This window comes from Moschus berezovskii, chromosome 19 (genome assembly GCF_049115385.1).
Source record: "Moschus berezovskii isolate FMDL1 chromosome 19, NW_MosBer_1.0, whole genome shotgun sequence".
In the NCBI taxonomy this organism is placed as follows: domain Eukaryota; kingdom Metazoa; phylum Chordata; class Mammalia; order Artiodactyla; family Moschidae; genus Moschus; species Moschus berezovskii.
This window is the reverse complement of record NC_142478.1, coordinates 2,099,456-2,171,544: the sequence shown is the minus strand read 5'-3', so window position 1 is coordinate 2,171,544 and position 72,089 is coordinate 2,099,456. Positions and strand designations below refer to the sequence as shown.

At 41.5% G+C, this 72,089-nt stretch overlaps 1 protein-coding gene across 3 annotated transcripts; it reads left to right on the top strand.

Moving 5' to 3' along the window:
* The first annotated feature begins 32,832 nt into the window (after positions 1-32,832).
* Positions 32,833-66,948, top strand: TMEM192 (transmembrane protein 192). 3 transcript variants are annotated; one of them, XM_055405015.2, is made up of 6 exons: positions 32,833-32,924; positions 43,240-43,386; positions 49,866-50,130; positions 56,897-57,031; positions 62,431-62,533; positions 62,850-66,948. In XM_055405015.2, the coding sequence occupies exons 1-6, from the start codon at positions 32,916-32,918 to the stop codon at positions 62,986-62,988; spliced, it is 798 nt and encodes a 265-aa protein (XP_055260990.1). In that variant the 5' UTR covers positions 32,833-32,915; the 3' UTR covers positions 62,989-66,948. The 3 variants fall into 3 exon arrangements, with proteins under 3 accessions (XP_055260990.1, XP_055260989.1, XP_055260993.1); XM_055405014.2 differs by having other exon boundaries at positions 32,837-32,936; XM_055405018.2 differs by lacking the exon at positions 56,897-57,031 and having other exon boundaries at positions 32,837-32,936.
* The last annotated feature ends 5,141 nt before the right edge of the window (positions 66,949-72,089 follow it).

Below are 72,089 nucleotides of genomic sequence, written 5' to 3'. Positions count from 1 at the left end.
CAGGTGGTCAAAGTAATGGAGCTTTAGCTTCAGCATCAGTCCTTCCAATGAACATTCAGGACTGATATCCTTTAGGGTTAAATGGTTGGATCTCTTTGCAGTCCAAGAGACTCTCAAGAGTCTTCTCCAATACCACCGTTCAAAAGCATCAATTCTTTGGTGCTCAGCTTTCTTTATAGTCCAACTCTCACATCCATACATGACTACCAGAAAGACTACAGCTTTGACTAGACGGACCTTGGTCGGCAAAGTAATGTCTCTGCTTTTTAATATGCCATCTAGGTTTGTCATAGCTTCTCTTCCAAAGAGAAAGCATCTTTTAATTTCATGATTGCAGTCACCATCTGCAGTGATTTAAGAGCCCAAGAAAAGCCTGTCACTGTTTCCATTGTTTCCCCATCTATTTGCCATGAAGTGATAGGACTAGATGCCATGGTCTTAGTTTTTTGAATGTTGAGTTTTAAGCCAGTTTTTTCACTCTCCTCTTTCACTTTCATCAAAAGGCTCTTTAGTTCCTCTTCACTTTCTGCCATAAGGGTGGTGTCATCTGCGTATCTGAGGTTATTGATATTTCTCCCGGCAATCTTGTTTCTAGCTTGTGATTCATCCAGCCCAGCATTTCACATGATGTTCTCTGCATATAAGTTAAATAAGCAGGGTGACAATATTCAGCACACACACACACATATATACAGTATGTGTATATATACACACACGTAACCATTTTTGCCTTTAACCAGAATGCTACTCATCCTATTTAATAATGCTTGTATTTCCTATTTGTAATTCCACAATAAACATGGAAGCATGCAAAACAACAACAGCAATAAAATGAAAAGAAAAAGCAGTGTTCCACGTTTTGGCTATCGTGAAAATTTCTGCAGTGGACATTGTCAGGTAAGTACCATCTCAGTGCCTGCTTTCAATCCTCTTGGTTGTATACCTACAAGAGGAATTGCTGTGTCTTATAGTAATTCTGTTTAACATTTTGAGGAACTGCCAAACTGATTTCAGCTACATTATTTTATATTTCCACAAGCAATGTTTGGGATTCCAATTTTTCCACATCGTTGTTATCGGTTTTCTTTTTCTGAATATAATAGACATGATGTGGCATTTCATTGGGGTTTTTTGATTTGCATTTCTCTGATGAATAATGATGTTGAGCACTTTTTCATGTACCTGTTGTCTATTTGTATGTTTTTTGTGGAGAAATGTCTTTTGAAATTCTTTATACATTTTTAAATTTTTAATGTTTTTGAGCGTGAAAGTGAAGACATTCAGTCGTGTCCAACTCTTTGTGACCCCATGGACTATAGTTCCCCAGGTTCCTCCATCCATAGGATTCTCTAGCCAAGAATACTGGAGTTGGTTGCCATTTTCTTCTCCAGGGGATCTTCCCAACCCAGAGTTGAGTTGTAGGAGCTCTTTATATATTCTGGATATTAAACCCTTATTACATATATGAGCATCAAATATTTTTCATTCTCTCTTTTAACTTTCTTGACAGCATCTTTTGATGAACAAAGGTTTTCATTTTAATCAAGTCCAGTTTATCTTTTCATTCTTTTGTTCTCTGTGCTTTTGATGTCATATTTTTAAAAACTGCCAGATTCAAGGTCATGTACGTTTGACTCTACATTTTCTTCTAATAGTTTTACATTTTTGTTCTTAAATTTAGATTTTAATCCATTCTCTGTAGTTTTTTCTTTCTTTCATTGAATGACCTTGGAATCTTCATTGAAAATCAGTTGATTATTAATTTTTGGGTTATTGCCGGGATTTCAGTTATATTTTACTGGTCTACAGCCTGGCTGTATGCTGGTATCATATTATTTTGATTACTGTAGCTTTGTAGCAAGTTTTGAAATAGGGAAAAAGATGAGTCTTCCAAATTTGTTCTTCTCTTTCAAGATTATTTTGGCTATTCTGGGTCACCTAAAGTTCCCTATGATTTTTAGGATGAGTGTTTCCATTTCTGAAAAAAGACTGTTAGGAATTTCACAGTGATTGCATTGAAATTGTTTGTCACTTTGGATAGTATTCTCATCTTAGCAATATTGTCTTGCAACCAATGAACATACGATGTCTTCCCATTTATTTAAGTCTTCTTTAATTTTTTTCAGCAATGTTCTTCAGTTTTCAGTGTACAAGTCTTGCACTTCATTTGCTAAATTTATTCCTAAGTATTTTATTCTTTTGATGCTATTGTAAGTGTAATTATTTTTGGAATTTCTTTTATTATGACTCCAGAACAAACACTCGTTTGTTGCTAATGTTTAGAACTACAAATCATTTGTGAGTAGTTGTGTATCCTGAGACTTTGCTATATCTGTTTATTAGCTCAAGTGGTGTATTTATGCCTTCCCTAAGGTTTTCTAGATGTAATATCATGACTTCTATGAATAGAGATAGTTTTACTTCATTCTTTTTTATTTGAATGCCTCTTATTTCTTTTTCTTGCCTAATTTCTCTTGCTTTGTTTCTGTTCATAACATATATTTACACATCAAAATATTTGTTTTTTGCACTACATATGTACTCTCTTTTATGAAAAAATTTATAGCAGACTGCTATTTTGCTATCTGCTTTCATGACACACAGTCAAAGGCTTTAGCATAGTTGTTGAACAGAGATGGATATTTTTATGGAATTCCATTGCTTTTCTTATGATCCAGCCAATGTTGTCAATTTGATCTCTGGTTCCTCTTCATTTCCTAAACCTAGCTTGGACACCTGGAAGTTCTTGGTTTGCATAATGCTGAAGTTTGGGTTCAAGATTTTAAGCATGCCTTTACTAGCAAGGGAGATGAGTGCAATTGTCTCATGGTTAGCGCATTCTTTAGTACTACCCTTCTTGGGAATTGGGATGAGGATTGACCTTTTCCAGTCCTGTGGCCACTGCTGGGTCTCCCAGATTTACTGACATATTGAATGTAACAACCTGATGGCATCATCCTTTAGGGTTTCGAATAGCTCTACTGGAATTCCATTGCATACACTAGTTCTATTAGCAACAGGGCTTCCTAAGGACCACTTGACTTCACACTCCAGAATGTCTGGTTCTAAATATTCCCTTGATATTCCAATTTTCTTGAAGAGTTCTCTAGTTGTTCCCCTTCTTTTATTTTCTTCTAGTTTTATGCACTGTTCATTGAAGAAGGCCTTCTTGTCTCTCCATGCTATTCTTTGGAATTCTGCATTTAGTTGGATATACTTTCCCCTTTATCCCTTGCTTTTTGCTTCTCTTCTTCAGCTACTTGTAAAGCCTCCTCAGGCAACTACTTTGCCTTCTTGCTTTTCTTTTTCTTTGGGGTGGTTTTGTTCACTGTCTCCTGTACAGTATTACTGACCTCGGTCCATAGTTATTCAAGCACACTGTTAACAGATCTAATCACTTGAATCTATTCATTATCTCCACTGCATATTCTTTGGGGATTTGATATAAGTGGTGCCTGGCTGGCCTAGCGGTTTCCCCCATTTTCTTTAGTTTAAGCCTGGATTTTGCAATGAGAAGCTGATGATCTGAACGACAGTCAGCTTCAGGTCTGTTTTTGCTGCCTGTATACAGCTCCTCCATCTTCAGCTACAAAGAATGTAATCAATTTGATTTTGGTGTTGACCATTTGGTGATGTCCACATATAAAGTCGTCTCTTTTGTTGTTGAAAAAGGGTATTTGCTATGACCAGTGCATTATGTAGGCAGAATTCAGTCAGCCTTTGCTTAATTTTGTTCTCCAAGGCCAAACTTTCCTGTATCTCTTGACTTCTTACTCTTGCATTCCAATTCCCAATGATGAATAGAACATCATTTTTTGGTGTTAGTTTTTCTAGGTGAGGTCTTCCAGGTCTTCACAGCACTGTGAAAAAACTTCAAAGAAACTTCAGTTCCTTTGGCTTCAGTGGTAGGGGCATATGTTTGAATTACTGTGATGTTGAATGGCTTACCTTGGAAATGAACCAAGACCATTCTGTTATCCTTGAGGTTACACCCAAGTACTGCATTTCTGATTCTTTTGTTCATTATGAGGGCTACTCCATTTCTTCTATGGGATTCTTGCTCACAGTGATAGATATAATGGTCATCTGAATTAAATTCTCCCATTCCTGTCCATTGTAGTCCGCTGATTCCTAAGATGTCGATGTTTATTCTTACCATCTCCTGCTTAACTACGTCCAATTTACCTTCATTCACGGACCTAATATTCCAGGTTCCTATGCAATACTGTTCTTTGAGGCACTGGATTTTACTTTCATCACCAGAGACATCCATAACTGAGCGACATTTCTGCTTTGGTCCAGTTGCTTCATTCTTCCTGGGGCTATTAGTTGTCCTCTGCTCTTCCCCAGTAACATATTGGACGATTTCTGACCTGGAGGACTTATCTTTCAGTGTCATATATTTTTGTTCTTTCATACAGTTCATGAGGTTCTCATGGCAAGTGTACTGGGGTGGTTTACCATTCCCTCCTCCAGTGGATCATGTGCCTACAGACATGAAATCAGAAGATGATTGCTTGTTGGCAGGAAAGCTATAACAAACTTAGATAGTGTGTTGAAAAACGGAGACATTACTCTGCCATAAAAGGTCCATATAGCCAAGTCTATGATCTTCCCAATGGCCACAAAACGGTTGGGAGAGTTGGACCATAAAGAAGGCAGAAAACCAAAGAATTGATGCCTTCAAACTGCAATGCTGGAGAAGACTCCTGAAAATCCCTTGGAACAGTAAGGAGATCAAACAGTTAATCTTAAGGGAAATCAACCCTGAATACTTGTTGGAAGGGCTAATGCTAAAGCTGAAGTTCCAGTATTTTGGTCATGTTGTATGAAGAGCCAACTCATTGGAAAAGTCTGTGATGCTGGAAAAGATTGAGGGCAGAAGGAGAAGAGGGTGTCAGAGCATGAGATGACTGGATGGTATCACTGATACAATATTCATGAACTTGGGCAAACTTCAGATGATGTGGGACAGGGAGGCCTGATATGCTGTAGCCCATGGGGTTGCAAAGAGTTGGACATGACTGGGCAACTGAACAACAACAATAACAACATGTTATAGAGCTGCTTCTTTTTTCAGTCCAACCTGTATAGATCTAACTCATTAAAAAAATTGTTGGATAGTATTTTAATTATAGATACCATAGTTCATTTAACCATTTCACAAATAATGAGTATTTAGGTTATTTCCAATTATGTGGCATTTATATTTTAACTTTATGTTGTCTTTTTTCCTTAGGCAGTAGTCTCAAATCTTTTATGTATTCAAATTCATTACAATTTTTTTCTCTGGTACTTCTGGGTTTTGGGGTTATGCATGGAAAGTCTTTCTTTATGTAACAACATAAAATAAAGCTAATATAACATAAATATGTTAAACATCATTCTTTGTTCTAGAGGACTTGTCAATTTATCTCGTATGTTTAGATCTTTAGAAGTTTAGGGACTTATTCTGTCTTGAGGAATGTGGGAGTGACCAGTTTCATTTTCTTCTAAATGACTATCTGGTTTTCCCAACATCATTCATTAAATAATCCATCAACTGGGAGGTACTTATAAAAGAAATATAAAGTTCAAGTTAAAAAATGACTAGGGCATTTTTACTCCCAGAAGGTTTACTTTTACTCCCAGAAAGTTTACTTTTACTCCCAGAAGGTTTATTCTAAAGCATGAGTCTCCTGACAGAAAACTACTTATCCTTCAGAACTGAATTGGAGCCAGATTAGGGAACTACTGCCAGCCCAGTGTGAGATACTATGGTTTCTAATTTGAGTTCTTTGCTCCTTCCCTTTAATTCAAATATCCCTCTCTTTCTACTTTTCTCTGTGAAATCCAACTCAGTTGCTACCTCAACCATAATGAAATATTTATAAGTTCTCCAAAAGTTTCTGTCTTTTCTCCTGCTCCATTTCAGACACACATATCAGAACATCCAGGAATCATTTTCAACTGTCAGCTGAGAATAGAAAGCTGAAAATGGGAAAGGGTTGAAAGGAGACCAGAGAATTGGGCTTATGCTGTAAACTAGAACATCATGTGAGGGTATAATTGGGAGAGTTATGGACATTTGTGAGTATAGTGTACTCAGTGCACGTAGAGATTAAGCCTAAAAACAGGAGTCTAAGGACAAATCTTAGAGCAGACTTTATAATGATTAGCCAGGAGACAAGGAATAGAACATCAAGGCTGTATTATGTCACCCCGCTTATTTAACTTATATGCAGAGTATATTATGCAAAATGTCAGGCTGGAAGAAGCACAAGCTAGAATCAGATTGCCAGGAGAAATATGAATAACCTCAGATATGCAGATGACACCAGCCTTATGGCAGAAATCAAAGAGAAACTAAAGAGCCTCTTGATGAGGGTGAAAGAGGAGAATGAAACAACTGGATTAAAACTCAACATTCAAAAGTCTAAGATCATGGCATCCAGTCCCATCACTTCATGGCAAATAGATGAGGAACAAATTACAATAGTGAGAGACTTTATTTTCTTGGGCTCCAAAATCATCATGGATGGTGACTGCAGTCATGAAATTAAAAGATGCTTCCTCCTTGGAAGAAGAGCCATGACAAACCTAGACAGCATACTAAAAAGCAAAGACATTACTTTGCTAACAACGATGGTCCATATAGTCAAAGCTGTGGTTTTTCTAGTAGTCAAGTATGAATGTGAGAGTTGGACCATAAAGAAGGCTGAGTGTCAAACTATTTATGCTTTTGAACTGTGAAGACTCCTGTGAGTCCCTTGGACTGCAAAGAATATTCATTGGAAGGACTGATACTGAAGCTGAAGCTCCAATCTTTGGCTACCTGATGTGTAGAACTGACTCCTTGGAAAAGACCCTGATGCTGGGAAAGATTGAAGGAAGGATAAGGGGAAAACAGAGAATGAGATGGTTGGATGGGATCACTGACTTAACAGACATGAGTTTAAGCAAGCTCTGGGAGATGGTTAGACAGGGAAGCCTGGAGTTCTGCAGTCCATGGGGTTGCAAAGAGTCAGACATGGCTGAGTGACTAAACAACAACAACAAAGGAATAGAAACAAGGAAACACAGGTGATTTTATTTTAGTTTCCCATATTGCCTATCAGTGTCTCACACTGGAGGACTTTAGCAAATATTTACTGATGAATGAATAAATGAATGAGGGAAGGAGTGCTGAATATACACTCAAACTCTAGTTTCCTTGTGATTTGGGAAAGTCATTTAAACACTCTTACCAGTTTTCTGGAAGAAGCACAAGCTGGAATCAAGATTGCTGGGAGAAATATCAATAACCTCAGATATGCAGATGACACTACCCTTATGGCAGAAAGTGAAGAGGAACTCAAAAGCCTCTTGATGAAAGTGAAAGAGGAGAGTGAAAAGGTTGGCTTGAAGCTCAACATTCAGAAAACAAAGATCATGGCATCTGGTCCCATCACTTCATGGGAAATAGATGGAAAAACAGTGGAAACAGTGTCAGACTTTGTTTTTTTGGGCTCCAAAATCACTGCAGATGCTGATTGCAGCCATGAAATTAAAAGACGCTTGCTCCTTGGAAGGAAAGTTATGACCAACCTTGATAGTATATTAAAAAGCAGAGACATTACTTTGCCGACCAAGGTCCGTCTAGTCAAGGCAATGATTTTTCCCGTGGTCATGTATGGATGTGAGAGTTGGACTGTGAAGAAAGCTGATCGCCGAAGAATCGATGCTTTTGAACTGTGGTGTTGGAGAAGACTCTTGAGAGTCCCTTATACTGCAAGGAGATCCAACCAGTCCATTCTAAAGGAGATCAATCCTGGATGTTCATTGGAGGGACTGATGCTAAAGCTGAAACTCCAATACTTTGGCCACCTCATGCGACGAGTTGACTCATTGGAAAAGACTCTGATGCTGGGAAAGGTTGGGGGCGGGAGGAGAAGGGGACGACGGAGAGTGAGATGGCTGGATGGCATCACCGACTCTGTGGACATGAGTTTGAGTGTACTCCGGGAGTTGGTGATGGACAGGGAGGCCTGGCGTGCTGTGATTCATGGGGTCGCGGAGAGTCGGACACGACTGAGCGACTGAACTGAACTGAACTGAACCAGTTTTCTGAACTGTAAAATGCAAGCAATAATATTTTATAAGCCCATCTCTGAGGATTGTTATCAAGACCAAAATAGAAATGTTACTTAGAAATGTGTAAAGGTTTTGTAAATTGTAACGCCTACATAAATGCTGTACATAGGATCCTTCTTAGAGAGAGGCAGGATATACATATGTCCATGTATAAATGTACATGTTATTCCTTTGTGTCTTCTGTTTTGTCTCCTTTATAACACTCTAAGTAACTTAATTTTCATTTATTTTAAAGAATAAATTCATTTCTAGCTTATATTAACAAGAATGCTGTTAACAGCAAATCATCACATGTCCTGTTTTATGTCACCTTTGTACGAACAACTTCAGAGACTGAAACTACAAACTTTTCTAAATATTGGAAAATCAAAATAATTATTTTAAAAGTTGTTGGAAGATACTTTCAAATGTCTTTTAAACCTCAGGACACAAAATTGTGAATTGTGTTTTAAAAGAAAAAGTTTCCTTCTTAAAGCCTAGAACATAATTAAATGAGATATCACTGCAGAAAGCTGAATGCCCCCATCTTCTGGTTATTTCTGAAATAAGGAAATCCTCCATGAAAATACTAAGAACTAACCTGGCTGGATTTCAGGGCCTGGGACTTAGCTTGAGAGTTGAATCAGGCAGGAGGAGAGATCAGATGAGACCAGCTCTAAATTACTAAGTAGCAGCCATGATTTCCATGAAGTGTACAAAATTCACTTCATTCTGAGTTTCTGTAAATGGTTTTTCTAAACTTTCAGAGAAATTTTGCTTTTGGTTTAAATCTTCACATTTTGGTGTCTATCCAAGGACAAATTATTTTTGGAAGTTTTAGCAAATTTGTTCTCCCACTCTGAATTAGTCAGTGAAACCAATATAAAATGTTTCTGTCTTCAAAAACAAGTGTGTTTATAAATGTCAGGCATAAGAACTCCTGGAGAACACAAACCAATAACTTGGGAGAAAGTGCTGGATAAAGTCTGAAATTTCATAGGTCCTGAGGACCTCGAATTGAACATTTTCACCCAAATTTGAAAAGTTTTGTTATAATTGGATTCTATTTGTGGTACACAGTGCTCTGAAAGATACAAACAATTATGGAACAGATAAATAGAAACTGCAGAATATTTCCAATTGCTTACAATATACTTAAATTTCTCTCTAGAAAAAGTTTATAAGCCAAAAATAGTTTGACACACTAAAATAACTGTTGACTTACTTTTTCTGACTGTTGATTGAAAGGAAAAATTTCAGTGACACATCTCTGGGGATCTAAGAGAGACTTAGCTACAAAGCTTTATTTCAAAGCTTGAATTTGGAATATATACATTCCTGATAAAGGTACAGGGACACTTAAGAGATTTGTAAAAAGGTCAAATTTGAAATTTGATTGAAAGCCAAGTTAGAAATCAGTATTGGCTTTCCTGGCACCTCGGTGGTAAAGAATCCACCTGCTAATGCGATGGCCCTCTGCTCAGGAATGAGTCCACATGCTGCAGAGCAACTAAGCCCTTGCACCACAACCATTGAGCCTGTGCTCTGAGGCCCGGGAGCCATGGCCACTGAAGCCTGAGAGCCCTGGGACCTATGCTCCACAACAAAAAAAGCCACCACAGCGAGAAGCAGAACACAGCAACTAGAGAAGCCCCTTCTCTCCAAAACTAGAGAAAGCCCCATACACAGCAATTAAGACCAAATGCAGCCAAAAATAGATAGATTTTCTAAAACTATCAATGCAAGTGTTAGATGCTTAGTTGTGTCTAACAGTTTGCGACCCCATGGACTGTAGCCCACCTGCCAGGCTCCTCTGCCCATGGAATTTTCCAGGCAAGAATACTAGAGTGGGTGGCCATTCTCTTCTCAGGGGGTCTTCTGGACCCAGGGATCAAACTGGGGTCTTCTGCATTGCAGACAAATTCTTTATTGTCTGAGCTACCAGGGAAGCCCAAAACAATCTCCAGTATCAGTAGCTAAAGTGAATGAGAGTGAATAAAGAGATCTCACTTTAAAATCAATAATAAATATTAATCAGGCACCTACTGTTTGCACCTGTAAGAAGTTAAGATGAAAGAGTAGAAGGACATGCACTGATCTTCTCCTGCAAGAACACCAAAATTGCAACTAGCTGCTAAACAACCATCAACAGGAGAATATTGAAATCCACCAAGAAAAAAAGATACCCCACATCCAAGCACAAAGGAAAAACCTCAACAAGGCAGTAGGAGGGTCACACAATCATGTTAAAATTATACCTCATACCCACCAGAGTCTCTTGGAGGGCACAAATAAAACTCCTTATGTGCATCAGTACCAGGGAAAAGGAACAGTGACCTCTCCCTCAGGAGACTGAGCCAGACCTGTCTATGTGTATTTGAAGGTCTCCTGCAGAGGCATGGGTCAGTAGTGGCCTGCTACGGGAATAGGGGTACTGGCAATAGCAGTTTTGGGAGACATGGCTTGTTGGCCTAAGTCCTCTTGGAGGAGGTCACCATTAGCTCTACCATTGGAGCTGAACCTGCACCTCTTTTTTTCAAATAGAAAGTTGATGGTATTATCAAGTTCAAGCTTGTACTGCTCACTGCACAACAGGACAATAAACTGAGAGACAAGTTGTTGGGGCAAGGAATACCAACTTTATTCAGAAAACCAGCAGACCAAGAAGATGGTGGACTAATGTCCCAAAGAACCATTTTCTCTGAGTTAGAATTCAGGCTTCTTTGATACTAAAATGAGAGGGAGTAAAGTCAAACATTTCCTGGTTGCAATCAGCCTTCAGAGGGGACAGGTTATTTATTCTTTCCTGCAGTATTCACAGGTAGGTTTGGTCTGGATGTTTCCTATGAATAAAACAAAGCTAAATGCTCATTATCTGAGAGGTAGGATTCCCATGGATGGGCCATTATGTATAATTAAGCTTACAGGCAAATCATTTTAATGACTAACTTGTCATTAAAGTTTGACTTTTGTCGAATACAAAGGTTCTTCTTTGTTGCATGTGTGGTAAGTTGCTTCAGTTGTGTTCAACTCTGCAAACTTATGGACGGTAGCCCACCAGGTTCCTCTGTCCATGGGGTTCTCCAGGAAAGAATACTGTAGTGCATTGCCATGTCTGTCTCCAGGAGATTGTCCCAACCTGGGATTTGTCTCCTGCATTGGCAGGTAGGGTCTTTACCTCTAGTGCCACCTGGGAAGCCTTCTTCTCTATTATAGGGAGACAAAAATGATGTGTAATCACAGATGATTTCTACCCTAAGGTGTAAGTAAGTCCTTTAGCCTACCAAGTATACCATCATCATCCCAGGTCCTTCCAATGAATATTTGTTGATTGAACCCTAGAGGGTTGATTTCCTCTAGGACTGACTGTTTTGATCTCCTTGCAGTCCAAGGGACTCTTAAGAGTCTTCTCCAATACCATAGCTGAAAAGCATCAATTCTTTGGCACTCAGCCTTCTTTATGGTCCAACTCTCACATCTATACCCTACTACTGGATGAATCATAGCTTTGACTATATGAACTATTGTCGGCAAAGTAATGTCTCTGTTTTATAATATGTTGTCATTTCTTTTACTTCCAAGGAGCAAGCGTCTTTTAATTTCATGGCTGCAGTCACCATCCACAGTGATTTTGGAGCCCAAGAAAATAAAAGTCAGTACTGTTTCCACTGTTTCCCCATTTACTGCCACCACCAGACATATCCACAACTGGCCGTCATTTCCACTTTGGCTTAGCCTCTTCATTCTTTCTGGAGCTAATTCTCTGCTCTTCCCCAGTAACATAATGAACACCTACCAGCCTGGCAGACTCATTACCCAATTTCATAACTTTTTGCCTTTTCATACTGTTCATGGGGTTCTCAAGTCAACAATACTGAAGGGGTTTGCCATTCACTTCTCCAGTGGGTCAGGTTTCATCAGAACTCTCCACCATGGCCCATTCATCTTGGGTCGCCCTGCATGGCGTGGCTCATTGTTTCATTGAGTTATACAAAGCTCTGATCCCTGTGTTCAGTTTGGTTGTTGTTGTTGTTCAGTTGCTCAGTCATGTCTGACTCTTTGTGATTCCCATGGACTGCAGCACGCCAGGCTTCCCTGTCCTTAACCATCTCCTGAAGCTTGCTCAAGCTCAGTATGGTTAGCTTTCTGTGATTCTGGTTTTCGTACTGTCTGCTTTCTGATGGATAAGGATAAGAGGCTTGAGAAAGCTTCCTGATGGGAGAGACTGACTGTGGGGCAAACCGGGTCTTGCTCTGATGGGTGGGGCCATGCTTTAATGCAAATTTTCTGCAGAAGGGGAGGTGCTGTGTTCCTTCTCTGTAGTTTAGCGTGAGGCCAAATTATGATGGGGTAACGGTGGTAATGGTGACCTCTTTCAAAAGGATTTATACCAGCATGTGCAGGCCCCAGGACTGTTGTATTCAGTGCCCCTTACCCCGTGGCAGGCCACTGTCACTCACGCCTCTGCCGGAGACTCCTGGACACTCACAGGAAAGTCTGGCTCAGTCTTTTGTAGGGTCACCGCTTCTTTCTCCTGGGTCCTGGTGCTCACAATGTTTTGTTTGTGCCCTTCAAGAGTCTGTTTCCACAGTCCTATGGAAGTTCTGTGGAAATCCCACTGGCCTTCAAGGTCAAACTTCCTGGGATTCTCAGTCCTTTTGCCGGATTTCCAGGTTGGGGAATCTATTGTGGACCCTAGAACTTTTGCAACATTCCAAGAACTTCTTTGTATAATTATCCTCCTGTTTGTGGGTGTTCTGCTCAGAGGCTCTATGGTATGGCTAATGACCACCTTCTCCAAGAGGACTTATGCCATGCCTCCCAGGTCTGCTGCAGCCAGAGTCCCTGTCCCTTTGGCAGGCCACTGCTGACTCATGCCTCTGCAGGAGACACTCAAACACTTAAAGGAAGGTCTGGTTCAATCTCTTGTGGGGTGCCTGGGTCCTGGTGCACAAGGTTTTGTCTGCGCCCTCTGAGTGTCTCTGGCAAGCATGAGGTTTGAATCTAAATGTGATTTCACCCCTTCTACCATCTTGTTGGGGATTCTCCTTTGTCCTTGGGCATGGGGTATCTTTTTTGGTGGGATCCAATATTTTCCTGCTGATGGTTGTTCAGCAGCTAGTTGCCCTTTTGGAGTTCTCACGGGAGAAGATGAGCACATGTCCTTCTACTCTACCATCTTGAAAGCAGTACACATTAACATAATAACTAAATATTGTATGTGAACCTTGATTGTGTTAAGTAGTTAGAATAGGAAAAAAGAGTCCAAAATGGTGGTGGCTAAAAGACAAAGGGGAAAAGCCCATGCAAAGGTAACAAAGAAAAAAAATCCACAGACCGGAGTGAGAACCTCAGGTGGAACAAACACTCCCCCTTCCTGGCTAATCCTAATTTGCATAGGGAAGGCTCAGGGAGGAGGAGAAAAAATGTATAAAATGAGGAAGTCAAGCTGGGTTGGGGTCTTGGCTCTCTTTTGGGGTCAGCCTTCCCTCATAACTTGAGGGTATATTTTGCTTGTGGAATAAAACTCTGAGCTGTAACCAAGCTGTACCACTGGTCCACTGTTTCAAATCTTTGCTGCAATGAGACAGAACTGAGGAAATTACACACTCTCTGGACATATCTGGTGCTATGACCTGGATGTAACCTAGCTGAAGCAACCTTGTTTCGGCCCCAGTGAGGCAGAGACCAAGCACAGCAGAAGCCCAACTTGGCAAAAGTTCATGCTGTGGAAACTGCAGAAAAAGAAACCCGGTGCAGTGGACGTGACAAGAAGCCCAGCGTGCTGGAAACTAAGACAGCAAACACAAACTCAGCAGTAAGCTCACATGGCTCAGTCTCAGATTCCAAAAGACCTCCAGTTAAGGTAAGAAGTCCTCAGTCCTACGGCTGGAAGGACATGTGACTAACAAAATCAATTCTTTTACAATCTCTCATTTCTTGTTTCCTCGAACCCTCTGCAAACAGTGGGCACAATTGAGGGACTCTGGTAGGGGCTACTCCCCAGTGTGTCCTGAAGCACTATCTGCTGTGCCCTAGTAACTGTTGCCCAAGCAAGTCAGAGTTCTTCTCTCCTTAATCTCCTTTGTCCCAAGGATCAGGCCAATGAAAACTGTGGGCACAGGTCAGGCATCTAGCAGTTTTTTCAGCAGGTTATGAAGGGGATTCCTTGGCACGTTTTTCCCACTGATTTTACCTCCCTTCCTTCAGCTCCTCTCTCCATCTATAGCACTGTTTACAAAGTATTGGGCAGGTCATCATCTTTCCATTTCCAAAAGTTGTGTTTGAAATCATTTACCTAAGACTGGAACTGGAATCCATGTGACCGGGACTCTGTGCTGTGTTGTGCTTAATTGCTCAGTTGTGTCCGACCAGGACTCCAGCCTGGCCAAAACCCATGGTACCTGGTTTCAGGGCCTAATGAAGCTCAGGTTCTTGATGTCTCATTGCAGAAAGAATTCAGTGAGAGACACAGGGATACGTAAGAGGTATATTTGTTCAGATTCAGAGAGAAACACACTCCACAGAGTGTGGGACATCCCAGAGTGCGAGTGTGGTGGCTGTGAAATGTGGTATGGTTAGATTTAAGGGCTGGGTAATTTCATATGCTAATAGGTGGGAGGATCATTACAACTATTGGGGAACTGCCCACTCTTTGTCTTTTGATAAATGCCTTGGAACTGTCCTGGCACCTCTGAGTGTGTCATTTTAACTGTCAGATTGAGGATCAAGGCTTAGTTGAAGTCGACTTGTCTGCCATCTTGGACCCATTTGATTTAATTGGTTTATGTTATGTTCTTGGGTTATGTCATTCTCTCAAAAGGTGTGCCCTGGCCCCTTCCCTCCTGTCTCATACTCTTTTTGTGAGCCCTGTCTGGGACCACAATGTTGCCTTTACAATCTTCTGGCAGGACAATCAGAAAGTAAGGAGTTCCAAAAGGGAGGGGTTATATGTATACCTATGGCTGATTCATGTTGAGGTTCGACAGAAAACAGGAAAATTCTGTAAAGCAATTATCTTTCAATAAAAAAATAAATAAATTAAAAAAAAAAAAAGAAAATAGCTGGCACTTGTGTGGGAAAGATGGTGTAATAGGCAATCCCTGTAGAGATTCAGGCCTTCATCTTCCATGTTTCCTACAACATGTGTGACAACAGCACCTCTCAGTGGGTGCACTAGGGAAGGTGACAGGCACACAATGCCTGCTAGGAGTCCATCTGTTGGTGGCATCCCTTCAGGGGCCATTGGACTACCAGGGACAATGTTTGCCACTTTTGAGTTAGCCATGCAGGCCATTTGGGCCCAAACACTTACCAGCCTTCTCTTAAAGCTGTGAATGTACTCCCTGGATCAAATCTCCACTCCAGTTTATTGAAAATCACTCGGTTTCCTCTTGTCATTCTGTCCTTATGCCACTTTGCCTCAACTCTTACAACCACAACCCTGCCCCTTATGTAGGCAACATCACTCCACCTAGCCAATAAACCACTCCTTTATAATTACTTCTGTTATTACCTTGAGTGGATCTATGACAATGAAATATTTCTCTTATTGAGGGCTAGGGGAGGAAATCAGGGACTTACATTCCCACACAAGGGTTAAGAAAATTAGCCTTGTGGCTATTTTGCCAGGTTCCCAGTCTCAGCGCACAGGCTTGGATTGCTTTACATCATGGTGGACAAACCGACAATGAGTTAAGATTACAACCCCTTAATCCTACCCAGCACTAGTTATGCTGGAGACGTTGGAGATACCCAACTCCAGCCCAGGGGCCCCAAGAGGTCAACCTGTCTCTACCTACCTAGAGATCTGGTCCCCAGGAGGTTGTCATACTTCAGGCTGCTTAGGGATCTGCCAGTCCGGGGGTCCCAGGAGGTTGACCCTTGGAGGCCGATATGCCTTGACCTGCCCGGGGATTTGATCTCTAGGAGGTCGACGTGCCTCAACCTGCCTGGGGATCTGCACCCTGACCCAGGGATGCCCAGCTCCCAGGTTGCAACAGTATGGGTAGGATAAGCTTCAGAAAGACTCACCCTTAAGGAAGTCCACCCATGGAAATAGTAGGAAGCATATTAGTTGTGGTGCTGTACCCAGTCTCAGCAACAACCCAGGAGCCCAACAAGAACCTGATTGCCTTTCTGGAAAGGCTAAAAGAGGCTCTCCAAAAGTTTACCTATATGGACTGACACTCTTACAAGAGACAGGTGATTTTAAAGGACAAATTCTTGTCCTAATATGCATCAGATACAAGGATAAAGTTTCAACAGTTACAGCAGGAGAACCCTGTTGCCACTTTAGACAAGATGGTCCAGATGGCCACCAATACCTTTTATAACAGAACATAAGAGGAAGGCCAAGGCCAAGAAAAGGGAGAGAAGGAGAGACTAGGTATGCTCAGATGTTGGCTGCCCTCCAGGGAAGCGCTATGGCAAACCCCGAGTCTTTGAAGGACAAGGAACGAGATGAATGCCTAATGTGTAGACAGGCGGGACATTGGGCCAAAGAGTGTCCAAATCGTGGTAAGTTTCCTAAAACAACTTGCTACAAATGCTGTCAATTGGGACACTGGGCAGTATAGTCTCAAGGTCAAGTGCCAAGTCTTCCCTCATGATGGTTCAACAGGACTGAAGTGGCCCATTCCAGCCAGCCCGCCTGTTGTAGATAATCATCACAGGGCTGGAGCCAAGGGTACAACTGGATGTGGCAGGTAGATTGAAGAATTCTTTTGGTTGACACAGGGGCTACCCACTCTATCCTGACTCCAGAGCCTTACCCCCGCCCCCAACCTATACCATTTTGGGTGCTACAGGAAAAACAATTACAAAAAGCTTCACCTGAGCACTTTTTTGTTACTGGGATGGACAAATATTTTCCCACCAGTTTCGGTGGTCCCTGAGTGTCCTACTCCCTTATTGAAAAGAGATATGCTCACTAAGCTGGGAACCACCCTTGTGATGGGAAGATTTTCAGCCCCTAGAGCTCTACAGCTTCTGGTTACTACTGAGGAACCAGTTACTCCCTTTCCAATAGGGAGGGACCAAAAACTATGGGAGGCTCCAGGAGAAAAACAGCAAATAACCTGGACATTATTACATCAGTGGTTCAGAGATAGTCCTCACCTGTTTGGACAGACTCTTAGCTGTGATTTCCTAGATCTGGATCTGGGACCAAATGGGAAAATATTACAATATGTAGATGACCTACTAATCTGTAGATGAGGGAAATGCCCAATAAAATGTGATTCAAATTCTAAACCTTTTGGCAGAGAGGGGATATAAAGTCTCTTGTGCTAAGGTATAGATGGTCCAGACAAGGGTCACTTACCTGGGAGTTCAGATTATGCATGGGTCCAGGAGGCTGTCCACCCACCAAGAACAAGGAATCCTGCAGTTGCCTTCCCTCACAACTCTAAAACAATTGTGAGCTAACCGAGTATTGTAGAATCTGGATACCCAACTATGGTCTATTGCCCAGCTCTTACAAGACAGCTTAAAGGAACTGGATGATTCAATCCCATTGATGAGGGGGAACTCCTCAAAAGGAGGTAGAGGCTACTTTAGTGTACAAGCCTTAACTCAAGCACCCACCTTGAGGTTGCCAGACCCAGAAAAAGCATTCCAACTATATGTCCATGAAAATGATGGAATAGGCTTGGGGGTGTTAAGTCAAAGATTGGGACCTGAGCCCCAGCCAGTAGATTACTTATCCAAGAGGCTCGACCCAATCACTTGAGGCTGGCCTCCCTGCCTTCGAAATCTTGCAGCTACTGAAGTCTTGATAGAAGATGCTTTAAAACTCTCTCGTGGGGGAAAACTGACTATTTTTACCAGCCACCAAGTGAAACAACTCCTAAATGGGAGAGGCCATTGATGGATGTCCGATCAAAGGATACTCAGGTATCAAGTAGTGCTGATGAAGATCCAGGCCTAACTATATCCCCTTGTGAGGCTCTCAGCCCAGCCACTCTCCTGCCTACCCCCAAGGGCTCTCTCCCCTTTCACTCTTTCCTAGAACCCTTGGACCACTGGACAATACCCCGAGAGGGATTGTCAGAAGATCCTCTGACCAATCCCGAGGAAATCTTGTACACTGATGGAAGCAGCTTTGTCTCGGATGGAAAAAGAAGAGCCGGATATGCAGTGTTCTCCAATTTCAAGACCATAGAGGCTAACTGTTGCCACCAGGTACTTCAGCCCAATTGGCTGAGCTCATAGCTCTGACTCGAGCTTTAAAGCTGGGAAAAGGAAAAAGAGTAGCCATTTACACTGACTCCAAGTATGCCTTTCTGGTGCTACCTGCACATGCTGCTATTTCGAAAGGAAGAGGCCATTTGAACACCAGAGTGTCCTCAATCAAGTATGGTGATCAAATCCTTATGCTTTTGGAGGTAGTCCATCTGTCCGCTGAGGTTTCAGTCTCCCACTATAAAGGACACGAAAAAGGGAGCACGAAAGAAGCACAAGGGAACCAACCAGGTGGCTGAAAGAGCAGCATTACAGAACAATGACTTAATAGGGGTGGCCACCCTAGTTCCACAGATTAATTTGCCAGAAATTCCTTATACTGAAGGTGAAACTCTTAAAGCTAAGAGTAAGGGCTTTCAAGAAGATCATATGGGGTGGTTCCAAACGGAGGTACTTGGTCCATCTTGAATGAGATGTGTTGTTTCTGGCTAAACCCCTCCAGCCAAGTTGAAAAAAGTCTTACAGTCCTCAAGAAAGATATTCAGATCCTACAGGATCTCGAAGAACGAGCTGTAGAGTCTTCGGGGTGGCTATAATCTCTCCTTGGGGATCTTTCTCCTGGTGAGAGGGGATTTGGAGTTGACTAGCTACCCCACGTCCAACAGGCGGTGGCTGCGCGGGCGCAGGAGGGCCGAAAGGAGCTACTTGGCGTTCAAGGTCAGGAGGGGCGGCCTTGAGGAGATACCCCTCCACCAAGGTAAGGTACAGCGGCTGCACTTTGCTGGAGCGGCTGTGAAGAGATTTTCCACGACCAAGGTAAGAGAAGCCCAAATAAGACGGTAGGTATTGCTAGGGGGCATCAGAGGGCAGACAAACTGAAATCATAATCACAGGAAACTAGCCGATCTGATCACATGGACCACAGCCGAATGTGGTCCACTGGAGAAGGGAATGGCAAACCACCTCAGTATAGTTTCCTTGAGAACCCCATGAACAATATCAAAGGGCAAAATGATAGGATACTGAATTAGGAATTCCCCAGGTCGGTAGGTGCTCAGTATGCTACTGGAGATCAGTGGAGAAATAACTCTAGAAGGAATAAAGGGATGGAGCAAAAGAAAAACCAATACCCAGTTGTGGATGTGACCAGTGATAGAAGCAAGGTCCAGTGCTGTAAAGAGCAATATTGCATAGGAACCAGGAATGTTAGGTCCATGAATCAAGGCAAATTGGAAGTGGTCAAACAGGAGATGGCAAGAGTGAACATCGACATTCTAGGAATCAGTGAATTAAAGTGGACTGGAAAGGGTGAGTTTAACTCAGATGACCATTATATCTACTACTGTGGGCAGGAATCCCTTAGAAGAAATGGAGTAGCCATCATGGTCAACAAAAGAGTTCGAAATGCAGTACTTGGATGCAATCTTAAAAATGACAGAATGATTTCTGTTCGTTTCCAAGGCAAACCATTCAATATTACAGTAATCCAGGCCTATGCCCCAACCAGTAATGCTGAAGAAGCCAAAGTTAATCGATTCTATGAAGACCTACAAGACCGTTTAGAACTAACACCCAAAAAAGATGTCCTTTTCATTATAGGGGACTGGAATGCAAAAGTAGGAAGTGAAGAAACACCTGGAGTAACAGGTAAATTTGGCCTTGGAGCACGGAATGAAGCAGGACAAAGGCTAATAGAGTTTTGCCAAGAGAACACACTGGTCATAGCAAACACCCTCTTCCAACAACACAAGAGAAGACTCTACACATGGACATCACCAGATGGTCAACACCGAAATCAGATTGATTATATTCTTTGCAACCAAAGATGGAGAAGCTATATACAGTTAGCGAAAACAAGACCAGGAGCTGACTGTGGCTCAGATCATGAACTCCTTATTGCCAAATTCAGACTTAAATTGAAGAAAGTAGGGAAAACCACTAGACCATTCAGATATGACCTCAATCAAATCCCTTATGATTATACAGTGGAAGTGAGAAATAGATTTAAGGGACTAGATCTGATTGATAGAGTGACTGATGAACTCTGGAAAGAGGTTCATGACATTGTACGGAGACAGGGACAAAGACCATCCTCATGTAAAAGAAATGCAAAAGAGCGAAATGGCTGTCTGAGGAGGCCTTACAAATAGCTGTGAAAAGAAGAGAGGCGAAAAGCAAAGGAGAAAAGGAAAGGTATAAGCATCTGAATGCAGAGTTCCGAAGAATAGCAAGGAGAGATAAGGAAGACTTCCTCAGTGATCAATGCAAAGAAATAGAGGAAAACAACAGAATAGGAAAAACAAGAGATCTCTTCAAGAAAATTAGAGATTCCAAGGGAACATTTCATCCAAAGATGGGCTCGATAAAGGACAGAAATGTTATGGACCTAACAGAAGCAGAAGATATTAAGAAGAGGTGGCAGGAATACACAGAAGAACTGTACAAAAAAGATCTTCACGACCAAGATAGTCACGATAACGTGATCAATGACCTAGAGCCAGACATCTTGGAATGTGAAGTCAAGTGGGTCTTAGAAAGCATCACTACGAACAATGCTAGTGGAGGTGATGGAATTCCAGTTGAGCTAATTCAAGTCTTGAAAGATGATGCTGTGAAAGTGCTGCACTCAATATGCCAGCAAATTTGGAAAACTCAGCAGTGGCCACAGGACTGGAAGAGGTCAGTCTTCATTCCACTCCCAAAGAAAGGCAATGCCAAAGAATGCTCAAACTACTGCACAATTGCACTCATCTCACACGCTAGTAAAGTCATGCTCAAAATTATCCAAGCCAGGCTTCAGCAGTATGTAAACCGTGAACTTCCACATGTTCAAGCAGGTTTTAGAAAAGGCAGAGGCACCAGAGATCAAATTGCCAACATCCGCTGGATCATGGAGAAAGCAAGAGAGTTTCAGAAAAACATCTATTTCTGCTTCATTGACTATGCTAAAGCATTTGACTGTGTGGATCACAATAAACTGTAGAACATTCTGAAAGAGATGGGAATCCCAGACCACCTGACCTGCCTCTTGAGAAACCTGTATGCAGGTCAGGAAGCAACAGTTAGAACTGGACATGGAACAACAGACTGGTTCCAAATAGGAAAAGGTATACGTCAAGGTTGTATATTGTCACCTTGCTTATTTAACTTATATGCAGAGTACATCATGAGGAACGCTGGGCTGGAAGAAGCACAAGCTGGAATCAAGATTGCTGGGAGAAATATCAATAACCTCAGATATGCAGATGACACCACCCTTATGGCAGAAAGTGAAGAGGAACTAAAAAACCTCTTGATGAAAGTGAAAGAGGAGAGTGAAAAGGTTGGCTTGAAGCTCAACATTCAGAAAACAAAGATCATGGCATCTGGTCCCATCACTTCATGGGAAATAGATGGAAAAACAGTGGAAACAGTGTCAGACTTTATTTTTTTGGGCTCCAAAATCACTTCGGATGCTGATTGCAGCCATGAAATTAAAAGACGCTTGCTCCTTGGAAGGAAAGTTATGACCAACCTTGATAGTATATTAAAAAGCAGAGACATTACTTTGCCAACCAAGGTCCGTCTAGTCAAGGCTATGGTTTTTCCCGTGGTCATGTATGGATGTGAGAGTTGGACTGTGAAGAAAGCTGATCGCCGAAGAATCGATGCTTTTGAACTGTGGTGTTGGAGAAGACTCTTGAGAGTCCCTTGGACTGCAAGGAGATCCAACCAGTCCATTCTAAAGGAGATCAATCCTGTATGTTCATTGGAGGGGCTGATGCTAAAGCTGAAACTGCAATACTTTGGCCACGTCATGCGATGAGTTGACTCACTGGAAAAGACTCTGATGCTGGGAAAGGTTGGGGGCGGGAGGAGAAGGGGACGACGGAGGATGAGATGGCTGGATGGCATCACCGACTCTGTGGACATGAGTTTGAGTGTACTCCGGGAGTTGGTGATGGACAGGGAGGCCTGGCGTGCTGTGATTCACGGGGTCGCGGAGAGTCGGACACGACTGAGCAACTGAACTGAACTGAATATCCTCTGTTAGCACCATATTGATACTGCTTATAATTGTTCCATTTAGTATCAATTATTTAATTCATTTTGTCTCTGCCCAGGTCAACAAGCTACAAAATGCAGTGCTAGTTCAACAAGGATATATAAACTACACCAACTGCAGAAAACATCTATCACTCACCCTTAGACGGATAACACTATAAGGACTCTGAGGCTTGAGACTAGCAAGAGGGGAGAACAAATACCCCTTGCTGACCCAGCTTAGCAGGAAGTAGCCAGAGAGACCTCGATGCCCCTATTCCCAAATTACTGGGCCTCCCATCTCTTGAGGGGGGAATTTTAGGTAGTTAGAATAGAAAAAAGGAGGCTAAAGTGGTGGTGGCAAAAAGAAAAAGAAAAGCATAAGCCCACGCAAAGGAAACAAAGGAAAAATACACAGACTGGAGTGAGAACCTCAAACACACCCCCTTCCTGGCTAGCCCTAATTTGACTAGCACAGGCTCAGAGGGTTAGGAGACAAAAACATTTAAAAAGATGGAGCTAAGATGGGCTGGGGCCTCTCCTTTGGCCTGCCTTCATGCCTCAAGTGTGTACTATCCTTTGTGGAATAAAACTCTGAGCTGTAATGGAGCTGTAATACTGGTCCACTGGACAAACCTTTGCTGTGGTGAGACAGAACTGAGGAAATTACACTATCCTGACAATTGGATCCTAGATGGTTGGGTGAAGGGAAGCAGCAAAACATACATTAGCAGGACAATTTGGAAATTTTTGCCATGGATTTGCAAATATGGAATTACTATTGGTTTTCTTAAGTATAATCATATTATTGTAGTTAAGAAGGAAAGTGAGTCACTCAGTTGTGTCCAACTCTTTGTGACCCCATGGTCTGGAGCTTACCAGGCTCCTCTGTCCATGGAATTCTCCAGCAGGAATAGTGGAGTGGGTTGCCATTCCCTTCTCCTGGAGATCTTCCCAACCAGGGATGGAACCCAGGTCTCTTGCAGGTGTATTATTTACTATCTGAGCCACCAGTGAAACATGAAGTTAACATGAAAATATCCTTCCTTTTAGGCAATGAACTATCTAGAAACACCTTCATTTTGGACTCAATCTACTTTCAAATGGTTCAATTTAAAAACATGGGACAGAGACCAGAACAAGATGGTGGAGGAATAGGACGGCGAGACCACTCTCTCCCCCACAAATTCATCAAAAGAACATTTGAACGAGGAGTAAAGTCCACAAAACAACTTCTGAATGCTGGCAGAGGACATCAGGCACCCAGAAAAGAAGCCCATTGTCTTCAAATGGAGGTAGGAAAAAACATAAAAGATAAAAAGAGAGACAAAAGAAGTAAGGATGGAGCTCTGTCCCGGGAAGGGAGGCTTTAAAAAGAGAGAAGTTTCCAAACACCAGGAAACACTCTCACTGGCGAATCTGTGGCAAGCCTTGGAACCTCAGAGGGCCACATAACCGGGAGGAAAAAGAAAGATATAATTAAAACCCACAGATTACCCGCCAAACGGTAACTCCCAGAGGAGAAGCAGCGCAGACACCTGCATCCACCATTAGCAAGCGGGGGCTTGGCAGGGAGGAGCCGGCTGAACTGCTTAGAGAGAGGACTGGACTTGAATGCCGCGAGAACAATCTGAGAGATCTAACTGGGGATAACAAAGCAGACTGGGATAGCTTCCCCAAGAAAAGGCAGAAAGCTCTAACCTAAGACTCTGCCAGCCCCGCTCACAGAACAAAGGACTGAGCGAGATGACTGCAGTCGGCCCATCCCCCATCCCCTCACTGAGACAGGCAAGGGAGGGCAGCCAGAGCCGGAGGGGGCAACCGCGGCCCCAGAAAGGCATCCGACACCAAACTGCAGGCAGGCTTCGTTGCTAATCAAGACTTCTTGGGCTTGGGCTGGTCGATATCTGCCTGAGAAGGTGCGCCGGTTGTACACCCAGAAAACCGAGTGGCAGGGACTGGGGTGGCAATAAGTTGCAGCAACCACACTCGCCAAACACCTGGTCACCTGAGCTGCTCGGACCAGGGAAGGCACAAAACACAGGCCCAACCAAGTCTGCGCCTTTGGGAGTACCCAAGAACCTGAACTTGAGCCGCTCAGAAGTGGGAAGTGCATACAACCCAGTGCTAGCCTTGGACAGTTCCCGGTAGAGCAACCTAGAGCCTGTGCAGTGTAGACTGGGACAGCACACGTGCTGTGAGTAGGGGCAAACCCAGTGTGGCCGAGATGCTGCGAGCACTCCCCACAGACGCCAGAGATATTTGTCTGCAGTGTTCCACCCTTCCCAGAACAGGACTGAACAACTGAGCCTTAAAAGTGTCCACCCGCACCCTAGTGTGAGGGCGGAAATTAGACACTGAAGAGACCAGCAAACAGAAGATAAAACAGAGGGAACCACCTTGGAAATGACAGATAGAGAAGGCTAGAGGCTACTCCAAGAATAAGACCAAAAACCAGAGGCAAGAGGCTTAAGCCCGAATCCTGAGAACACCAGAGAACTCCTCACTCCAGGGAACATTAATCGATAGGAGCTCATCAAACGCCTTCATACCTACACTAAAACCAAGCACCACGCAAGGGTTAACAAGTTCCAGAGCAAGACATACCATGCAAATTCTCCAGCAACACAGGAAAATAGCCCTGAGCTTCAATATACAGGCTACCCAAAGTCACTCCAAACCCACTGACATCTCATAACTCATTAATGGACACTTCATTGCACTCCAGAGAGAAGAAATCCAGCTCCACCCACCAGAACACCGACACAAGCTACACTAACCAGGGAACGTTGACAAGTCACCCGTCCAACCCCACACACAGCGAGGAAACTACAAAATAAAGAGAACTCCACAAACTGCCAGAAGAGGGAAAGGCCACCCCGAACACAGCAAAATAAGCAAGATGAAGAGGCAGAGAAATACCCAGCAAGTAAAGGAACAAGATAAATACCCACCAACACAAACAAAAGAGGAAGATATAGGGAATCTACCTGATAAAGAATTTCAAATTTTGATGGTGAAAATGATTCAAAATCTTGAAAGCAAAACGGAGTTACAGATAAATAACCTGGAGAAAAGGATTGAGAAGATGGAGGAAAGGTTTAATAAGGACTTAGAGGAAATAAGAAGAGTCAATATACAATGAATAATGCAATAGATGAGATCAGAAACACTCTGGAGGGAACCAACAGTAGAATAACAGAGGCAGAAGACAGGATAAGTGAGATAGAAGATAGAATTGTAGAAATAAATGAAACAGAGAGGAAAAAAGAAAAACGAATTAAAAGAAATGAGGACAATATTAGAGACATATGGGACAATGTTAAACGCTCCAACATTCGAATCATAGGAGTCCCAGAAGAAGAAGACAAAAAGAAAGGCCGTGAGAGAATATTTGAGGAGATAATAGTTGAAAACTTCCCTAAAATGGGGAAAGAAATAATCACCCAAGTCCAAGAAACCCAGAAAGTCCCCAACAGGATAAACCCAAGGCGAAATACTCCAAGACACATATTAATCAAATTAACAAAAATCAAACACAAACAACAAATATTAAAAGTAGCAAGGGAAAAGCAACAAATAACACACAAGGGGATTCCCATAAGGATAACAGCTGATCTTTCAACAGAAACTCTTCAGGCTAGGAGGGAATGGCAAGACATACTTAAAGTGATGAAAGAAAATACCCTACAGCCCAGATTACTGTACCCAGCAAGGATCTCATTCAAATATGAAGGAGAAATCAAAAGCTTTACAGACAAGCAAAAGCTGAGAGAATTCAGCATCACCAAACCAGCTCTCCAACAAATGCTAAAGGATCTTCTCTAGACAGGAAACACAGAAAGGGTGTATAAACTCGAACCCAAAGCAATAAAGAAAATGGCAATCGGATCATACTTATCAATAAATTAGCTTAAACGTAAATGGGTTGAATGCTCCAACCAAAAGACAAAAGCTGGCTGAATGGATACAAAAATAAGACCCCCATATATGTTGTCTACAAGAGACCCACCTCAAAATGAGGGACACAAACAGACTGAAATTGAAGGGCTGGAAAAAGATATTCCATGCAAATAGAGACCAAAAGAAAGCAGGAATAGCAATACTCATATCAGATAAAATAGACTTTAAAACAAAGGCTGTGAAAAGAGACAAAGAAGGAAACTACATAACGATCAAAGAATCAATCCAAGAAGAAGATATAAAAATTATAAATATTCTCAATTACGGGAGAAAAACTATTAAAAATGCCAACATATGGAGGCTGAACAACACACTGCTGAATAATGAACAAATCATAGAAGAAATCAAGAGAGAAATCAAAATATGCATAGAAATGAATGAAAATGAAAACAAAACAACCCAAAACCTCTGGGACACTGTAAAAGCAGTGTTAAGGGGGAAATTCAAAGCAATACAGGCACACCTCAACAAACAAGAAAAAAAGTCAACTAAATAATCTAACTCTACATTGAAAGCAACTAGAAAAGGAAGAAATGAAGAACCTCAGGGTCAGTAGAAGGAAAGAAATCGTAAAAATTAGGGCAGAGATAAATGCAAAAGAAACAAAAGAGACCATACAAAAGTCAACAAAGCCAAAAGCTGGTTCTTTGAGAAGGTAAATAAAATTGACAGACCACAAGCCAGACTCGTCACGAAACAAAGGGAGAAGGACCAAATCAATAAAATTAGAAATGAAAATGGAGAGATCACAATTGACAACACAGAAATACAAAGGATTATTAGAGAATGCTATCAGCAATTATATGGCAGTAAAATGAATAACCTGGAAGAAATGGACAAATTCATAGAAAAGTACACCTTGCCAAAACTGAACCAGGAAGAAATAGAAAATCTGAACAGACCCATCACAAGCATGGAACTAGAGGCTGTAATCAGAAATCTTCCAGCAAACAAAAGCCCAGGTCCAGACGGCTTCACAGCTGAATTCTACCAAAAATTTAGAGAAGAGCTAACACCTATTCTACTCAAACCCTTCCAAAAAATTGCTGAGGAAGGGAAACTTCCAAACTCATTCTATGAGGCCACCATCATCCTAATCCCAAAACATGGTAAAGATTCCACAAAAAAGAAAACTACAGGCCAATATCACTGATGAACATAGATGCAAAAATCCTCAACAAAATTCTAACAATCAGAATCCAACAACGCATTAAAAAGATCATACATCATGACCAAGTTTTGGCTACAGCAATCAGAGCAGAAAAAGACATAAAAGGAATCCAAATTGGAAAAGAAGGAGTAAAACTTTCACTGTTCGCTGATGACATGATCCTCTACGCAGAAAACCCTAAAGACTCTACCAGAAAACTACTAGAGCTAATCAATGAATACAGTAAAGTTGCAGGATATAAAATCAACAAACAGAAATTCCTTGCATTCCTATACACTAATAATGAGAAAATAGAAAGAGAAATTAAGGAAACTATTCCATTCACTGTTGCAACGAAAAGAATTAAGTACTTAGGAATATATCTACCTAAGGAAACAAAAGCCTTGGACATAGAAAACTATAAAACACTAGTGAAAGTAATCAAAGAGGACACTAATAGATGGAGAAATATACCGTGTTTGTGGATTGGAAGAATAAATATTGTGAAAATGAGTGTACTACCCAAAGTAATTTATACATTCAATGCAATCTCTATCAAGGTACCAAAGATATTTTTCACAGAGCTAGAACAAATAATCTCACAATTTGTATGGAAATACAAAAAAACCTCGAATAGCTAAAGCAATCTTGAAGAAGAAGACGAATGGAACTGGAAGAATTAACCTGCCAGACTTCAGGCTCTACTACAAAGCCACAGTCATCAAGATAGTATGGTACTGGCATAAAGACAGAAATATAGATCAATGGAACAAAATAGAAAGCCCAGAGATAAATCCACGCACCTATGGACACCTTATCTTTGACAAAGGAGGCAAGAATATACAATGGAGAAAAGACAGTCTCTTTAACAAGTGGTGCTGTGAAAACTGGTCAGCCACTTGTAAAAGAATGAAACTAGAACACTTCCTAACACCATAAACAAAAACAAACGCAAAATGGATTAGAGAGCTAAATGTAAGACCAGATTCTATAAAACTCCTAGAGGAGAACATAGGCAAAACACTCTCCGACATCAATCACATAAGGATCTTCCAAGACCCACCTCCCAGAATATTGGAAATAAAAGCAAAAATAAACAAATGGGACCTAATTAAAATCAAAAGCTTCTGCACAGCAAAGGAAACTCTAAGCAAGGTGAAAAGACAGCCTTCAGAATGGGAGAAAATAATAGCAAATGAAGCAACTGAGAAAGGATTAATCTCCAAAATATACAAGCAGCTGCTGCAGCTCAATTCCAGAAAAATAAACAACCCAATCAAAAAATGGGCCAAAGAACTAAACAGACATTTCTCCAAAGAAGACATACAGATGGCTAACAAACACATGAAAAAATGCTCAACATCCCTCATAATCAGAGAAATGCAAATCAAAACCACAATGAGATACCATTTCACACCAGTCAGAATGGCTGCTATCCAAAAGTCTACATGCAATAAATGCTGGAGAGGGTGTGGAGAGAAGGGAACCCTCTTACACTGTTGGTGGGAATGAAAACTAGTACAGCCACTATGGAGAACAGTGTGGAGATTGCTCAAAAAACTGGAAATAGAACTGCCATATGATCCAGCAATCGCACTCCTGGGCATACACACCGAGGAAACCAGAATTGAAAGAGACACATGTACTATAGTCCAATGTTCATTGCAGCACTGTTTATAATAGCCAGGACATGGAAGCAACCTAGATGTCCATCTGCACACGAATGGATAAGGAAGATGTGGTACATTTACACAATGGAGTATTACTCAGCCATCAAAAAGAATGCATTTGAATCAGTTTTAATGAGGCGGATGAAACTGGAGCCTATTATACAAAATGAAGCAAGCCAGAAAGAAAAAACACCAATACAGTATACTAACACATATATATGGAATTTAAAAAGAGGATAATGATAATCCTGTATACAAGACAGCAAAACAGACACAGATGTATAGAATAGTCTTTTGGACTCTGTGGGAGAGGGTGAGGGTGGGATGTTTTGGGAGAATGGCATTGATACATGTATATTATCATATGTGAAATGAATCACCAGTTCAGGGTCGATGCATATTACAGGTTACGATGGGGATCTCTGGGACGGGACTAGATCTGATAGAGTGCCTGATGAACTCTGGATGGAGGTTCGTGACATTGTACAGGAGACAGGGACCAAGACCATCCCCATGGAAAAGAAATGCAAAAAAGCAAAATGGCTGTCTGAGGAGGCCTTACAAATAGCTGTGAAAAGAAGAGAAGCGAAAAGCAAAGGAGAAAAGGAAAGATATAAGCATCTGAATGCAGAGTTCCAAAAAATAGCTAGAAGAGATAAGAAAGTCTTCCTCAGTGATCAATGCAAAGAAATAGAGGAAAACAACAGAATAGGAAAAATAAGAGATCTTTTCAAGAAAATTAGAGATATCAAGGGAACATTTCATGCAAAGATGGGCTCGATAAAAGACAGAAATTGTATGGCCCTAACAGAAGCAGAAGGTATTAAGAAGATGTGGCAAGAATACACAGAAGAACTGTACAAAGATGATCTTCATGACCCAGATAATCACGATGGTGTGATCACTCACCTAGAGCCAGACATCTTGGAATGTGAAGTCAAGTGGGCCTTAGAAAGCATCACTGCGAACAAAGCTAGTGGAGGTGATGGCATTCCAGTGGAGCTATTTCAAATCCTGAAAGGTGATGCTGTGAAAGTGCTGCACTCAATATGCCAGCAAATTTGGAAAACTGAGCAGTGGCCACGGACTGGAAAAGGGCAGTTTTCTTCCAATCCCAAAGAAAGGCAATGCCAAAGAATGCTCGAACTACCGCAGAATTGCTAGTAAAGTCATGCTTAAAATTCTCCAAGTCAGACTTCAGCAATACATGAACTGTGAACCTCCAGATGTTCAAGCTGGTTTTAGAAAAGGCAGAGGCACCAGAGATCAAATTGCCAACATCCGCTGGATCATGGAAAAAACAAGAGAGTTCCAGAAAAATATCTATTTCTGCTTTATTGACTATGTCAAAGCCTTTGACTGTGTGGATCACAAGAAACTGTGGAAATTCTGAAAGAGATGGGAATCCCAGACCACCTGACCTGCCTCTTGAGAAACCTATATGAAGGTCAGGAAGCAACAGTTAGAACTGGACATGGAAAAACAGACTGGTTCCAAACAGGAAAAGGAGTATGTCAAGGCTGTATATTGTCACCATGAAATTAAAAGACAGTTGCTCCTTGGAAGAAAAGTTATGACCAACATAGACAGTATATTAAAAAGCAGAGACATTACTTTGTCAACAAAGGTCCATCTAGTCAAGGCTATGGCTTTTCCAGTGGTCATGTATGCATGTGAGAGTTGAACTATAAAGAAAGCTGAGCGCCGGAGAATTGATGCTTTTGAACTGTGGTGTTGGAGAAGACTCTTGAGAGTCCCTTGGACTGCCAGCACATCCAACCAGTCCATTCTAAAGGAGATCAATCCTGGGTGTTCATTGGAAGGACTAATGCTAAAGCTGAAACTGCAATACTTTGGCCACCTCATGTGACGAGTTGACTCACTGGAAAAGACTCTGATGCTGGGAAAGGTGGGGGCAGGAGGAGAAGGGGATGACCGAGAATGAGATGGCTGGATGGTATCACCGACTCTGTGGACATAAGTTTGAGTGAACTCCGGGAGTTGGTGATGGACAGGGAAGCCTGGCGTGCTGTGTTTCATGGGGTCGCAAAGAGTCAAATACGACTGAGCAACTGAACTGAACTGAGATATTAAAGATCAAATGTTCATTTTTGTTTTGTTGTTGCTCAGTTGCTAAGTTCAACTGTTTGTGACCTCACGGACAGCAGAAAGCTACGCTACCCTGTCCTTCACTACATCCCTGAATTTGTTCAGACTCATAGCTATCAAGTTGGTGATGCCATCCAACCAACTCACCCTCTGTTGCTACCTTCTCCTGCTCTCAACCTTTTCCAGCATCAGAGTCTTTTCTAATGAGTCGACTCTTCACACCAGGTGACCAAACTGTTCGAGCTTCAGCTCCAGCATCCATCTTTCCAATGAATATTCAGGTTGATTTCCTTTAGGATTAACTGGCTTGATCTGCTTGCTCTTCCATCTTTTCCTTTGCTGATACTTAAATAATTTTATTTCAACTATGGTATAAACAAGACTACACCATACACAATGTACAAATAGGCATTAAAAAGTATGACAGCGTATTACTACAATATCAAAATAAAGTGGGCTTATACTGACAGAAATTTTAACTTTTTTTATGTTTTAAGCAGGCTTCTCTGGTGGCTCAGAGGTTAAAGTGTCTGCTTCCAATGCAGGATACCTGGGTTCGATCCCTGGGTTGGGAAGATCCTGGAGTGGGTTGAAATGGCAACCCACTCCAGTATTCTTGCCTGGAGAATCCCATGGTCAGAGGAGCCTGGTAAGCTACAGTCCAGGGGGTCGCAAAGAGTCAGACACGACTGAGCGACTTCACTTTCACATTTTAACAAATGATAGTGTATTCTCTGGAGAAGGCAATGGCAAGCCACTCCAGTACTCTTGCCTAGAAAATCCCATGGATGGAGGAGCCTGGTTGGCTGCAGTCCATGGGGTCACTCAGTCGGACACGACTGAGCGACCTCACTTTCACACATTGGAGAAGGAAATGGCAACCCACTCCAGTGTTCTTGCCTGGAGAATCCCAGGGACGGCGGAGCCTGGTGGGCTGCTGTCTATGGGGTCGCACAGAGTCGGACACGAATGAAGCGACTTAGCAGCAGCAGCAGCAGCAGTGTATTCTCAGAAAAATGCCATGAAATTTCTTGTTCAATTTCACCTGGAATAAAAAGTAAAAAAAAAAAAACAAACAAAACAACCCTTATTGCCTCCTTTCCCACTGGTGAAATCTTTAACTGTGTCCTCGAAACCAGTTTTTATTCTGTTTTTTGTTCCTCTGCTGGTGGAGTTTTGTGCTATCAATGAAAACCTGGGATTCTACAGCTGGTCCTATACACAGACCTACGCTGCAAACAATAACTAAGGAAAGCCGAGAAAAGTTAATACTTTACAAAGAAGCAGCTGACAGTCAAAAATAGTTCAATTCTTGGACTTTGAACGCATCCATTAGCGCCCAAATCTCTGGCCAAGCTAGGACACAAGCACAGGCTTCTCAGTCCGTGCAGCTTTCCCTGCGGCAGCGGCCTCCCAGGGATGGACTTCAGGAAGGATCACGCCCCCTTTCGCCTCGGCCATTCGGGATCGAGGTATCGGGTCAGCCTCCTCAGAGTCCAGCAATAGTACGCGAGAGGTGGGACCAGTCCTTCGACCCTCTGCCAATCGAGGGCGAGGGGCGGGTCTGGGACGGCCGCCGGAAGCAGACGCGAGGAGGAGGGTCCCGCCTCTAAGCTTCCGCCAATTGAAAGCAAAGGGCGGGTCCCAGGGCGTGTCCCGGAAGGCGGCGCGGGGGCAGGTGCGGAGGCTGGGCGGCCCGGCTGCGGCTTCTCGCGCCTGGCAGGATGGAGGACGTGAGTGCTCAGGTGCAGGTGGCGCGCGACCGGCCCGCATCCCCCTCTTCTGATGCTGGGCGCCCTGGGCAGAGACGGGGTTGGGAGCAGCCTTGGTGGAGGGGATCCTTCTGCGCGCGGCTACCGGGCTTCGGTGTGTGGGAGGAGGCACAGGGTCGCCGGCGGGGTCCGCCCCTTGCTGGCCCTGTGCTTATTTTCTCGTCAGAGGAGGCAGGAGGGGCGCCCAGTCCTTGCGGTCGCCTGGGAACCGGAACTGGGGAGACCCGCGGTGCGCGCATGGCCTCGGGCGCGGGGCGGCCCGGGTGCAGGAGCGAGTTCACCTCCTCTTGGCCTCCGGCCTTGGCGCTGAGGGCAAATCTGTCGCTATCATCACCCGGAAACCCACATTGGAGAAAAACAATGCGATGTTTTGAATGAAGGCCTGGTAGGAGTGTAGGGATTTTTAAATCTTACTTAAGATGGATCCAAACCACATTATAAAGAAGCCACTGCACTAGTTACGGTGTAGAGTGCAGTGTAACTGTAAACGTCTGCTTAAGTGTATTAAAATATTTTTAAGAAAAGCATGTATTTGTGCCCAGAATTAACTAGATTACCCGCTGACACAAAATTCTTCCTGTTGAGAAAATGCAAAGTTGATAGTTATATTAGAGCACTGATTTAATAAATTAATAGGAATATTACTGTGATCCTGCCACTGAATGAGATGCATCAGGCAAGACACTTGAAATACAGTTCAAGCCCTACAATACCTTAGATTCTTGTGCAAATAGTGACCATAGTTCAATTATTTTGACTAAATAAAGACCAAACAATTTCTAATGTTAGGACTAAAAACCATGTTTTTTCCACTATGAGAAATGGAAAGCTAACTGTAACACCTGCACGTAGATTTGAGATTCATATATTTAAAGAAAAATGGATTGCTTTTGAATTCTTAAAGGGTGAGATTCATGAATTGCAAATGTGTGGAGAAAATGAGTATCTAAATGGAAAATGAGACTCATAAAAATGTGTGCAGTAAATGCTTGTTGCTTGGTGCTAAGCTGCCTCTGGGTTCTTGGATCTGTAACTTTTAGCTTTAAGATTAGTACAATCCTAGAAATTTGTTTCACCAAACAATTGGAGAGTAATGTTTCACCAACAGCTACATAGCTCGGTCACTTTAGGTATGAACAATTGCCTACGTTTGGTATTTGTGGATATGATTTCTCCCACCCAGTTCAGTTCAGTCGCTCAGTCGTGTCCGACTCTTTGCAACCCCATGAACCACAGCACGCCAGGCCTCCCTGTCCAGCACCAACTCCTGGAGTTCACTCAAACTCATGTCCATCGAGTCGGTGATGCCATCCAGCCATCTCATTCTCTGTCGTCCCCGTCTCCTCCCAACCCCAATCCCTCCCAGCATCAGACTCTTTTCCAGTGAGTCAACTCGTCGCATGAGGTGGCCAAAGTATTGCAGTTTCAGCTTTAGCATCAGTCCTTCCAATGAACACCCAGGATTGATCTCCTTTAGAATGGACTGGTTGGATCTCCTTGCAGTCCAAGGGACTCTCAAGAGTCTTCTCCAACACCACAGTTCAAAAGCATCAATTCTTCGGCCATCAGCTTTCTTTACAGTCCAACTCTCATATCCATACATGACCACTGGAAAAACCATAGCCTTGACTAGAGGGACCTTGGTTGACAAAGTAATGTCTCTGCTTTTTAATATGCTATCTAGGGTGGTCATAACTTTCCTTCCAAGGAGTGAGAGTCTTTTAATTTCCTGGCTGCAATCAGCATCTGCAGTGATTTTGGAGCCCAAAAAAATAAAGTCTGACACTGTCTCCACTGTTTTTCCATCTATTTGCCATGAAGTGATGGGACCAGATGCCATGATCTTTGTTTTCTGAATGTTGAGCTTCAAGCCAACCTTTTCATTCGCCTCTTTCACTTTCATCAAGAGGCTTTTGAGTTCCTCTTCACTTTCTGCCATAAAGGTGGTGTCATCTGCATATCTGAGATTATTGATATTTCTCCCAGCAATCTTGATTCCAGCTTGTGCTTCTTCCAGCCCAGTGTTCCTCATGATGTACTCTGCATATAAGTTAAAAAAGCAGGGTGACAATATACAACCTTGACGTACTCCTTTTCCTATTTGGAATCAGTCTGTTGTTCCATGACCAGTTCTAACTGTTGCTTCCTGACCTGCATACAGGTTTCTCAAGAGGCAGGTCAGGTGGTCTGGTATTCCCATCTCTTTCAGAATGTTCCACAGTCTATTGTGATCCACACAGTCAAAGGCTTTGGCATAGTCAAGCTAAAAACTATGTGTCATGTCCTAGGCCCAGACACCTAAATGAATTAAAAGAGGCAAAAACTTTTTAGTTTGCGTTCTTTGTTTGCAAGCGAGCAAACCAATTATGGCTACTTTAAGGAAGAAAGGGATTTATTTGAAAGGATATAGGGTAGATGAAATGGCAACCCACTCCAGTGTTTTTGCCTGGAGAATCCCAGGGACGGAGGAGCCTGGTGGGCTGCCGTCTATGGGGTTGCACAGAGTCGGACACGACTGAAGCAACTTAGCAGCAGCAGCAGGGTAGATGAACACCTAATCCTCTGAAAGGATTCAAACAAGGGCTGCTTAAGGGATCCAGTGACAGGAGTCCTTTCAGAATCTGTACTGGGATGGATCTACCTCAACCATGGCCTTTTGTTTGCTTTGTTAACTCTGAGAGAGAGTTAGATTGGCCTAACCCTCTTTGGTTTCATGACCATCCTTAGACCAGAGGAAGGTGAAGAGCACTGAAGGATGTTCACCTTGAGATTGCAGAGGTAGACTTTGGGTCCCCAAAGGGGAAGTAGTAATTGTGACAAAAGAGGAAGGAGATGATGTGGACAGACAACAGGTATCTTTTCCAGGTAGCAGTGTGATTATTAATCATGGAGTTTATTCCCTTTACCTTTCTCTTGCAGATGACAAGTTACAGAGAGAGACAGGTTGCTGTTTGTATAGTTTTCCTTACATTTCTTATAGGATCCAAAGGACGGTGTATTTGATATAGTCACCAAACACATTATATTTCATGAACATTGAATAAGTGACAGAAACCATATTGTCCCCTACCCCTTTAGTGTAGTGAGGGAGAACAAAGGCATACACGTAAATGAAACAATACAAGGCAGCACACGAAATGCAATACCTTTTTTGGTTTTAAAGTAGAAAGAAAACACTTGGCAGGATAAGTTTAACGGAGAATACAAATTTTGTTGGACCCTGAAAGATGAGTTGGATGCTGAAAAAGATAAGAGAGGGTATTTGTGGGCACTCCAAAAAGCTCATACGGACCAGAGGAGAAAGTGCATGGAAGTAACCAAGAGACATAAAGTAGACTGTTGCCTTATAGTCAGGGTTTCAGTGCTGTCTTTTAAAAAATTCTTAGATCCCAACTGCTCAAGAAGTTGGGCCATCTTTCATTCACTCTACGCACATATTGAGCACCTGCTGTGTATCAGGCACTAAAGGTGCAAAGAACAAAGTATAATGTAGAGCCCTGCCCTGTGAAGCACTTTATTCCAACCACTTTGATACGTTGTGCTTCTTTCTGCCTGGGAGAACAAAATGTCTGTCTATAATACATGAAAGGACGTTTTGAGATAATAGACATCAAGCAATGAAGTAGAGTGATCTCTGAGAGGTAGGAAACAACACGAGCTGTGTGATTGCTAGCTCACTGCCTTAAGAGAGTTTGCGAGCTATGGCAGAGGTAGGGGCACCAGGTGGGCTTCAGTAGACCCTGAGTTGAGGAGGTGGAGCTGAATCTGGGGATACTGAAGCAGCTTGAGTTCACCAGAGAACCCAGAGAGCAGAGCGCTGTACAGAGGGAGAGCTCCAAAGAGTGCAGAGTCCCTATTCAGCTAAGTCCTGTTCTGTATGCCTCTGAGGTAATGCCCTGACAACCGGGATGGGGCGGGGGAAACGACCCAGAAGGACCAGAAGGATCAGTACTCTCACGCAGGGCCAGGATTAATGCTTGTTCTTCCAGCTAGACTGGAAACCTCATAATCACAGGGTATTGAGTATTCAGAAAGGTCTTACTTAACTTGTAGGGAATATTTAGCACTAGACCAAACATGGTATGGTCCCACCTAAGAAGCACCTTAAAAAAGTAAAGAGATCAAATTGTTTCCAGTGACTTAACTGAATCCAGTAAAAAGATCAAGAATATTTACAGGAATACAAAAGTATCCAGCACGCAAAGAGTTAATTTTTTTTGCAGTGTCTGGCATCCAATCCAAAATTACCAGGCATTGCTAATTATGTGATATAATGGAGGTGTTAAGTAACGCTATCCTGGTAATCATTTTGCAGTATATAAGTGTATCAAATCAAATCGATACACAAACTTACATAATGTGACATGTTAATTATATCTCAATAAAGCAGATGACACCACCCTTATGGCAGAAAGTGAAGAGGAACTCAAAAGCCTCTTGATGAAAGTGAAAGAGGAGAGTGAAAAGGTTGGTTTGAAACTCAACATTCAGAAAACGAAGATCATGGCATCTGGTCCCATCACTTCATGGGAAATAGATGGGGAAACAGTTTCAGCCTTTATTTTTTGGGCTCCAAAATCACTGCAGATGCTGATTGCAGCCAGGAAATTAAAAGACGCTTACTCCTTGGAAGGAAAGTTATGACCAACCTAGATAGCATATTAAAAAGTGGAGACATTTACTTTGCCAACCAAGGTCCGTCTAGTCAAGGCTATGGTTTTTCTCGTGGTCATGTATGGATGTGAGAGTTGGACTGTGAAAAAAGCTGATCGCCGAAGAATTGATGCTTTTGAACTGTGGTGCTGGAGAAGACTCTTGAGAGTCCCTTGGACTGCAAGGAGATCCAACCAGTCCTTTCTAAAGGAGATCAGTCCTGGGTGTTCATTGGAAGTACTGATGCTAAAGCTAAAACTGCAATACTTTGGCCACCTCATGCGATGAGTTGACTCACTGGAAAAGAGTGTGATGCTAGGAGGGATTGGGGGTGGGAGGAGATAGGGACGACAGAGAATGAGATGGCTGGATGGCATCACCAACTCGATGGACATGAGTTTGAGTGAACTCCGGGAGTTGGTGATGGACAGGGAGGCCTGGCGTGCTGTGGTTCATGGGGTTGCAAAGAGTCAGACATGACTGAGTGACTGAACTGAACTGAACTGAACTGAAAGTGGAAAGAATGACCAAGCATGCAAAGAGGCAGGGAAATATGACATAATAAATCAATTAAAACTGATTTAAAAATGACATGAAATAGCAAACAGGGACATTTGAAAAAAACTATCATAACATTTCTGTATGTTCCAAAGGTTAAAAAGACATGAGAGATATAAAATAGACCCACTCAAACTTGTAGAAATAAAACAACAGTGTCAAAATGAGAAAAGGGCAGAGGGAACAGCACTGAGGCGTCAGGGAACGTGGCGTGTTTCCAAGACAGACGTTTGACAGGTGGGGAGGGATGAAGAGGCACAGAGATCGGAAACATGGCCCCTGGTCGTGTGCATGGATGTTAGCTAAGGGAATACCCAGGGAGGTGAGACAGCTGCTGAGAAATCTACAAGAATAGAAGTTATGAAGAAAACAGAAATCATCAGAATTGCTCCGTGAGTTACGGCAAACTAATCAGGAAGCTATCTAGGCACTGAATTAAAAAACAACAACAACATTGTAGCAGTGTTGAATGCCTGCTAGTGGAAATTGAGAAGCCCATCCCAGGTCTGGTCATGTCCCAGACTTCTGTGTTATCTTTATAATCTTGGTGCCCAGAGCCCTCCCTTACATCATTTGTACCCCTCTCTACCCCTTCCAAAGTAAATATATATATAATATATATAAATGTTTTATATATATATAAAGTATATATTAATATCAACTAACAACATTATTAATAACTATTATTAAATTATATTAAATATATAATATATGTATTTATATATTATATATATATTTACTTTGGAAGTAAATATATAAGTTAAGTCACTATGCACACGTGTGTGTGTGTGTGTGGTGCTGGTGCTAAGTCACTTCAGTCTTATCGGACTATTTGAGACTCTATGGACTATAGCCGACCAGGCTCCTCTGTGTGTAGGATTCTCCAGGCATGTGGGTTGCCATGCCCACCTGCAGTGGGTCTTCCAGACCCAGGAATCCAACCTGTGTCTCTTCTGTGTCCTGCATGGCAGGTAGTTTCTTTACCTCTAGAGCCACAAGGGAAGCCATTTATATTTATATATACACATACGTATACATGTGAACGGCTGATGCTAACAGCTGACTCATTGGAAAAGTCCCTGATGCTGGGAAAGATTGAGGGGAGAAGAGGGTGTGAGAGGTTGAGATGGCTGGAAGGCATCACTGATTTAATGCATATGAACTTGGGCAAACTTTGGGAGATAGTGAGGGACAGAGAGGCCTGGCGCATTGCAGTCCATGGGGTCGCCAAGAGTTGGATGTGACTGGGTGACTGAACAACAGCAATAGTATATATATATATATATGCTGCTGCTAAGTTGCTTCAGTTGTGTCCGACTCTGTGCAACCCCATAGAGAGCCCACCAGGCTCCCCCGGCCCTGGGATTCTCCAGGCAAGAACACTGGAGTGGGTTGCCATTTCCTTCTCCAATATACATATATATGTATACATATATATATATATATAATGTTAAATCAAGAGATCAAATCAAGATAGTGGAGTAGAAGGACATGTGCTCATCTCCTCCTGTAAGAACACCAAGATCACAACTAGCTGTTGCACAGCCATTAACAGGAGGATGCTGGAACCCACCAGAAAAGATACCCCATGTTCAAAGACAAAGCAGAGGCTGCAGTGACACAATAGAAGGGGATACAATCATGATAAAGTCAAATCCCATATCTTCTGGATGGGTGACCCACAAACTGGAGAAGAGTAATACCTAAGAAGTTCTCCCTCTGTTGTGAGGGTTCTGAGCTCTATGTCAGTCTTCCCAATATGGGGATCTGGGAAAGGGACTAGGAATCTACAGGGAATCTGACTTTGCAGGCCAGCAGGATTTGATTACAGGATTTCCACAGGACTGGAAGAAATAGATACTCCACTCTTGGAGGGCACAGGCAAACTCTTGCATGCACCAGGACTCATGGGAAAAGAGCAGTGACCCTGTAGGAAACAGAACCAGACCTACCTGCTAGTGTTGGAGGGTCTCCTGTGGAGGTGTGGGTTGTCAGTGACTCACTGTGGGGACAGGGGCACTGGCAGCGGCAGTCTTGGGAGGTGCTCCTTGGCAAGTGAGCCCTGTTGGAAGAGGCATTAGACCAACCATAGAGCCTGTAGACTCACCTCAGGCCAAAATACTAGCCCCACCTGTCCAGTCAGCTGATAATTGGATTAAAGTTTTACCCAGCCCACAAGAGTAAGACCCAGTTTTTCCCACCACCAGTCCCTCCCATCAGCCTCATTCACCTGAGGGCAAAATGAAGAAATAGGAAGAACTACAATCCCGAAGCCTCCACAATGAGAACCACAACCACAAAAGTTAACTGAAATGAAAAGGCAAAGGATTATCTCCCAGATGAAAGAACAAGATAAAACCCCAGAAAAATAACTAAATGAAGTGGAACTAGGCAGCCTTCCAGGAAAAGAATTCAAAATAATGATCGTGTAGATGATTCAGAATCTTGGGGAAAAAAATGAAGCAGATGTAAGAAATGTTTACAAAAGACCTAGAAGAACTAAAGAACAAACAAAACAGAGATGAACAATACGCTGGAAGGAATCAATAGAAGAATAACTGAGGCAGAGGAACAGATAAGTGACCTGGAAGACAGAATGTGGAGATCACTGCTATAAAACAGAATATAGGAAAAAAAAAAATACTGAAGTTAGCCTAAGAGTCCTTTAGGACAAGGTTAAGTGCACCAACATTTGCATTATAGGGGTCTCAGAAGGAGAAGAGAGAGAGAAAGGATCTGAGAAAATATTTGAAGACATGGTTTTAGTTGAAAACTTACCTAATATGGGAAAAGAAATAGTCAACCAATCCAGGAAGTGCAGAGAGTCCCAGGCAGGATAAACCTGAGGAGTAATACACCAAGACACAAAGTAATCAAATTGACAGAAATTAAAAACAAAGATAAAATATTAAAAAGCAATGGGGAAAATGACAACATACAAGGGAATTCCCATAAGATTATTAGCTGGTATCTCAACAGAAACTCAACAGAAATTCCCTCCAACAGAAGAGAATGGCGTGATACATTTAAAATGATGAAAGGGAAGAAACTACAACCAAGAATACTCTACGCAGCAAGACTCTTGTTCAGATTTGATGGAGAAATCAAAAGCTTTCCAGACAAGCAAAAGCTGAGAGAATTCAGCATCACCAAACCAGCTTTACAACAAATGCTAAAGGAACTTCTCTTGGCAGGAAACACAAGAAAAGGAAAAGACCTACAAAGAATGAACCCAAAACAGTGAAGAAAATGGTAATAGGATCACACATATTGATATTTACCTTAAATATAGGTGGATTAAATGCACACTAAAAGGCATAAACTGGCTGAGTAGATGAAAGCATATGCGTGTGTGCACTTCCACTTACCACACCACTCTACTTAACTCCCCGAATTGTGTGCAGTTATTTTATACTGTTAGATTGGTTAATCATGTTTCCATTATGACTTGCAATTGTAAATATCTATTTTTGTGTATCGCTATTAAATGTGGAAACTGATAAGCATCTTTTATTATTGTGAAAAAAATTATCTACTCTCTTCGCAACACTCAAATATATAACTGTAGTCACTGGGCCACAAATTATGTTTCCCCAGGACTTATTTACCATCAGATTTTTACATTTTGACCACCTTCACCCATTTCTCCTACTCTCCCATCCCCTTCCTGTGGCAACCACAAATCTGTTTTCTGTATCTATCTTCAGTTTTTATAGATTCCACATAAAAGTGAGATCTTACAGTAATTGTCTTTCTCTATTTGATTTATATTACTTGATATAATTCCTTCAAGATCCATCCATGTTGTTCTAAATGACAGGACTTCATTCTTTTTTATGACTAAATAATAATTTGTTGTATAAAAATAGATTGTTTCCATGTCTTGGCTATTATGAATAATGCTGTGATGAACAGGAGAGTACAGATATTTCTTTGAGATAAAATTTTGTATCCTTTGGATATATACCCAGAAGTAGCTTTGCTGGGCCATGTAATAGTTCTATTTTTGATTTTTTGAGGCCCCTCCTTACTGTTTTCCACAGTGGCTGTACCAGTTTACATTCCCACCATCAATGCTCAAGGGCCCCCCTTTCTCCCTATCTTCTCTAGCACATATTGTCTCTTTTTGATAAAAGCCGTACTGATGAGTGTGAGTTAGTAGCTCATTGCTGTTTTGATTTGCGTCCCTTTGGTGATCAGCAGTTTAAGCATCTGTTTGTGCATCTATTGGCCATCTGAATGTCCTCTTTGAAAAAACGTCTGTCTGGTTCCTTTGCCCATGTTTTAATTGAATTGTTTTTGGTTTTGTTTGTTTGCTATTGAGTTGTATGAGGCAACATTATTATTAATAGACATCAATTTATAATGGTCAAACAAAATGTGATATATCCATATAATGAAATACCATATTCATCAATAAAAATGAACTAATTACTGATACATGCCACAACACAGATGAACTCAAAAACATATTCAGTACTAAGAAGCAGGACTCAGCACATTTTTTATGATTTCATTTACATGAAATGTCAAAAAAAAAAAAAAAGAACCAGTCTATAAAGACAGATTAGCAGTTACCTAGCTCTAGGGACAGAAATGGGGAGTGATTATAAATGGGCATGATTAGCATGTTGCAAGTGTTCTAAAATTGTTGTAATAGTTGCATAACTATAAATATACAGACATTTATTGAATTGTATACTTAAGCTAGTATATTTTACATTATATACATTATATCTCAGTAAAGTTGTTGAATAAAGTATTTTAAAAATCAGTAAGTTTTCAGGTCTTGAAGAAAATTATTTACTTTAATCTCATTATGTATTACCTCATTTGGAGATAAAGAATCAATATTTCCTTTACTTGTTTTAATAATTATTATTTTTACCAATTTATTTATAGTAGTTATGAAGAGTTTTATGGTGTTTTTTCAAATTTGGTTTAGGTAGGGAGTGTGGTTTCTTGTCTGTAATTTTTGTAATGAATTTTAAAGCTTTATAGTTAGTAGTTTTTCTTGAAAAAAGAAAGTGGTGTTTATTGCTTGCTTCTTTTTTCTGTACCCCAGGGTTCCTTGGATCTCATCCAGAGTATTGAAGATGACCCGCTTCTGGACACCCAGCATCTTCCACATCACTCTTTACATGCTCATTTTAGGCCCAGATTCCACCCTCTTCCTACAGTCATCATAGCAAATCTTCTCTTGCTGATACATGTAAGTTGGCTGGGGGAAAGTGATCCATTTGAAGGTGATGTTTTTCTAGAGGTGATGTTTCTAAAAAAAATTTATAACCTCCTCAGAGGGTGGAGGGTAATTTGGCTGTATCTATCAACATTTAAAGTGTGCATATTTTTTACTCATACTTCTACTTCAAAGAATTTATTATAGACATATTTGCACACACACAAGGATATTGTTTATGATAGTAATGTTGTCTCCAATATGAAGGGACTGCAAACTACCACTGCTCAGGAGATGTTTTGTATGTCCTTTCCATATGAAGGAATGCTTATGTAATATTAAAAGAGAAACTTAGAAATTTGGGGTAGATGCATATGTATTTAAACTACTCTTCACAATTCATTGTTGAATGGAAAAAAATGAGGTTTACAATGGTGTGAACAGGATGTCCTATTTGCATGTTTTAAAAGGGAGTTGAGAGAGCTTTTGGGCATGTGGATGATATTGTGACTTACAAGAAATATATTTGGTCATTCAGGTGATCAGAGTAGAGTTCTCCTGTGCATTTGGTCGTCATCCATGGTTTCTGGTTCTCAGCTCCCAAAAACCTTGGGAATTTCCTGAGCAATAAGAGCAATGGGAGTATCTTTTGGTACAATTTTTGATCTTTTGTCTTCAGTTCCGAAAATCACTTCAGGGTCACAAAGGTGAACTGGGTGTCTTGATATTCATAGCAAGCATCTTTCCACCATTTCTGTTTATGTTGATGAGTTGACTTTGAAAAGCACCTAAAGGATGGGGGCAACAGCCAGGGAAACTAAGCAGGGAAAGATGGTTGGAACATACAGTCCCAACCTCTGACTTCTGGGGTTGGGAAAGGGGCTGGAGGTTGAATCATTCACTGATGGCCAGTGATTTAATCAACAAGGCCTATGTAGTGAAGCCTCCATAAAAGCTCAAAAAGAAGGGGTTCAGACAGCTTCTAGGTTAGTAAGTCAGAACGCTCATGATTTGCCATACTGCCAGGCCCCAGACTCCACCAGGATAGGAGCTCCTTTGGGACCTCACCCAGTGTGTCTCTTCATTGGGCTGTTGATATGCATCCTTCAATATCCTTTGTAATAAATTGGTAATCTGGAGAGTAAATAGGTTTCTTGTGTTCTGTGAGACCCTCTAGCAAACTAATTGAGCCCAAGAAGGAGTTGGTGGGAATCCTTGATTTGTAGTCAGTGGATAAGAAACACTGGTTACAATCTAGACTTGCAATTAACATCCAAGGTGGGGGTAGTCATGTGGGACTGAGCCTATTATCCGAGGGAATCTGATACCTTGGTGGATAGTGGAAGTGATTTTAAGTGGATAGTGGATATACCAGGTGGATAGTGTCAGAATTGAGTTGAACTGCAGTACATGCAGCTGGTGTTAAAGGCTTGCTCGCCTCCTGCTCACCCATCCCCTTGGAATTGGTAATGGAGTATTTCCAGAAGAAGACATGACCCTTTTAATACTAGTTGCACTGAGCACCTCAATGGAAGGGACTCCTAATATGTTTTAATTTTACCTTTTATATTATTTGAAAAAATTTTTTTACCATATCATGTATTACTTTTTCAGTTATAAAAAAAAAAAGATATAGATAAATCTATATGTTGACAGACATTTATCAATTTATTTACACCTAGGAAATAATGTTAAACAGAGAAATCAGTATAATGTTTTCCCATGATAAAATTGCAAATGTCTGGGGATTTTTAAAACATGTCAACCATGAGATAAATAAATCCTGGAGATCTAATGCATAGCATAGTGATTATGAGTTGAGTTGAGTTCAGTTGCTCAGTCGTGTCCGACTCTCCGCAACCCCATGAATCACAGCACACCAGGCCTCCCTGTCCATCACCAACTCCCGGAGTTCACTCAAACTCATGTCCACAGAGTCGGTGATGCCATCCAGCCATCTCATTCTCCGTCGTCCCCTTCTCCTCCCGCCCCCAACCTTTCCCAGCATCAGTCTTTTCCAGTGAGTCAACTCATCGCATGAGGTGGCCAAAGTATTGCAGTTTCAGCTTTAGCATCAGTCCCTCCAATCAACACTATAATATAAATTTCAAAGTTGCTCGGAGACTAAATAATTGCTCTTACCACAAAAAAGAAATGGACAGGGAGGCCTGGCATCCTGTGATTCATGGGGTCGCAAAGAGTCAAACACGACTGAGCGACTAAACTGAACTGAATTATATGATATGATAGAGGTGTTGGCTAAAGCTATGGTGGCCATCATTTTGCAACATATGAATGTTTCAAATCAACACATTGCACACCTTAAACTTACACAATGTTATGTCAGTTATATTCCTCAATCAAAAGAAATAAAAACAAGACACATGTATGAATGGTCTTAGAGGCTTACTGGGGGCTCTGTTCCAAGTCTCTTCCTCATTTTGATGAGTGCAGTCTCAAGCACTAGGGGCTTCAGTTTCTCTTTCCTGAAATGTGAAAAACCAAAAGAGGGCAAAATCTTGCCACTTCTTGGGTGTTCATGAGGAGAGCGGATGTGGTTGAGGACTACTCCATTGAGGTACGCCGTGAGAGAACTGACTGCATTGAGGACAGAGGTGCACCTGTGTTCCTCATATACATCTAGTCAGTGGCCTGGTTCTGCCATGGCTTCCTAATTTCCAGACAGCAGCTGAAGCACTTCTTTCCTGGTGCCTTTTTGTGTAATTTGTATTACATACTTTTTATGTATGTGATAGATACATACACATACATGCACACAATACTTAAAAAAAAATTGCCTGCTATTATGGCACTGATTGCCCTGATTTTAGGACTAAGATAATCTTGTGTTAAAGAAAAAGAAAAATTAATGTCCTTTATATGCTATTTTATATAAAATGGTTCAGTTAGGTTCAATGTACAGTACATTGCAGTAGAGGGAGTCTGTTGACTTTTCCACTTTTGTTTTATGAGGTTGTGTATAGTATAGCAAATATTACTGCTCTTGAAAATCACATAATTTTAAATAGATGTATTACATGATAAGATTTCCTGCTTGGTGATAGATACCTGCTTGGTGATGGATGCTAATGACAGCATTTAAAATTTTCTTTAATTTGATTTTCTAAAATATTGCAGAATAATACTTCCTTATTGTAACAAGTAAAACACAGTATCAGTTCAGTTCAGTTCAGTCACTTAGTTGTGTCCGACTCTTTGTGACCCCATGAATCACAGCACACCTCCCCTCCCTGTCCATCACCAACTCCCAGAGTTCACTCAAACTCATGTCCATTGAGTCGGTGATGCCGTCCAGCCATCTCATTCTCTGTCGTCTGCTTCTCCTCATGCCCCCAATCCCTCCCAGCATCAGAGTCTTTTCCAATGAGTCAGCTCGTCACATGAGGTAGCCAAAGTATTGGAGCTTCAGCTTCAGCATCAGTCCTTCCAATGAACACCCAGGACTGATCTCCTTTAGAAGGACTGGTTGGAGCTTCTTGCAGTCCAAGGGACTCTCAGGAGTCTTTTCCAGCACTACAGTTCAAAAGCATCAATTCTTCAGCGATCAGCTTTCTTCACAGTCCAACTCTAACATCCATACATGACCACTGGAAAAATCATAGCCTTGACTAGATGGACCTTTGTTGGCAATGTAATGTCTCTGCATTTTAATATACTATCTAGGTTGGTCATAACTTTCCTTCCAAGGAGTAAGCGTCTTTTAATTTCCTGGTTGCAATCAGCATCTGCAGTGATTTTGGAGCCCAAAAAAATAAAGTCTGCCACTGTTTCCACTGTTTCCCCATCTATTTCCCATGAAATGATGGGATCAGATGCCATGATCTTAGTTTTCTGAATGTTGAGCTTCAAGCCAACCTTTTTACTCTCCTGCCATAAGATTGGTGTGATCTGCATATCTGAGGTTATTGATATTTCTCCCGGCAATCTTTATTCCAGCTTGTGCTTCTTCCAGCCCAGCTTTCCTCATAATGTACTCTGCATATAAGTTAAATAAGCAGGGTGACAATATACAACCTTGATGTACTTCTTTTCCTATTTGGAACCAGTCTGTTGTTCCATGTCCAGTTCTAACTGTTGCTTCCTGATCTGCATACAGGTTTCTCAACAGGCAGATCAGGTGGTCTGGGATTCCCATCTCTTAACAGAATTTCCCACAGTTTATTGTGATCCACACAGTCAAAAGCTTTGGCATAGTCAATGAAACAGAAATAAATGTTTTTTTCTGAAACTCTCTTGCTTTCTCCATGATCCAGCGCATGTTGGCTATTTGATCTCTGATGCCTCTGCCTTTTCTAAAACCTGCTTGAACATGTGGAATTTCACGGTTCACATATTGCTGAAGCCTGGCTTGGAGAATTTTGAGCCTGACTTTACTAGCGTGTGAGATGAATGCAATTGTGCGGTAGTTTGAGCATTCTTTGGCATTGCCTTTCTTTGGGATTGGAATGAAGACTGAGCTTTTCCAGTCCTGTGGCCACTGCTGAGTTTTCCAAATTTTCTGGCATATTGAGTGCAGCACTTTCACAGCATCATCTTTCAGGATTTGAAATAGCTCCACTGGAATTCCATCACCTCCACTAGCTTTGTTCATAGTGATGCTTTCTAAGGCCCACTTGACTTCACATTCCAAGATGTCTGGCTCTAAGTCAGTGATCATACCATCGTGATTATCTTGGTCATGACGATCTTTTTTGTACAGTTTTTCTGTGTATTCTTGCCACCTCTTCTTAATATCCTCTGCTTCTGTTAGGTCCATACCATTTTTGTCTTTTATTGAGCCCATCTTTGCATGAAATGTTCCCTTGGTATCTCTAATTTTCTTGACGAGATCTCTTGTTTTTCCTATTGTTTTCCTCTGTTTCTTTGCATTGATCACTGAGGAAGGCTTTCTTATCTCTCCTTGCTCTTCTTTGGAACTTTGCATTCAGATGCTTATATCTTTCCTTTTCTCCTTTGCTTTTTGCTTCTCTTCTTTTCACAGCTATTTGTAAGGCCTCCTCAGACAGCCATTTTTCTTTTTTGCATTTCTTTTCCATGGGGATGGTCTTGTTCCCTGTCTCCTGTACAATGTCACGAACCTCCGTCCATAGTTCATCAGTATACAAAACACAGTATACAAAGATATAATCTTCCCATTTCTCTGCTTCACCCCTTCTCCCTGAGTTAATAAATGTATCTCAGAGTTTGTTGTACTTCTTACAGTATGTTTTGTTACGTTCATACAAATATATACAAAAAGATCACTACATTGTAAAAGGAGGTCTCCCATTTCCAAGAAAAAAAAAACGGGTACTACAGTATTTATTTTTAAACAACATTTCTCAAACTTGAGCATACATCAGACACCCTGACAGGCTTATTACACCACAGGCTGCTGGCTGCTCCCCCAAAGGTGTTGATTTGGGGCCTGAGAATTTGCATTTATAACTGGTCTGGAGACCACACTTTCAACTACTACTTTATACCTTAGTGTTTTTAAATCTTAACATGTCATAGATATCCACCCAAACTAATACGTAGAACTTCAGTTAATTCTTTTATAGCTGAATAACATTCTGTTATGTGAGTGGGTATAGCTTAATTTATTCAAATATTCTTCTATGGATACACACATATACTTGGGCAGTTTTCATTTTTTTCTTTTCAAATACAGAGAAAACTGAAGTAAAATATCTTTTACTTCTGCTTTTACTTCTGAGTGACAGGGTCCTTAATTTAGAATTTCTCAGTCAAGATATTTCCAAATTATTTTCAAAACACATCCCAGACCAGTCAGCATTTTGTAAGACTGTCTGTTTGCCCATATTTTGATACTAGTCTTTAAAATTGTGTCAATCTAATTGGACAATTCTTTTAGTTATCTTAAAACTGAAATTAGAAATAAACTTTAATGCATGATGTTTATTAGTTACTTTTGAGGTGCTGAATTAATTGTTTTTACTCTTTTTAATAAAAGAAGTGGACAGGAAACTGCATTTAACATTGAAGTACTCATCTCTTTCCTCATGCGATGAGTTGACTCACTGGAAAAGACTCTGATGCTGGGAAAGGTTGGGGGCAGGAGGAGAAGGGGATGACGGAGAATGAGATGGCTGGATGGCATCACCGACTCTGTGGACATGAGTTTGAGTGAACTCTGGGAGTTGGTGATGGACAGGGAGGCCTGGTGTGCTGTGATTCATGGGGTCGCGGAGAGTCGGACACGACTGAGCGACTGAATTGAACTGAACTGAACTCATCTCTAGCAGATGGGATTTAGGGTGGTTTTTATTTTCTTATTTGCAATTTTGTCTGTTCCCCAAATTTTCTGCAAATTTTTCTCCAGGTTATCTGTTTAAAAAGTTTGTAAAAATAGCAAAAATGTATTTTTAAATTCATAAAAAGTAGGATAGTGAAAGTCATAGGTATAAGAGTAATGTGCTGGGCATGAACATTATTGTTTCTTAAATCCAAATGTTGAACGGTAATCCTACTGTTTTCCTTTCCACCAGCTTGTGTTTGTCACTTTAGCGTTTTTAACAGCTGTGCTTTGTTCTTACCCCAATCCAATGGAGGACAAGTGCCCAGGAAACTATACCAACCCATTGAAAGTTCAGACAGTCATAATCCTTGGAAAAGTTATTTTGTGGATTCTGTATTTCCTTCTTGAACGATACATCCAGTATCACCATTGCAAAGTAAGAAACCGAGGCTATAACAAGATCTACCGGTCAACAAGACATTTGAAAAGACTTCCACTGATGATACACTCCACTGGTAAGTTCAGTTGTCTCACTCAGCTCTTTGGCGGCTTGCTTGCATGGCATAAATGACAGCAGAATAAAGTGTTAAGTTTGATTTTATAATCAAATATATGCTGTTGTTTCTGTGAGAGTGATGTGGCCACTAAAATTCATATCATGTTAATGTCTTGAAATTTTTCTTGTATTTTCCTTTGAAATCTGTATTTGTTATATAGAGGAGGAAAAATATTTCTTCTTCCCTTCTAGATTTTTAGCTGAGATTCCACCAAAAAAGACAGGTTAAGAGGAAAAAAGCAAACAGAAATTTAATAACATTATACCTCCTGTATTCAAGGGAGATGCTTCCCTGGTGTCTCAGTGGTAAAGAATTTGTTTACCACTGCAGGAGATTCTTGGGTTCAATCCTTGGGTTGGGAAGATCCCCTGGAGAAGGAAATGGCAACCCATTCCAGTATGATTGCCTGGAGAATCCCATTTATAGAAGAGTCTGGTGGGCTATAGTCCATGGGGTCACAAAAGAGTCAGACACAGTTACCAACTAAACAACAATATACAAGGGAGAGACCCAGGAGAACTGAGTGACTTAACAATGGCCTAAGCCACCCACTTCAATAACATCTATAGCTAAAGACCAAAGAAGATGGGAAAGATTGCAGGGGGCAATAGTTCTGAGAGGTGACCAGGAAAAGCACAATAAGCAATGGTAAGGTTGTTAAGCAGATTTCCATTGTTTTCTTGCCTTCTCCATGATTAGAGTTTCTTGAGAGTTAGAGTCATTGTGGTATTTGTTGTTTTTCAGTCCCTCCAGCATGTCCAACTCTTTGCGACCCCATGGACTGCAGCACACTAGGCTTCCCTGTCCTTCACTCTCTCCCAGAGCTTGTGCCAACTCATGTCCAGTGAGTCAGTGATGCCATCCAACCATCTCGTCCTCTGTCATCCCCTTCTCTGCCTGCTTACTATCTTTTCTAGCATCAAGGTCTTTTCTGATGAGTCGGCTCTTCACATCAGGTGGCCAAAGTATTGGAGTTTCAGCTTTAGCATCAGTCCCTCCAATGAATATTCAAGGTTGGTTTCCTTTAGGATTTACTGGTTGGATCTCCTTGCTGTCCAAAGGACTCTCAAGAGTCTTCTCAAACACCACAGTTCAAAAGCATTAATTCTTTGGCGCTCAGCCTTCTTTATGTTCCGACTTTCACATCCATACATGACTACTGGAAGAACCATAGCTTTGACTATACAGACATTTGTTGGCAAAGTGATGTCTCTGCTTTTTAATATACTATCTAGTATATTATTTGTCATAGTTTTACTTCCAAGGAGCAAGCATCTTTTAATTTTATAGCTGCAGTCACCATCTGCAGTGGTTTTGGAGCCAAAGAAAATAAAATCTCTCACTGTTTCCATTTCTTCCCCCATCTATTTGCCATGAAGTGATGGGACTGGACACCATGATCTTAGTTTTTTGAATGTTGAGTTTTAAGCCGGCTTTTTCACTCTGCTCTTTCACTGTCATCGAGAGGCTCTTTAGTTCTTTACTTTCTGTCATAAGGGTGGTATCATCTGTGTATCTGAGGTTATTGATATTTCTCCCTGCAGTCTTGATTCCAGCTTGTGCTTCATCCAGCCTGGCATTTCACATGATGTACTGTGCATATAAATTAAATAAGCGGGGTGACAATATACAGCCTTGTATACTCCTTTCCCAATTTGGAACCAGTCTGTTGTTCCATGTGTGGTTCAACTGTTGCTTCTTGACCTGCATACAGGTTTCTCAGGAGGCAGGTAAGGTTGTCTGGTATCCTCATCTCTTTAAGAATTTTCCACAGTTTGTTGTGATCCACACAGTCGAAGGCTTTAGAGTACAAAATGAAGCAGAAGTAGATGTTTTTTCTGGAATTCTCCTGCTTTTCCTATGATCCAGCGAATGTTGGCAATTTGATCTCTGGTTCCACTGCTTCTTCTAAATCCAGCTTGTACATCTGGAAGTTTTTGGTTCATATACTGTTGAAGCCTAGCTTGGAGGATTTTGAGCATGACCTTGCTAGCATGTGGAAGTGCAATTATGCAGTAGTTTGAGCATTCTTTGGCATTGCCCTTCTTCGGGATTAGAATGAAAACTGACCTTTTCCAGTCCTGTGGCCACTGCTGAGTTTTCCAAATTTGCTGGCATAGTGAGTGCAGCACTTTAACAGCATCATCTTTTAGGGTTTGAAATAGCTCAGCTGGAATTCCATCACCTCTAGTAACTTTGTTTGTAGGGATGTTTTCTAAGCCCCACTTTACTTCACACTCCAGGATGTTTGTCTCTAGGTGAGTGATCACACCAGCATGGTTGTCTGGGTTCTTAAGATCTTTTTTGTATAGTTCTTCTGTGTATTCTTGCCACCTCTTCTTAATATCTTCTGCTTCTGTTAGGCCCATACTGTTTCTGTCCTTTATCATACACATCTTTGCATGAAACATTCCCTTGGTATCTCTAATTTTCTTGAAGAGATCTCTAGTCTTTCCCATTCTATTATTTTCCTCTATTTCTTTGCTTTGTTCACTTAGGAAGGCTCTCTTATCTCATCCTGGTATAGAGAGGGTTATAACCTTATAAATGGAGATTTCCCTTATAAATGTAAATGTCTCTCATAAAAGGTAACTCCTGGTTGGTTTTCAGAACTTCATCTTTGTCTGCTGCTGCTGCTGCTAAGTCACGTCAGTCGTGTCCGACTCTGTGCGACCCCATAGACGGCAGCCCACCAGGCTCCCCCGTCCCTGGGATTCTCCAGACAAGAACAATGGAGTGGGTTGCCATTTCCTTCTCCAATGTGTGAAAGTGAAAAGTGAAAGTGAATTTGCTCAGTCATGCCTGACTCGTAGTGACCCCATGGACTGCAGCCTACCAGGCTCCTCCGTCCATGGGATTTTCTAGGCAAGAGTACTGGAGTGGCTTGCCATTGCCTTCTCCTCATCTTTGTCTACCATTTCTTAAAACTAATCAGCTTAAAACAACCTTTATGACAAAAAGGCATATTTTACTGTGCAACTGTCTTCCACCTCATTGTGAGCAAGGTATGCCTGGGTGTAATGTGACTCCCCCATTCCTCTTGGTACTAGCAGGCTTATTTATCTCTAGGAGATATAAAGCTGATGCTCATTTATACTTGAAGGATAAGAGAGAGTTGTTTTACATGAAGCTTCATTCTGTTCTTACCCACTCCAGTATCCTTTCCTGGGAAAGCCCATGGACAGAGGAGCCTGGCAGGCTATTGTCCATAGCATCACAAAGAGTCAGACACGACTTAGTGACTAACCAACAGCATAGTGCTTTTCTTACAGTAAGAGAGAGACTGTTTTATAATAAGACGTATTCTTTAAAACAGAAATGTGGAAAACAGTTTATGAATGCACGATCAGAAAGTCCATCGAGGACTTTGAACATATGCCTACTTGCTTTTCTTTATTGCTGCAGACAATTTAAAGGCTTAATGGAATTAATTTGAACTCTCTTATGTATTTTTGCCTAATTGTCAAGGTTTCTACGTTTTTTTTTTTTTTAAAACCCTGTGTTTCAATTTGAGTCCAGAATAAATGTTTAAACATTTTGAAGCCAAATTAGAAATTAATTTTTTCACAGAAAAACAGCTCTATAGAATTTAATTTTTTTTTCCTTCTGTATTCTGTAATGCCTTTTCTTAAAAGTCAGGCTGCGAGTTCATCTGCTCAGTGAGGTTCTCAGTTGGGGTGGAGGGCCCAGGGATTGCAGAGAAAGAAGCATTGTAGTGGGATGACACATCTCACACATCTAGTCCTGACACATCTCCAAGGGTGTGGTCTTTATTGCCCCCAGAGGAAGAGCTGTTTCTGCCTTCCACTGCTGATGTGTGGGCTTCCCTGATAGCTCAGTTGATAAGGAATTCGCCTGCAATGCAGGAGACCTTGGTTCAATTCCTGGCTTGGGAAGATCCCCTGGAGAAGGGATAGGCTACCCATTCTAGTATTCTTTAGCTTCCTTTGTGGCTCAGCTGGTAAAGATTCAGCCTGCAATGCAGGAGACCTGGGTTCAATCCCTGGGGGAGAAGATCCCCTTGAGAAGGGAAAGGCTACCCACTCCAGTATTCTGGCCTGGAAATTCCACGGATTATATAGTCCATGAGGTCACAAAGAATTGGACACGGCTGAGTGACTTTCACTTTCACTTCATGGCTAATGTGCAGTACTTGTTTTTGGCCAGAAGATGTCACTTATACTCAGTGCCCCTGACAAAGCAAAAAGTGTAATCCTTTCTGTATACTTACTGACTGTATGTTCAGTTTCTCCAGTGATGGTCTGGAAATAGTATTGTTGAGGCCCACCTAGAGATTGTCTAATCTTTTTTTTTTTTAATTAATTAATTTATTTTAATTGGAGGCTAATTACTTTACAATATTGTGGTGGTTTTGGCCATACATTGACATGAATCATTGACATGAAACATTCACATGGGTGCACATGTGTCCCCATCCTGAACCCCCCTCCCACCTCCATCCCCATCCCATCCTTTTGGGTCATCCCAGTGCACCAGCTCTGAGCACCCTGTCTCATGCATCGAACTTGGACTGGTGATCTATTTCACATATGGTAATATATATGTTTCAGTACTATTTTCTCAAATCATCCCACCTCGCCTTCTCCCACACAGTCCAAAAGTCTGTTCTTTACATCTGTGTCTCTTTTGCTGTCTTGCATATAGGGTCATCATTACCATCTTTCTAAATTCAACATATATGCATTAATATACTGTATTGGCATTTTTCTTTCTGACTTACTGCACTCTGTATAATAGGCTCCAGTTTCATCCACCTCATTAGAACTGATTGAAATGTGCTCTTTTTAATGATTGAGTAATATTCCATTGTGTATATGTACCAAAGCTTTCTTATCCATTCATCTGCTGATGGTCATCTAGTTTGCTTCCATGTCCTAGATATCTTTTGCCTTTCTTCTGACTTTGAAATTATTGCTACATATGTGACCCTTAATCACAACCTGTTTCTAAACAATCACAGAAGGCATCACTTTTAAATTGCTTATTATATAAGGACCCAGAAAATCTGAGAGATTCGGGGAGATGTTTACTTTGTTTCTATTTTCTTTAAATATATATTTTTTTCTAATTTGACGAAAAAGAACATAAATCTATGAGGATATAGAACTTCCAGTTACTCTGAAGGGTGTAACCATTCTTTTTTTTGCCTATCATAGTATTTCTGGGTATTGTTTAGCTTCATCTTGACCCTTGTTTTTCTCTGTGGAGAGAAAAATAAATTGATTTTACTTTGTTTTGTGGAGATGGGAGAAAGGGCTTTGGTTTCCTTCCAGTAAGCTGAAGGTATTTATCTGATTTATCTCCTCTCCTTCCTTAATCTTGAACTCTGTCAAATATTATTAGCTACATAGCAAGTTGCACTTTTAGTTGTTTTTTTTCATTGATTTGAAAATTTAACCCTTCACTGAAACATGGGCAGAGTGGGTGGGGTGCTCTCATTGTGTCTACAGTGTTTGTCATCAGGAGAATGTCTTACTTCAACAGTCTCTGCTGCTGCCTGCAAGTTCACCCCATGTTCTGCTACCCTACTGACACAGGCCGTCTCAAAAATCCTTTGAAAACTGTGTTCACTTTCCCTGCAGAGGTTTTTCCCTAGTTTTTTTCTCTTCCTAAAGCTGTAAAATTAAATTTTCCTTGTACATAAAGCTAATTTATAAATTGAGCTCTTGGTCAACATGTTCAATCACTGACATTTGTGAGTGTAAGGAGAGGCCTTAGGGATTTGTGCTAGACTATTGCTTTGTGTAGAGGGACTTCTGATAGGTTATTTAAAATCATGGATCAAAATCATCCCATTGCACCGAGAAATAGAAGGTAAGTCAAATAAGCATCTCCCCAACCATGATCAGATTTAGATAACTGTGTTAGTTTTAGGAAATTCTAAGATAAAACACTATAGGAATGATTGCTGCCACTAAACTTTTCTTTGATGCATGTGCATGCTCAGTCACATCCAACTCTTTGTGACCCCAGGGACTGCAGCCCTCCAGGCTCCTCTGTCCACAGAATCCTCCAGACAAGAATACTGGAGTGGGTTGCCAGTTCCTTTACCAGGGCATCTTCCCAACTCGAAGATCAAACCCACGACTCCTCCAGCTCCTGAATTGGCAGGCAGATTTTTTACCACTGAGCCACCTGGGAAGCCCAAACTTTTCTTTGACAGTCTTCAAAATAAAAGTACAGGATGAAGTTAAAATGATCTTCAAAAATAAATAATGGATATCTGAGCAGGGGGAAACAGCTCATACTTATTGAATACTTACAGGCTAGGCATCATTCTAAGTGTTTTTCACACACAAACTCATTTACTTGTCACAGTAGCTCTGTGAGGATGGTACCGTCGTCCCATATGTCACAGTGAGTAGAGGTGTTGGATCATCTGTCCAAGGTCAGCAGCGTGTCCTGGGTTTTTCTGGACCCTCGCCCTCCCCTTGATGGGTGGTGCATGACCAGAAGGAGCCACCACTGGATCCTCATAGAAACTTACTCCTTGAAGTTTTAAGAAAGTCCAGATTCTTCTCTATTTGTGTTATGGGCATCATTTACATTTGGCAGTGTTGTTTATTTGTGTTTGATTTCCATCCACTAACTTCCTTCTTGCTGAATAACTGGGTGCATGCGTGCCCTTGTGGTGCCCCTGCTGTGGTGGTGGCCAGGGCTCTTGGACCTGGCCGTGCCCCCACCTGTGCACATCTCCCTGCAGGCAGCACGGCACTCCTCCTCCTCCTCTGCCTGCAGCACTCCTTCCCTGAGCCCAGCATATGGTACCTGGACCTCATTTTGGCCACCCTGGCCCTGGAGCTGATCTGTTCCCTGACGTGCCTGCTTGTGTACACAGGTGAGCATGACAAGGAGCCTGTTAACACTGAGAAAAGTCTTTAACTACAGGTCACATCCCCGCCTGAAGTCCAACCCATTTACCTTTCTGGCAGGAAAGGTTTTCTATGTGGCTGAGACCCTATTGAGCACCCATGTCTCTCATTGCCGACCACATCCAAACTCGTATAATTGCAAACCACTGGGAACATACCAGTGAGTCATATTTCTAAATTTGTGTCATCAACAAATTCTTATTAAATAGAATGAAGGCTTTTCATTAAAAAACAGAAATGATATAAAAAATTCCATAAATTCTGCATCCTCAGAGGCAACTGAGATGTAAGTCTGGCTTTAAATTAGAAAATAACAAAATGTAGGACTTGTCTGGCAGTCATGTTGGTTAAGACTCTGTAACTCCCATTGCAGAGGCATGGGTTCTATCCCTCATCCATAAATTAAGATCCCACCTGCTAGTGGGGTCAAAATTGTAATAAAAAATGAAAGTAAATAAGTTAGTATATGAAAACTGCATTTAAACCAAACTTGTTATTGATAAACCATTTAAGAATCCACTTCTTCCTAAATTTAGAATTGTCTGAGGATTGCTCTGTATAGCTGACTCTCAAAAGTCTGAGGGGTAAAATTAAATAAGCTTCGAGTATCTTAACATGAAAAATAGGTGGAAGGATTTTTGAAGAGAAAAAATTCCAAAGCTGGAAGAAATCAAGATTTCATTCCTGTTGCAATATTGACATGCACCAAAATCTGTAATACAGCTAATTTGGTAGTGTTGATCAACAGTTGTTTTGTGACAATAAAATACCCTATCTGTCCCATTTGAAAGAGATAATTTCTTCAGTTATGAAGGAAGAGTCACATGGACCAAAACTTGTGTTCCATTTTACTATTTTGTGCCTCTAATTGAGACTTTAGGGCAAATATTGCTTTTGTTATGATACACTGAAGTGTATCACAAAAAATTTAAGGTTAAACTCCTGATACATGCATTTTTTTTCTCCCTATATTAAAGAGATTTAAAAGATACCTAGTTTTGGTAATGTGGATAGTAACTCTTCATGACGTGATTCTTTGCTACACTAATTCTAACCTAAACTTGACTGACTTGTCTGTAGTAAAGTAGTTAATCTCTGGAAATACAGATGGACTTTTTCACTGAGCACTGGACTGCCTCTGTAGGAAAAAATTAGGAACATGAAACTTAAAAACTTTGTGATTTGATTAGCTCACCATTGTTTAAAAACAATCCAAGCTTCAAAAAATGCTACTCAGTTACCAGTCTTCTAGCAGCCCTGATGTTCTGGCTTCAGCTCAGGAGGAAAGGAGTGTAAGGGCAGCAGGCCCATGTCCCATGTCCTGCAGTTTAGTGAGAGCTCTCCTGGGCTTATTGTAGCAGAAAGAAAGAGTGGAAGATTTCTTGTTCTATGTAGATTGCACTCATGTTGTTGCCTGGCCTGTGATCCATAAAATGCTGACTGCATGCAGCTTATTTTAAAAAAACCATAAACAGCAGAAACTATCACAACATTGTAAATCAACTGTACTTAAATTTAAAAAGTGGAACATCTTCAGAAAAATAAAAACCTACAAAGATGAGTCTCATAGTTGGACATATTTATATTGTTGAGCTACATCTTTTATTTCTACCTCTTAACTTTTATTTTAATACCCTGTTAAGTGTTATTCCTGTTCCCGAATTCAAGAAACTTAAACTTGTTCCAAGTTTCTTCATTTATCTAGGAGGTATTATGTGGAAGACAACATTATAAGGAGGTGCCATATGAACATAACTCCGATTGAGAAGCAGACCTTCTGGGACAGTCAGGTCTCATCCTTCATCTCCGGAGTGGCACTGGACATGGTGGTTTGCTCCCTCCTCGAGATGCATTCTTTACTTCCCCTGGGACCCTGGCTTCCTGGGATGCTGCCCACCCCCTTGGTGGCCTCATCTTTTTTGCTGAACTCTCCCAGCCTGCACGGTGGAGCCCAGTGCTCAGTCCCTGTCTGCTCTTGGATGAGGGCATTGTGTTTGTGCCATTGGAAGCCAAGGGACTATCATATCATTTTTTCCATTGAAGTGTAGGTGGTTCACAATGTTGTGTTAGTTTCAGGTGTACAGTAAAGTGATTCAGATAAATATATTCTTGTTAAGATTCTTTTCCATTATAAGTTATTATAAGGTATTGAATATTGTTCCTTATGCCATATAGTAAGTCTTCATTGTTTATCTATTTTATGTATATCTGTTAATTCCAAACTCCTAACTTATCCCTTCCTCTGCACCCCATTTCCCCTTCGGAAATCCTAATTTGTTTTCTGTGTCTGTGAGTCTATTTCTGTTTAGTAAATAAGTTCATCTGCATCATATTTTAGTTTCCATGTATAAGTGATATCATATGTTTGTCTTTCTCTGACTTATTTCACTCAGTATAATAATTACTAGATCCATCCATGTTGCCACAAATGGCATTATTTCGTTCTTTTTAATGACTGGCTAGTATTCCATTGGAGAAGGAAATGGCAACCCACTCCAGTGTTCTTGCCTGGAGAATCCCAGGGATGGAGAAGCCTGGTGGGCTGCCGTCTGTGGGGTTGCACAGAGTCGGACACGACTGGAGTGGCTTAGCAGCAGCAGCATTCCATTGTATATATGTATCACATCTTTCTCCATTCCTCCATCAGTGAACATGTAGGTTGCTTCCATGTCTTGTCTGTTGTAAACAGTGCTGCAGTGAACATTGAGGTGGATGTACCCTTTCGAACCATGTTTTTCCTCCAGATATATACCCAGGAATGGGATTGTTGGATCATATGGTAATTGTTTTTATTTTTTTAAATAAACTTTCATACTGTTTCCCATAGTGGCTGCACCAATTTACATTACCACCAACAGTGTGGGAGGGTTCCCTTTTCTCCACACCCTCTGCAGCATTATTTGTAAACTTTTTGATGGTGGCTATTCTGACTGGTATGAGGCAATACTTCATTATAAGTTTGATTTGCATTTCTCCAATTAGTGATGCTCAGTATCTTTTCATGTCTGTTGATCATTTTGATGTCTTCTTGAAGACATGTCTATTTAGAAATTTTGCCCATTTTTGTTTGGGTTGTTTGTTTTTTTGATACTGAACTGTATGAACTGTTTTTATATCTTGGAAATTAATCCCTTGTTGGTGTCATGGTTTGGTTTGGAAATGTTTTCTCCCATTCTTTAGGTTTTCTTTTTGTTTTTTTTATCATTTCCTTTGCTGTGCAAAAGTTTTTAAGTTTAATTATGTTTGATTTGTTTATTTTTGCTTTTATTTCCATTACTGTAAGAGATAGATCCAAAAAAAATTGCTGTGATTTATGTCAGAGTGTACTACCTATGTTTTCCTCTAGGAGTTTTATAGTCTCCAGCCTTACATTTAGATCTTTAATCCATTTTGAGCTTATTTTTGCATATGGTATTAGAGAATGTTCTAATTTTACTTTTTACATGTAGCTGTCCAGTTTTCCCAGCCCCTCTTGTTGAAGTTCAGATTTTCTTTTCTCCATTGTATTCTCTTGCCTCCTTTGTCGTAGAGTATTTGACTGTAAGTGTGTAGGTTTATTTCTGGGCTCTCTATCCTGCTGCATTGATCTTTGTGTCTGTTTTTGTGTGAGGGGCTTCTCATTTCTAATTCTCTTGACCATCTCCTGAAAGTCGAGGGCATCTCGTTCCATTCCCTCGCTTCGTTCTTTTGGCATCTCACTTCCTTCTGGTCCTTTCTGGTGAGCCCTCTGCATGTCTGCTAACCTGCCCGCATTTCTCTTTCACTTTATTGATCAAGCTTCTTTTGCCTTGTTCTTAGCTGAGAGTCAAATGAAAATCATCTGTGGGTCCTGGTGGTTCCATGACAGATTGAACATAGGACTCAGCACATGCACTTCTGGGTATCTGCCTACTTCTACACTCTGTGTTCCAAGTGGCATTATTTATAGTATGGATTGGGAAGATCCCTTGGAGAAGGGAATGGCAACCCACTCCAGTATTCTTGCCTGGAGAATTCAATGGGCAGAAGAACCTGGCAGGCTACAGCCCCTGGGGTCGCAAAGAGTCAGGTACCACTGAGCAACTAACACACACACACACACACCACACACACACACACACACACACACCACACACACACACACACACACACACCACACGCACACACACACACACATGTAGAAATGAAGCACTGACATGTACAGTGTGAATGAACCTTGAAAGCATTATGCCCACAGGGAAAAACAGTCATAAGTATTATATGATTCTGTAATACTTGAAATGACCAGAACACGCACATCTATAGAGAAAGAGAATGTTTAAGTGTTGCCTAGTTCTAGAGGCTGGGCCACATGAAGAATGACTCCTCAAGGAACCCAGGCTTCTTTTTGGGGTGGTAAGATGTTCTAAAATTGATTGTGGAGATAGTTGCACAACTCTTTGAATGTATTGAACCATTGAATTGTACACATTAAAGGAATTACATGTGAACTGCATCATATGTAAATTATATCTCAAGGGTTATTACAGAAAAGGAGAGAATTCTGTGGAGTTTATAAAAATTGTGCCAGGGCCTAACTCACCTCCTCTCCCCTCCACACATGCTGAATACTCCACTCCTCTCAAGCTGCAGAAATAATTCTCAAGGGCAGTCACTGCCTATCACAGAGACCTGACTCAGCCAGAGTGCTAATTCCAGCCATATCCCGGGGTTGTTATACAGTTGGAGTAGGTGCCTGGACAGTGGCTGTTATTCAGACATGCAGGTGTGTAGACAGATCTGAGGTTGGGAGCAGCAGCCTTGTCTTTCTGCTGACTTCTGCCAGTGGCGTTAGTCTTCTGGGGCTTCCAGAACTGGATGACTAAGACACACAAACTTAGTTTCTCCCAGTTCTGGAGACTGGACATCTGAGTTTAGGGTGTGGCAGGGATGACTTTCCTGAGGCCTCTCCCGTGGGATGTAGGTGGCTGCCTTCTCACTGTGTTCTCATATGGCCTTGGCTCTGTGTAAGTGCATCCCTGGTGTCTCTTCATGTATCAGGTCAGCAGTCCCATTTGTTTTTACCTTGATTACTTCACCAAAGGTACTGTCTCCAAGGACAGTCATGTTGGGATTAGCGCTTCAAGTTCATCGGTGGCCTCCAAGTCACCAAACTCTCTGGCTCCTCACCAATGGCTGTTTCCTGATTCTACTCCTGTCTCTCTACATCAGCATTTCCATTCCATTTTACTCTATTTTTCCCATTTTTGTTTATTCACTTTATGAAGTGCTCTTCTTTTACATTTTATTTGAAAAGAATAGACAATTCCTAATGTAATTTGAATAGATGGAATTAGAAAATTTTTTGTGATTGGATAACCTGACAATAATGACTTTCTTATTTTAGTGAAAATTCAAAAATTTAATAAAGCCAAGCCACAGCCTGATGTACTTGAAGAAGAAACAATCTATGCTTACTCCAACAATATTACCTCGGAAACTGGATTCAGGTATGTGCAGAGTGAAAATTAGAGGAAGAGAATTAAAAGTTATTTCATCTAAAAATCTAGAGACCATTATGATTGCTTGGAGTTTAGGACTCTGCATAAGTTAGAATATGTTTACAACTGTGTTTGATTTGTTTCTTTCCTCTCAGCTGTGGTGAAACTAAGTCTAAAGAAAGAGTCTCATTTGGGGATATTGCTTTGGCTTCTGATGTCTAAGAAAAATGACAAATGTAATATGCTTTACTGAAAAGTAGTCAGGCTCCATTAGCAATGAGACTGTTGGTGAACATATGTAACCATGGCCACCTTGGTTCTGCAGGCCTCTCTCGAGCCTGGAGGAGCTTGTGGAGAAGCAGGGAGACATCATAGTGTACTTGAAGCGGCACAACGCACTCCTCAGCCAGCGGCTGCTGGCCTTCTCATCCTCTGACCTCGGCTCTCAGCCAAGTGGGATTTGACAGCAATTCCAGAGGAACCAGAGTCACTTAAGACTGATCAACTCCCCGACAAGGTGTCACAGGAGATTGGAGCTTTGCCAAGTAACATTCTACAGTTTCTGTTGGAAACCTGAATCTGGTTCTCAACCTGTGTGACTGTTTAATAAGTAGGACTCATGGATCATTTGAAAGGCACTTTGAAGAGCCTTGATAACTCATGGAAAATATATCTTTTGCACATTTTGAAATTATTTAACCATTTGGTTTATCCTAGGTCAAAGTGTAGTTTAAACATCTCCTTGGTCAATACTTCTTCCATACTCTTTGAAACCTGGTGATAATTTGTCTTTTTGTAAAGAAAGTCTGACATGACAACCTACTTAAAATGGGGTTTTGATCAAATGAGTTTTTTCCACTTTTATACAGGTGAGAGAAGTCATCATTTCTCATGGTTAGTGGTTTTTTCCATGGAGTCTATGTATTTTATATGCTTCTGTGGTATTGGATATCCTTGGCCCTTATAGTTTTTATAAAGAATTTCCCACTAGGTGATTTACCTTCCAAACCCCACAGTTTTCCATGCTCCAGAAGTAAGATTTGAAGTTGACTTGGACCAGTGTTAGGCCAACCAGTGCTTCCTGTGGCAGCAGCAGGGCCTGCAATTGGCAGCAGCTGAAATGGAGAAGACTTTAGCCTTTCTCTTTCTTTAGTTTGACCTTTCTTTGAGAGATTGCTGTTTCAGTATTGACCAATCGTCATTGAATCAATAAGTTCACTGATTTAAAAGGAGTCTTCTGTGGTTTTAAGTTTGCCTGAAAGAAAAAAAAAGAACTTGTTTTTAGTCTTGGATTATCCTTAAAAATTATGGTAGGAAAAAATGTTGTATCAACTGTTTATATACAGATATTAAATATATCTAATTCTTCAGAATTTTTATGTAAATGGCATTTTTTCTCCATTTTTCCTACTTTGCCCTTTTCATTTATCAGTTTGCTTTTGGCACCTTTCCATGCTGCCTCAGAGGAGAGAGGAGATATTTGTGATTAGGTATGCTGCTAAAAATCTTTTTTGCATTTAGCTGAATAATGAATATTTGATTTAAAAATCTTTGAGCTATACATAACTGTTTGACAAGGAATGTCTTCAGTGGATCATACCATACTTATGACATGGCAAATGTCTGTTTCTTTCAGATATAGCCCTTTCAGAGCGCACTCAGGATTTTCTGCTGAGGACAGGTGATTGATTGCTTGTCACCTGCAGTCAGCCACATTGAATCCCCCCAAATGGCAGCATTTACAAACGAAAGCCAAAATTGTATTTTTAAAGTTAAAATTGTATCCGAGTTTCCTCACTTTCTCTTCCTCCCTTTTTTCCTTTTTCCCTTCCTTTTAGCGTGTCTCAAAGCCATTGCATTATGTGGAAATTTGTCTCTGTGCCCTGGAGAGCTTTTGCCTTTAGCTGTTTTCCTTAAGGAAAGCACTGGTTTTCCTTAAGAAAGGTGATTAATGCTCATTTATTTTTAAAATTCAATTTTTACTATTGTCAGTTTCTAAGGTTATGAGATGAACTTTGGTTTACAGAGAAAAGTATAGTTTAAAAGTTAGAAGACTGAAGTTCTGATGGGATGTCTGTATAATCACCAACACACTTTTCCAAACAGAATGCTGAACATTTCAAACAATAAAAGAAATTTTAAAAAAGAATGAACAAAACCATTTAAATGTTAATCATTCTATGCACCAGAGACACTGTGCTAGCACCATGGATACAAAAATTGGTGACAGTCCTAGTTTAAAACTTACACTCTAAGGAGAGGACTAGGATTTCCAGGCTCTGCGCTATGTGAGATGATGGCAGCAAACCCAAGATACCGTAGAGGCTCCAGGTCAGAGAGTTCTCTGGCGGGGAGGGGGGCGGAGAACGTTTTAGGAATTCCAGGGGAATTCATGAGTAAACAAGAAGTTCGACAGCTACTGATGATCATACGTGCTGTGTATAACTTGAGCCCAAAGTGTTAGGCAAGACTGGGAGGAGGAACAACCAAGATTCTGGGGACCCTGACCCTGTAGGCCAAGGGGCCTGCACTGGAATGGGTCCCACTGAAGAGTTCTAGGCAAGGAAGTGGCAGTTGGTTTTAGTTTCAGGAGGATCAGACTGTCAGGGTGGAATGGGAAAATGGGTGGCAGGGTACATGGTGCTGAATGAACAAAGGCAGGTGGAGCAACATTTTATCATGCGCATGTATGTTTATATCTGTGATGTATTTCTATATTGTTAATTTGAAAATTGTATTTCAAATAACAGTAGCATCATGACTTACTGCATTTCTTTGAATATTAATGAGGTTGACCTCTTTTTTTTTCATTCTTTGTCCTTTTACAAATCTTTTGTGATGTCCATGTGTACGTCTTTTGCTTATCATTCTCCTAGGATAGTCTTTTTCTTAACAAACATGGTCTTCCTTTCTGTATCAGGATAGTTTGCAGTTTGTATTTGTTGGGAATGTTTTCTAATTTGTTTGGGGTTGTTTGCCATGTACTCTTCAGCTACAGCCTGGATTCTGTCCCTGCATTCTTGGTCAGACTGACACAAATAGATCCCTAAACTACATTGGGTGAAAGCCAGGAGTATCTTGAGGGAATTTTAATGTACCCAGACTTGGGAATTCCCTGGAGGTCCAATGATTAGGGCTCTGCACTTTCACTACTAAGGGCCCAGGTTTAATCCCTGATCAGGGAACGAAGATCCCACAAGCTGCACAGCAAGGCCAAATGTATATGTATACACACACACACAAAGGCTTCTGCTGGAGGCCTTTGTCTTCATCCAGAGATTCAAACAGAGGTTTTATATGAATTGAGTTAATTCTTTTTCCTTTTTTCTCTAAAACAGGGTTCTCCATCCTTGGTGCTATGGACATTTTGAGTTGTATAATCTTTGTTTCAGGGACTGTCCTGTGCATCATAGGATGTTTAGCAGTATGACTACTGGGAGGCCTGTAGCAACGTCTAGTTGTGACAACCAAAAATGTCTCCATTTAACAGCAGGATGAGCACAATCCTTAGCAGGCAGCCATTGCTGTGCCTTATTATTCTGCACCCTGTTACTAGGCAACAGGTCTTGCTCAGCTGTTGGTTGGTACCTCAGTAGGCCCTGCCCACAAGCAAGCATCAATGAGCAGCAGTTAGTTGCCCTGCCCAGCTATTGGTCAGCACCACAGTGGGCCCTGCCCACAAGAAACTGTCAATGAGGGACCATTAGGGAAGCGATTCAGCCAAGGGTCAGTGATGTGGTGGTCATCAGGTGGAGAGTGAGGTAAGAGGCCTTCTCCTGGAGGCCCTTCAGCTTACCCAGCCTTGGGCCAACGGGTGAACTGGTGGGTCCAGGGAGCAGGCTGGACACTGTCCTGCAGGGCTCCAGAACCCTCACTCAGGCCCTCCACGCCAAGGCTCAGGCCTTGAGGTAACAGTGAACCAGTCTGTGACCTAATAGCAGTGTCCGTTTGTCTTGGTCACAGTCTGTGAGACCTGGTCTCCCCTACTTGGGCAGCCTGAGGAGATTGAGGGCCAGTTGGGTTGGATGCCTGGCTCCCTCAGGGGTGACAAGTGGGCAGAGAGAGGGGAACCTGGCCCTGAGGAGCTGTAGCTGAGCTCTGCCTCCTCTTAGCCAGGACTGGGACCTTGGAGGGTGAAAGTTGTGCCTTGGGACTTTGCCCTTTCTTGTCAGGACAGAGTAACATTATTCTGTTAATAATAAATATCATTCATTTGGTAGAGATATACAGGAAAATCATTACAGAACCATGACCTGACCACAAAGATTCTGACACCAAGAAGTTTGCAACAACTCACCACAACATTCCCTCACCTTTTGCTTTTAAAGGGGCTTGCTAAAAGCTTTCAGTAACTTTGGGGTTCTTAGGACATGAGCCACCCATTTCCTTGTATGAATGTGTAATAAACCTTTCTCTGTTCCAAACTCTAATGTTTTAGTATTGATGGTTCTGCCTGTGTATCGGGCACACGGACTTGCGATTCTGTAACATCTGTATACAGGCGTTTCATTTAATACTTACATTTTGTGGGAGCTAATGTGCACCAGGAAGTGTTGTAGGTGTTCGCAACAGGAATCAATCAGACAGAGATGGTTTCTGTTGTCATGGAACCTACATTCTGGGGTGGGGTTGGGAGGAGTAAGATAGAGGGAGGGTGGAAGTGAACACATAGACAAACAAGCCAGTATCTGATTTGAAGAATACAATTCTTTTTCTGTAAATCAGGCCCCATGGAGATTTTAATGTTAATATGACTTATGGAAAAAATTTAGCTTCAGTATCCTATAAACTTTCAGAAAACTGAATGGCAGAGAAAATGAACTTTATGTCTGCTTCATACTTTTTACAGAAGACACCAGTATTTAGTGGTCTTACAGCCTGATCAGAAATGCTCTTGTAAGTCTTGTATACAAAATTCCCATCTGGCAGCCTCTTGAATTCTTGAGGAAACAAACCTCAAATATATGACAATCACAAATCACAGAAATCTCAAGACATTTCCTAGGTTTCCTAAAGAAAGTAAACATGTCTCAAAATTGTCCCTTCCCATTCTTTCTGTTCTGACCCAGATTTTTTACCCAGGTACCCTACTGGAACTTCTTATCAAGGCAAAGGGTAGGATATCTCTTACCTGGGACTGAGTGCACCTCCTCCGCCTGCCTGCCGTGGTCCTCTCAGTTCCCCACTCTCTCCTCACTTGATTTTTACTCTGGTTTCCAGGACACTGCAACCTCCTAATTTTCCTTTTCACTGTCCTCCTGTCCTATCTCCTTTGCAGGCTGCTTTTCTTGATGTTAGTGTCTCCTGGTCCTCTTTCTCCATCAGTTCTTGCTCTTGCTGACCTCATGGTTATAGCAAAGTGTAGAAGCTGGCCGCTTGCAGATGTGTCCTCCCTGACCTCCAGATGCATATACCCAGCTGCTCCTCTAGATCCCCACTGCAATGCCTGAAAGACATTTTGCAAAACTAAGCCCTCCAACACAGCCTTTTCTATCTCCACCAGGGTAGCTCCTCTTCCTCTCACATGCCCACAGAATCTATCAGCAAACCTTGCTGGCTTTTCCTTTAAAATAGATCCAGAATCCATCACCTTCGCATGGATTGTTGAAATAGTCTCTTTACATGGCCTTTCAGCTTCTAACCAATGCTATTCCCCCGCATATCCCCACCCCAAACATCAATGTTTAGTGCAGCAGCCAAAGAGGTCATGCTAAAGCACACATATACCACCCTGCTGCTCAGTCGCTTCATTCCTGTCTGACTCTTTGTGACCCTATGGACTGTAGCCTGCCAGGATCCTCTGTCCAGGGAATTCTCCAGGCAAGAATACGAGAGTGGGTTGCTATGCCCTTCTCCAGGGGATCTTCCTGACCCACGGATCGAACCCAGGTCTCCTGCATTGCAGGCAGATTCTTTACTGCTGAACCACCAGGGGAGTCTTAAATGTTCAATGACAATTGAACATCCAGGCAGTGACATCCAGGGCTCTAGAAAATCAGCTCCCACCCACCTCAGCCTTTCCTTCACTTTCTCTGCTCTAGTCATGTTGTTTCTGGACCGTGAGACATCCCTTACTCAGGACTTTGCAACCCTGGAATCCTTTGCCTGGAAAGATCAACTCCTATGGAACTTTACCTCCCTCAAGTCTGTGTTCACATGTCTCTTGCTTATTGAGGCCTCCCGCTCACACTCAGCCCCTCTATCTCCCTTATGTTGTAGGGGTTCCAAATATGTGTCCCCTCAAAATATGTCAGTTTGGCATATTTGTTATTTTGAACTAAAGTTATTGAGAAACAACCACTTACAAAAAAGTAAACTCTTGGGACTGACCAGGTGGTCAGTTGAATAGTTTATACTCTGCCTTCCACTACAGGGGGCATGGGTTTGAACCCTGGTTGGGGAACTAAGATCCCACATGCTGCATGGCCCAACAAAAAAAGAACCCCTGCAGAAAGGAACCCACAGGAGAAAACCCACCACTCATAAAAGAGTCACTTAAAAAAAAGAAGTAAGGTCTTATTCTTCTTTGTCCCTGTGAAAGCAGGAGATAAAACTGCCATGTGAAAAGTACCATCCCCTCAGCAGTGAAACAGTAGGACCCTGTATGGCCCTCCTGGATTCAAAAGACCCTCTGTGTCCCCTGTTTCTTGTTTATATAGAAAAAAGGCTTTAGTCTCCTAGGCCTTCCCTGAGTTCCAAAGAGCAGGCACAAGAAGTTACTAATTAGTGGAGAGAGGGGATATAGACACAAAGGAAAAGCAGTCAAGAAACAATCATCATCATTAGTGTTAGTCACTCAGTTGTGTCTGACTGTGACCCCATGGACTGTAGCCCAACAGGTTCCTCTGTCCATGGGATTTCCCAGGCAAGAGTACTGGAGAGAGTTGCCATTTCCTTCTCCAGAGGATCTTTCCAACCCAGGGATGAAACCAGGGTCTCCTGCATTGCAGGCAGATTATTGGCTGGCTGAGCCACCAAGGAAACCCCAAGAAATAATAGTGCATAGATAAAAAGAGTCCTGGTTCCTCCCCAAGTGACATACATAGCAATCTGATACATATCTGAGTTTTTCTGCAGAAACTAAGACCTCACCCACATGTAGGATGGTAACTACAAACTAAGGATGAGTATGTAGCTCAAGACTGGTAATTAAGGTTCTTGAAACCACCTGGTTACCTGACCACCAAACAATCAGAAGAAACCCATGTTCCCTGCCCTGCAACCCTCATCCCAGTTGTTGCCTTTTAACACCCTTCCCTGAAAGCCATCTGGGGGTCTTTTGAGCATGAGCCGCCTATTCTTCTTACTATAAATGCTATACCTTCTTCGCCACAACCTGGTGTCATTAGATTGGCTTTGCAGCATGGTGGGCAAGTAGACCCAGGATTGATCTGGTAACACCAGGAGAGTAGAAGTCATGCTTATCACCAGATGGAATTTAGAGCCAAGAAGGCTCTAAATAAGTAAACCTTGTTTAGGGAAGGAAAAATAGTTTTCCCTCTGCCCTATTAGGTTCTTTCCTGGGACCCCACTGTAATAAAGATAATAAACAGGAGACCAAACAAACTCAAACTGTCAGCATGTATATCTTCTGTGCACATGGGAGATACCCAGGAATAATGAGTAATATACCCAAACGGCCCAAGAGTGACACAGAGCGAAGGTCACTCAGTTGTGTCCGACTCTTTGTAACCCCATGGACTCCATGGAATTCTCCAGGACAGAATACTGGCGTGGGTAGCTTTTCCCTTTTCCAGGGGATCTTCCCAACCCAGAGATCGAACCCAGGTCTCCGCATGCAGGCAGATGCTAAGCTGAGCCACAAGGGAAACCCCAAGCCACCACCTTAAATACCTCCAGCAAAGGACCAACGAACATGTTGAAGGGTGGGGAAGCCAGTTATTGGAGGCTACAGGAAAGGCACAGCTAATGAGAATATGATTGTTATATAGATTTAGGTCTTTGTCTTCTCCATTGGTCAGATTATAAGATGTAGAACTATCTGCCTCATCCTGGCACAGAGAGGGAGATACCCTTACAAATAGAGATTTTATTTATAAATATAAACGTTTCTTTAAAAAGAGTAGCTAACTGCTTGGTCGCTTCTTTACAAGTCATGTTTTTATGGGGCACCCATGTGTACAAAATTAAATTTTTTTTGCTGTTAATCTAATGGTCTTATAGCCATTACATTATTAAACCAGTCAAAGAAACAAGGAGGGAAGGAAAGAAGATTTTTCTGCCCCTACATCTTGTTTGTTTTTCTCCCATTGCACTTTCCACTTTCCGTAATATGTAATTTACTTACTTAGTTTTTCTCTCCCCTGACTGGAATGTAACGTATTAATTTAAGATATAACAAAGATTTAAAAGTAAAAATATACAACCATTTTCCTACATTATTCACAAGTGCACAAATACATGCAAAATCATGGCAGTAATGATTATAAGAGTGAAAAATTTCATAATACACTGAAATAGTTTCAGGGGATTAAGTATATATATACAAGTAATGTTATGTGTGTATACACACACACACACACACACACATATACACTGATATAGAAGATGTCTGGTGACATATATAAAATTAAGAATATGTGGGGAAAATAAACAATGTAAAAGTCAAACACGCTTATTTAACATTTTCATTTTGAAAAGAATGCAACAAAACAGACAAGGGTAGTAGAAAACATCAGATGTGTTCCCATTAACATTAGAATTAAGACAAAAATGTCCACACATTATCATTCTGGAGGTTCCAACAAAATATTCAGATGAGAAAAAGTATATGGATCTTTATAGATGGAAAAATAATGAAAATTACCATTACTTCCAGGTTATATGATTCAGTTCAGTTCAGTTGCTCAGTCGTGTCTGACTCTTTGCAACCCCATCAAGTGCAGCATGCCAGTCTTCCCTGTCCATCACAAACTCCTGGATCTTGCTCAGACTCATGTCTATTGAGTCAGTGATGCCATCCAACCATCTCATCCTCTGTTGTCCCCTTCTCCTCTGCCTTCATTCTTTTGCAGCTTCATGGTCTTTTCCAGTGAGTCAGTTCTTCACATCAAGTGGCCAAAATATTGGAGTTTCAGCTCCAGCATCAGTTCTTCCAATGAATATTCAGGACTGATTTCCTTTAGGATTGACTGGTTTGATCTCCTTGTAGTCCAAGGGACTCTCAAGAGTCTTCTCCAACACCAAAGGTCAAAAGCATCAATTCTTTGATGCTCAACTTTATTTATGGTTCAACTCTCACATCCATGAATGACTACTGGAAAAACCATAGCTTTGACTAGATGGATCTTCATCAGCAAAGTAATGTCTCTGCTTTTTAATACGCTCTCTAGGTTGGTCATAGCTTTTCTTCCAAGGAGCAAGCATCTTTTAATCTCATGGCTGCAGTCAGCATCTTCAGTGATTGTGGAGCCCTGTAAAATAAATTTTCTCACTGTTTCCACTGTTTCCCCATCTATTTGTCATGAAGTGATGGAACCGGACACCATGATCTTAGTTTTTTGAATGTTGAGTTTTAATTTTTTCACTCTCCTCTTTCATCTTC

Bases quoted from the DNA above. Each gene is read 5' to 3' on its own strand.
- TMEM192 (XM_055405014.2), top strand. From the start codon at position 32,916: ATGGAGGACGTGAGTGCTCAG. The intron at 50,131-56,896 runs GTAAGTTCAGTT...ATCTCCCTGCAG, and splicing joins ACTGATGATACACTCCACTG to GCAGCACGGCACTCCTCCTC. The intron at 57,032-62,430 runs GTGAGCATGACA...TTCTTATTTTAG, and splicing joins GTGCCTGCTTGTGTACACAG to TGAAAATTCAAAAATTTAAT.